We start from the raw sequence: 72,089 nt of genomic DNA, 5'->3' as shown, positions 1-72,089 counted from the left end.
AAAGTGAGTGTTAGGAGTCCCACCTTAGATGGTGAAGATGAGGGTGTGAGGGTGGCGAGCCAAGGTGAGACCTTGATGCAACAAAAGAGAGATCATGAGAGAAATACAGGTACAGGAGTGATAAGGATGGAAACCATTGCAAGTGAGTCAAAGAATGTCAGTGATGCAGAAAGGAAAAGGCTATTTCTGCAAGAATATCAAGCTGTTATAGATTCTATTTCCCTAGATGCTGAGACATTTACTCACCCTGTTACAGCTTACCAAACTCTAACTGTACAGGGCAATGAGGAGGCTGAAAGATTGCTGAACTTGGTGCATACTACACAATCTTTACAGAGAGCAAATGATGCAATCACTGCTATGCCTTCCAATATTGGCAGTGATTTTGAACTGGATGAAACTTCTTTTGGGGATGCTGGTGGGGATGATGAGGAAGATAGCATGAGCATAGGGGGAGATGCAAATGTTCCTGCCTGGATGCTAACAAAAGAATGTTCCTACTCACATCTTCAATCAACACTATTCAAGCTAATTCATGACATCCAAACAACCATTCAGACATCTTCTAATGCCAGCACAAAGAAGCTACTTACAGCACACCTTGACGCACTCCAGCTGCATAAAATTCAAGCTCTCCAACACAGTCAGAGTGTGGATGAAATCAAGCAAGAAATTTCTGAAGTAAAATAAGATGTCATATCAAGGTTGGATGCTAGACTTCCTGCAACCACCATGACTGAAATAGCTCAAAAGCTAAGGAAGGAGGCTGATCTTAATAGGAAAGTTGAGGCCATGGACTCAAGATTATCTGCCGTATAGAAGTCAATGGCCAAGATACTTATCAATCAAGAAACTCAGACAGCTCTTCTACAACAGTTGGTGGCTTCTCAACTCCCTCCCACACAACTTGATGATAACAAAAAGGGGGAGAAAGCCTCAAGTGAGGGGGAGAAACAACTCAACATTCAAGTTAGCAAAGTAATTGTGCCTACAATTGCTTTCACTAAGCCACCAACTAAAGACAACATTGATCTGATTAATGAAGCAACAACCACATTGAGAGCAACTGAAAAGAAGCAGTTGAGTCCAATCAACTGGGAGAAGATTGATGAGAATATTAAAAAGAGGTTTGGTCTAGCAAAGAAGCAAGAAAAGTCAGCCATTCATCACTCTCAAGTCAGGCAAATTTCTGTGAATGATATGAGCATGAACTATCTGGAAAGAGGCCAGACATCCTGCATCAAATCTCCAAAGGCTGAACTAATTTTGAAGCCAAAGGTGAACTATCCAAAATCTTCACTAAAGAACCCTTTGGACACAGCGTATGAGACACCAAAGCCTGATGAGAAGAAGCTGTTGGCCAGGTCTATAGCATTCTACAAGGATCCTGCAGATTCAGTTCTAAAAAGGAGAATTGCCAAGATTTTCAGAAATGGTAAGGAAATTTGTGTGGTGGCTAGACACCCTCATTTTGCTGAAGCAAAAAGGGAAGAAAAGGCAAGATTGAAGCAAGAAAAGAAGCAAGATGCTCTAGATGCTAAAAAGCTCAAACAAAAGAAGGAGCAAGCTGCTATCTTGGCCAAGTTATAAGCTGTGAAACCCACACAACAAATTTCTGCACAACCATATGCAATTGTTGAATCTCAAGATCAAGTAATGCAAAATGAACCTCTACAAACAAAGAAGCCAAGGTACAAGCAAAGAATCAAGAGAAAATTGGATTTTAGTGATGAGGAGATGGAAGGATACTTTCCCAAAGAGTCTACTTCTACAACAACTCAAACATACATGCCCTCTGTGGCACATGAAGAATTCAAGATAGATCCATCCAAGAATTTTCATGGTGAACCTATCATTCCAAAGGATGAGCCAATAGACTGGGATAGTCTACCAATTCCTGAACTCAATCTACCTCATTTCATGAAGCGAAAGAAGATAAATAAAAGAGCAGTCAAGATAGTGAAGCCCTCAACTCTCAGATCAAAGTCTCTAATCAAAGCTTAAACCTAAGTCAACAAGGGAGATATTATGTACATCTGTGACATCAAGGAATTCTCTGATCTAAACCTCTATCTAGATGAACTGGAAGAAGTTAGGGGAATTGATGCTTACAGGAATCTACCTGAAAGGTTGGTATTCAAGTACAAGGGAGGAAAAGAGATCCAATGGCCACTTCACAGGATCCTTTAAGAGAGCCAATCTGTGTTGATAAAGGTTTATTCATCCTTCAAGAAGAACTTTGGATTCAATGTGACAGCTAGAAGACTAGTTCTAAAGAAGATTGAAGAACTGAGGAGTATTAGAGCCAAGGATGCACTCCCAAAGACTCTAACTATTCCTTACACAGGAAGTAGAGTGCATCTAAGGCCCTATTGGCTGATGGAATTCATGGATAATAAGGGAGTTAGAAGATTCTTCAGATTAGAGGACAAGTTGAGCATCTCTAGCAATGAGACTCTTCTGGAAATGCAAGGAATGCTAAATCTCTTAGAATCTGATGAACTTGAGTTCCACAGACAGCTCCAAAATTAGATAGAAAAAAATAACAGGAAGCTTGGGAAGAGATCCAGATCATCAAGGAAATAGATTAATCTGCTCAGACTAGAGGAGTACCTTGAAAAAGACTGTGAGCAAATCTTTGTACACTTTTCCTTGTAAATTTTTCAAGTGATTATTGCAGTACTTTTTAGTTCTATCTACTATCTTTTAAATTTGTATTTTTAGGGTGTTTTGTTATCATCAAGTTTCTCTTAATTTATTACTACAATTCTAATAGGCATAAATTGGGGGAGATTGTTGGGAATATATTGTGAACTTGATGATTTCATTAATAAAACACTTTAGTAGATTTAACTTAGTGAAAAATGTAGCACTCGACGGATGATCAAATATAGTCCCAACGGATGACTCAATATAGTCCCGACGGATGATGATTTGACATCCATCGAGTGAGTAGCTTATGTAACAATAAGTCATGTAGCACATTTCTACAAACACCTTTGTATAGATTCTATAGTAGCATATAAGTCATGTTGACTTTAATTAGATATGCAGAATAGGTTGATTAATTGTAAATATAAGATATCTTATAATTCTGCATAAATAAAATGAAGTCAAGTGCCAAATAGCTACCCGACGGATGATCAACAAAGCTGCTCGACGGATGATCAACAAAGCTACTCGATGGATGATCAACAAAGCTACTCGACGGATGACAATCATGTACCCAACGGATGATCAATTCAAACATCCGTTGACAGTGACAACACAGTCATATGCGTCGAGTGTATGCAAAAGGAATGTGGCAGCCTATTTAACTAGGTTTTGAGAACAAAGAAGCATTGCCATTTCCATGCTATTATGAAGATATTCAAAGATGCTGGAATAGAGTAATGAAGCAGCATAGTATTAGACTTGATAGGTTTTGTTTTATTATCTTGTCTTATTACTGTGTAATCTTGGTGATATATATAAACCACAAGTAGCAAGTAGAACAACAACAAGACTAAGCAAGTATTTTCTCAGAGAAACAATTGTAAGCTGTATCCTGTAGCATTTCTCTGTAAGTTTAGTTGTTCATACTTGTAAGCAGCTGTGAGTTATTCAAGCTTCACAGGGTTCTCTCGATATATATATATATATATATATATATATATATATATATATATATATATATCTGGTGGATACATTCAAATCCACCAGAAAGTTTTAAAGACTTGTGTTTTTATTACTTTGTGTTTTGATTCATTTTAACTTGTTATTCCGCACTTTGCAAATTAAAACACTCACATATATATTTTGAGTTAGAACATTTTATTATTCAGAAAAAGTTTCAAGAATTCCATTCAACCCCCCCTTCTGTAATTCTTGTTGCATTGTTAGGGAATAACAACAAAGAACCCAAAAATTTGTAACAAGACATACTTAATTTTAATACAAAGTTAAGTGAGTTTTTGGAATTTCTGTGTTTATTGTGCATGCTTTATTAATTCTGTTAAACATAATATCTCTAAAAATTAGACTGCTTTGTTCACCATATCCAAATAGTTTGAAAAAGCCTAAAAACAGGAAAACACATTCACCCCCCCCCCCCCGTGTTGTACTTAATATCTAACAAGTGGTATCAGAGAAAAATTTGAAAGAAAACAGATAAAGATCTTGAAAGTATGAGTGCACAGAAGATAAGCAGTATTAAGATACCAGCCTTTGACAGAATCAACTATACACTCTAGAAAAAGAAAATGATGTTGTTCATGAGGATGGACAATCCATTATATATCCAGATTCTCAAGAATGGTCCCTTTACCCCATGGAAAGGGTAAATGAATCTACAGATGGACACATGGTTATCCCAACTCATTTTGCACCTAAGGACCCTTCAAAATACACTGAATCTGAAACGGAGAAAGTCTCTCTAGATAGTGGCCTGCAATGAATTCTGGTAGAGTCGCTTGACAATGTCATGTACAATAACATTGTCAACTGTGACATAGCTAAACAGATCTGGGAGAAAATAGAGATTTTGTGTGAAGGTACAGAGGAAGTTAGATCCAACCAAAGGAGAATACTGGTATCTCAGTATGAGGGATTCATGGCACCCAAGAAGGAATTACTGAAGTTTTTGAGAGGTTCAATATATTAATAAATAACTTGCAGCTACATGATAAATATCATGAAGCTGTGGAGCTTAACCTGAAGTTCTTGCTAGCTCTTCCTGACCATATTGAACAGAAGATATCAGCCATTAGAAAAGGAAGAGATCTAAGCAGAATGACACTGGAAGTTCTATATGGAACCTTGAAAACTTATAAACTTGAGATGCTGGAAAGAAAGTCATTAAAGGCAAACCATGGACATGTGGTTGATGGTTCCAGTGCCTTGGTTGTACATGACATTGAAGAAAGTGAAGATGAGCAAGATAATCAAGTTCCAGTTATTCAAGCTGTGCAATAAAAGAACAAAGGACCTAAGAAACAAGTTATTTTGGAACTGGAGGAAGATGAATACTACACCTTGGATAAGCTAGATGAAATGGACCAATCTATGGCTTACTTGGCTAGGAAATTTTCCAACATAAGAGTCAAGAAGCCAAGGCTTTTCAAGAACAAGGGACAGTCTTCCAACAGTAAAAATTGGAAACCAAAAGCTCAGTATAACTCAGCTAGCAAAGGTGGCTACAAAACTAAATATGTGGACATATCAAAGATAAGGTGTTTCAACTGTGATGAGTTGGGTCACTTTGCTACTGAGTGCAGGAAGCCTAAAAAGGTGAAGAAGGACAAAAAAAATATTTAGAGTTGGAGGCAAAGTATGAAGCTTTCTTGAAGAAACAGCCTGGAAAAGCTTATATTGTAGAAGTCAAAAGTTGGGATGATTCTGATAATGATGATGAGGATAAAAACTTGGAAACTATGCACTAATGGCTTTCGAGCATGGAGAATCATCCACTTCAAAATTAGAGGTACCAACTCTAACCACTATTGATTTAAATGCTAGTCAATATAAGGAGACCGTTGAAAAGATGAGTGTAGAGATGTTTAGTATACACACAAGCATGGTGGCAACTACTAAGGAAGTAAGTATGCTGTCAAAGATAAATGAGAAACTTGAGATTGAGAAACAAAATTTAAAACTGCAGCTTGTTGAGCTTGAAATTTTCAAGCACGAAAATGAATATCTAAAGAACAAGCTGAAGTGTGCTAGTGAAATAGAAGATGTATTGAGGGAAAAGATAGAGAAGAATGAAGTGAAGTTGAAATCTTTCAGGAATGCTTCTCAGTTAGTTGGTCAGTATCATGTAGAAGAACAAGCCATGTGCTAACATAGCTATTGGCCTTGACTATGATGCCTTAAACAGTAACAAGAAGAATGAAAATGACAAGGGCAAAGCAACTATAAATGAAAATGTCCCAGCTATGCTGAGAAAGGTTGATTCACCCCTGTTCAAGGCATTTGAAGTAAATTTCAGCGAAGAGGAGTTGGTCATCAAGAAAGAACTTGCAGATAAAGATAAAGAAATGAAAAATGAGGAAACCACTTATGCTACTGAAAGAAAGAAGAAGCCCATGGTTAATTAACTACCTAAGACCCTTGTCAAGGAAGTCAAGGTTGAGAATACAGGAAGAAAGAAAAACAACAGGAATGGAAAGATAGGAGTAAACAAAAGAAATAATTTTGCATTTGTTGCCGATGCCCCCAGAAAGCAATGCCTGAAATGTGGCTCAACAAATCATCTAACTTTAATCTCTATAACAACAAGTTTCAACTCTACTAGTAGACTCCCACAAACATCTTCAAATGCACAATTTTGTTCATTTGGGAGCTATCATGGGTGCCTTGAATATTCCTTTACCTGCTCTTCCTGAAGCTGTGAGGCCAGAAATTCCAAATCCACTACTCCTGCTTACCAACAAGACTAAAGGGGAGATAGAATCTAGGATATAACAGTCCAAGGAAGCTGGTAAATCTAAAGAGGCTGAAAAATTGACATCAACTCAAAATGGTCAAAGTTCTTCATAGATTCAAATATCTCAAGATGTTGGAAAAGATAGACTATATAAAGCTGTATAAGGACCTTGTCAAGATAAATAGTTCAATGAGCTGTTAACAGTCTTGAGGGTGTCTCTTCACAAGAATTACATTACCTACAAAAGAGCCCTGGCCAACAACATAAACTTTCTTAGAGTTATAATTGTCAAAGTTGAAAACTTTATAGAGAAAAAAATAATTGCAAATGTAAATGATTGTGGCTTGTAAAGTTGTCTACATGTGTCTCTCTCAAATCTTCAAGCCATGAGAGCATCTGAGCTGGATGTAATTATTGACAGAGTTAATCCAGTTATTCCAGAGGACACCCAACTGCTAAATAAACTCAAGAAAGCTCAGATAGCTACTTTTCCTGAAGCTTATCTGTATTCAAGCAAGGGGTGGCCTACATCTGCTCATAGAACAAAAAGTGCAAGTTCTTCACACTTCCAAAAAATTGTGTAAGAGGAAATTTGAGATTGATAATGACCCTTAAAACTGATCTAAAATCCAAAAAGAACAAGAAAATTGAAGATGAGGAGATGATTAAAATATTGGGGAGATACCTTCAAAATGCTAAGACCATATTGCCAAACTCAAGATTCAACTTAAAAGATGACAAGGATGATGATGAGCCAAAACATGATGAGCAAAAACCTTTTGGCTTAAATCCAAGTCACTCTTATAAAGAAACTAGCAGCAAAGTAGAAGATATGAAGCATGATGAGTAGAAGAGGGATGACAAGAAAAAGGGAGATGAAAGGAGGAAAAGAAGAGTGAAGATGGTGAAGGAAACAAGAAAGGTGTCCAACAAGTCAAAATTTCACATACTCAAACCACTAAGCCTGCAAACTCAAATACTCAACTACCTTTAACCTCTAAGCCTAAACTTTTGTACAAGCCAACTGCAAACACCTTACTAAAAATACCAATCACTTCTATCCAAACCACCCTATAGAAAATCTCAAACCTATCTTCATTTAAGCCACCAATAAAAAGTCGTTACAAAACTATTTCAAGAAAGCCAAAGAAGATGCAAGTTGAAGAGAGGGCTATCTAGAATTGCTTTGATCAAACTGATTTTCTACCATTAAATTGGTGCATCACAGGTGATGACTACTTTCTACAATTAGCTGAAGTAATAGTCAAAGTTTGGGTTGTATCATTGAGAGAAGTCAGAATCTACTATCAAGATGGATCCTTCACTCTACTTGGCAGGGATTTAATGGATACATTTTTAACCACAGAAATAAAGAGGGTGATCAGCTTAATGAAGGATAAGGACACAAGTACAAGGGAATGGAGGGTTGTGATGTGTGTATAGTTAGTAGTAAGAGAAGAAAGAAGAGCAAAAGAAAAGGTAGAAAGAGAGGAAAGGGAAAGGAAATAAACAAAAGAGATAAAAATGTTTGAGCAAAGATCAAATGAACTCAAGGTAAAGGGGCTGAGCAGAATATCTAAGGCTGGACACTTTCTAAACATACAAGCTGGCAGACTCTAAAGATTCAGAGTATATTACTTGAATAATATTCATTGGATGATTGGCTCAAGCTTCTGGAAGCTCTAAGAGGGACATAAATCATAGAGGAACTTCAAGTTCTTGTAAATCTAAAGGACCTCATTAGAAAAGAATCAGGCTATGAGAAGTTTGTGTGATGAATGTACTTATTGAACTCATGTAATCACTCTTTGTATAAAGGTTGTATCTATTAATCTATCAATTTATATGTATTTATTTTTTATTGTAACTTGGGGTTAGTATTGTTACCCGACATGAATTTGTGATAAGCAATCTTCTTGAAAATTGGGGGAGATTGTTGTGCAAGACATGCCTGTACTATAACAAGACTACGTCACATTGGCAACCCTAAGATTTAGTTGTATGATAGTCTAAATCTGTATTTTGTATTGTATTACTTGAGTCTGTAAAAATATTAAAGATTAGACTGAAGTATTTTTCCGTGAACAGTATCAAGCCTAAGAATAAACTCTGGAAGAAGATCAACAAGATCATGCCTCAGAGAAAAATTGAAGAAGCTTGGAGTTGAATAAATCTATTTTAGGAAAAATATTCTAGGTCAAGATATCTACAAGTCACAGATCAAGTCATATAGAGAAGTCATTCGAGAACTCCAGAATGACTTATTGAGAAGTCCAAAATGGCTTATAGAGAAGTCTCAGATATATCGACAAGTCAAATGAAGATGGAAAGATTGGAGATATCGACAAGTCATTTCTGCATATAGAGAACTCAGAGATATCGACAAGTCAAAATGAAGATTAGAGATATCGACAAGTCAATTTCTCATTAGAGATCTCAGAGATATCGACAAGTCAAAATGTATATAGAGATCTCAGAGATATAGACAAGTCATTTCTACATGCAGAGATTTAGAGACCTCGACAAGCCAAGTTCACTTATAGGGAACTCAGAGATCTCGACATGTAAAAGACACTTATAGAGAACTCAGAGACCTCGACAAACCAAATTCACTTATAGAGAACTCAGAGACCTCGACACGTCAAAACACTTATAGAGAACTCAGAGATCTCGATAAGCCATTATACTTATCGAGATGTCAGTTCTCTATACAACAAACTGGAGATCTTGATATGAACCTCAAGTACAGAATGCAAACAAGTTAAAGATTCAAGATTATCAATCAACAAATGATCGAATCACTTAGATTGAAAAGTGTACAAAAGCAGCTTGAAGAGTGCAAGATCAAGGGCCAAGATTAACTGACAAAGGAACGTCACAGACCTACAAGATTTGCAAGGATTCACTAAGCCGGAAATGGAAAGCTTTAGAGATAACTTAAGATAGGGTTTAGTACATCTTATTGCATGTTATGTAAACTCGTGTTTACTAATCTATAAAGTAAACACCGGTCCTTTATTTTAAAGTGTAACAAACAGATCTAGATTTTCTTGTACTCTCTCAAGTTAGAAGCTGAGTTATTTACTTACAAAGAACCCATAAATTTCTAGGAAGATATACTTAATTTTAATACAAAGTTAAGTGAGTTTTGAAAATACTATGTTTGTTGTGCATGCTTTATTAATTTTGTTAAAAACAATATCTCTACAAATTAGACTGCTTTGTTCACCATATCCAAATAGTTTGAAAAAGCCTAAAAATCAAGAAAACACATTTACCCCCTTGTATTATACTCAATATCTAACAGTCTACACTTCAAGCAGAAGAATAAAAAACATTATTATGTTTATCTTCTCCAACGAGAGCTGATAAAACAAGAAACAAAGAAATACATAGAAGCTCAAGTTTATTGGATATTCGTTAAACTCCTCACTAGAGAAATATTATAATGCCCGATTTAATTCTTGTATATTCTTATGGGCATTATAATCGTTCCCCGGTAATTAAATCCTTGGACAAATAAATATAGATTTTATATAGGATTTAATTTGTTGATTTTTGTAGAAGCAAGAACATTGTTATTCTTGGATTACAGCCGGTTAATATATTTACCGGACTGTAGCAACACCCTCGAGGATTTATATATGAATATATACTTCCACGAATATCTTGTGTTCTTTATTTTAATTTTGAAAACACTATTCACCTCAAGAACACGGAATCCACTAACAAACACTAAATTATATATCCGTAAAAGATTCGAAAGAATTTTTTAATTTAGTGAGTATCATATTGAACCCCCCTCTTATATGATACTTCGGGACCTAACATAATGATATACTACAGCGAAATCTTTTTGGATCTTCAAGTTTTCACATAACATCTTCAATTCTTTGCTATCGAACTGCTTTCCATTTTCAGAGATTAATTTATAGAGAATCTCGAATTGACAGATTATAAAATTATAGATGAAATCTACTATCTTCTTTATAGTGATCGTTATTAAGGGCATATCTTCGACCCATTTGGTGAAGTAATCCACATCTACTATCGCGTACTTGACGCTCCCTTTGGATTTGGGGAGTTCCCCAATCAAGTCAATTCCCCACATGGAGAATGGCCAAGGACTCACCATAGTGGTTAAACGAGTTGCTGGTATGTTGGAGAAGTTTGCAAATCTTTGACAGTTATCACATGCTTTCACCAACTGAAACGTGTCTTCCCACAAGGTTGGCCAGTAGTAACCCTGTCACAATATCTTTGCCGCAAGTAATCCACCCGCGAGTGGTTGTCACAGATTTCTTCATATACTTCTCTTAGAATATTACGACAGCCTTTTCCCATAATACACTTCAGTAAAGGATGATTGAAATCTCTTTTGTATAAGCCGCCATCATATTCCACATATCATGCCGCTTTATATCGGAGTCGTCTCGCCACCATCTTATCCTTTGGGAGTGTTCCATTATTTAAGTATTCCCATATAAGAGCCATCCAAGTCTCTTCTAATGAGCTATTTGTTGGGAATTGTTTATGTCAGGAACCAGGATCTGTCTGACAATCAGGATCTGATCAAGAGTCAGGATATGATTATCCATTGAAGCTTCATTAATCATCCGTTGACATTCTATTCAGTCATTCGTTGATGTTTACATATGAATATCCGTTAAAGTTCTAACATTTATCCGTTGATCAGCTTATCCGTTGAAGATGTCTTGAGTGATAAGTCAGAGCTGCGAGATAAACCAGAATCTGCTAATTTATAGGATCGTAGTTGTTGATTTAGATATGTATAGTAAGTAGATAAATTATACTATAACATATCTTGTAATTGATAGAGACTGATTATAGTTGTGTAATATATAAACACAGAATAGGTAACACTTTGTGGTGTGCTTAACTCGAGTATTCTATAACCTAGCAGCTCTTAAGAATATCGTTCTTGAGAGAGTTTTGTAATATTTTATTAAAGATCAATATAAACTGTTATTGGATTCATCCGTGCTTACTTTACTTCAGTGATAAATCGATTTGTTTAAGTAACTATATCCAACTCCCTTAAATACTTACTTTACTGGGAAACAAGTGGTATTAGAGCAGTCAAATTAACTGTTAATTTGAAAAGATCAAGATGTCTGGAAGTAAGTATGAAAGCATGAAAATTCCTATCCTAAAGAAAGTTGATTACTCTATATGGAACGTAAAGATGTTGATGTTTCTTGAGACTATTAATGATGCATATGTTGACATCTTCAAAGCTGGACCTCCATATCTTATGAAGTCTGTGCCCATGACACCAGATATTCATGAACACTATATTAGGAAATAAAAATCAGAAAGTCAGATGCTTAGAAAGCGTCAATGCTTAAGGATGCAAAAGTCAGAAATATTCTGCACAACAGTTTGGATAATGTGATGTTCAACATGGTGATTGTCTACAAGACTGCAAAAGAATATGGGATGCTTTGGAGGTACAGTGCCAAGGTACAATGTAAATAAAAAAGAACAAAAGAGTTGTTCTTGTTCAAGAGTATGAGCAATTTGATGCCAAGGTTGTTGAGTCAATTACTAACATCTATGATAGATTCCTGACATTGCTGAATGATTTATCATTGGTTGAAAAAGAGTATAACAGGGAAGACTCAAACACCAAGATTTTGAGAGCTCTTCCTAAAGAATGGGATACTCAAGCCTCTATAATCAGGCATCAGTATGACCTTGATTTATTGACACTGGATAAATTTTATGGGATGCTGAAAACTCATGACTTGGAGATTCAACAAAGGAAGAATAAGAAAGTTCAAAAGATGAAAGTTGTGGCTTTCAATGCTGAAACTCATAAAGTAAAAGATAGAGTGAGTGAAAGGTCTCGAAGAAGGAACATTGTGGAAGAGTTAGATATTTATGAATCATCATATCCTGACACAAATATTGATGAGGATTATGAGATTGAGTTAGATGATCCACAAGTGGTTCAAATGGCTGTTATGCTTGTGAAAGGCTTTATAAGGATGAGATTTGCAAAACCACAAAGGAAAGGTGGTTTCAACAAAAAGTACTCTGGAGATGGCAAAGGCAAATTCAGAAGGAATGAAGGACAAAACTTCAAGGGAAGGAAGTTTGAAAAAGCTAAGGTGACTTGTTACAACTGCAATGAAAGGGGAAATCTTGCTACTAAGTGCCCCAAGTCAACGGGAAAAGCTTTGGTCATAACAAATTCTAACAAGGACTGAATGGACTCATCAGGAACCGACAATGATGAAGAATGCTATGCACTCATGGCAACTCATGGTGAGGATGTGTCAGGAACTGATAAGGCACCTTCGGTTGTTTACCCTATTGATATTAATAACTTATCTAAACTGAAAACTTTCTTATATTCTTTGCATGTCACTTTTAAAAACAAGACTATTGAATGTGACAGTTTAATTGCTGAAAATAAGAAACTTAAGGAAATAAATGATTACTTAGAAGCTGAGTTAGTATGCATGAATGAAAATGAAAAGGCATGTAAAAGGGCCCAACATAATGAAACTCAGATAACATCAAATATGCCAGACTAGAGGAAGTTATTGAGAATGAATAAGAGGTATTTAAAACTTGGATGACTTCAGGAAGAAAAGTTCATAATTTCATTAGTAATAAGAATTGGAAATAATGTCTAGTTCATAATAAATTTACTGATAGGAATATAAATAAGGTTATTAATATACTACTCCTGTTAAGTTTGTCAGAACTGATGAAAATAGAGTAAAGTCTGTTTATGAAGTTGGTTCTACCTCAAAGAATCCTGATAATAAGAAAGCTGCACCTTGAGTTCCTGATAAAAAGCAAGAAGAGTCTAAAATAAAAAAAAAGGAAAGAAAGAATATAGGACTTCTTTCTAAGAATCAATCAGACAAGAAAATTTGTGAGATAACTGCTAGGACTCACAAATCTAGTGCTAAAAGAGGTAGAAATGGAAAACAAGGAATAAACAAGGCTAGTGATTATAAGTACATTCCTGATGCTCCTAGAAAAGCTTGTTTTAATTGTGGTAATACTAATCATGTTGATATTGATTGCAGGAAGCCTAAAAAGAAAGTCATTAAGATTTCTGAGTCTGATATTAGTGGTAGATCAGTATTTTACAAATCACAGAACTTTTGTTCTCATTGTGGTAGCATTTGGCATTCTATTTATACTTGTAAATATTATTATAGTCTGTATCACAACAATTATGATCCTTTATCTCAGTTCAAAAAAAATTCCATTTTAAATAGAACTGTTAAACTAAATGTGCATAGATCTTATAGAATTAAAACTATCAAGACAAATCCTGATGGAGTAATTCCCGATGGATCAATTCCTAACAAGAAATCTTTTGCTACAAAAATACATAAAATGTCCAAAAGGACCCAACAAACGTGGGTTCTTAAAAATGCTAACTAATTTCCATATTTATGATTACAGGGAAATCAAAAGAATGTGCTTGTACAGGACATCGGTTGTTCTACACATATGACTGGAAATAAATCCCTGTTGTCAGAATATGAGGAGAAGGCTGGCCCAATGACAATGTAGAAAAAATACTGGGATATGACAATATAATCATTGGAAATGTCATCATCTCAAATGTAACTCTGGTAGAAGGAGTAAAACACAATCTGTTGAGCATTAGTCAAATTACCGGTAGAGGATTCTATGTTGTGTTTTATGATTTCGAAGGCAACGCCCTCGAAGTACCCAAGGGGCGAATCCCCAGGAAGTGCAGGAAAGGATAAGGGCTCATGAGGCTGAGATCCAAAGGCTGAGGTGTGACTTGGAAGCTCACCAGGCCACCAGACCCCAGATGCCTCCTAGGGGGAGAAATCCTCCTCCTGTCATAGACCTGGATGGTCCGGTACGAAGAAGGGCTGTCTTCCCAAGAACCGATCCAAGCAATTTCCTTCCCCTTGGAGACCCTGATGATCCAACTCCACCCTTCACAGAAGAAATAATGAATGCCCATATCTCAAGGAAATTCAAGATGCCCACTATCAAAGCCTATAATGGCACCGGAGACCCCGCTAACCATGTCAGGACATTCTCTAATGCACTGCTGCTGCAACCCGTGAATGACGCTATTAAGTGCCGGGCCTTCCCTCAAACCCTGTCGGGTATGGCTCAAAGATGGTACAGTCGCTTACCCCCAAACTCCATTGGATCGTTCAGAGAGTTAAGTCAGGCTTTTATTAAGCAATTCATCAGCGGGAGAGTCCATGAGAAAAGTTCAGCATCTCTTATGAGTATTGTGTAGGGAGCTAAGGAATCCTTGAGAGATTACCTGAATTGTTTCACAAAAGAGGCTTTAAAAGTCCCGGACCTTGATGATAAGGTAGCCATGATAGCACTGCAACAAGGAACTAGGGACGAATTTTTAAGATGTCCTTGGCCAAACGTCCCCCTGAAAGCATGTTGCAGCTCCAAGAGAGGGCAGGGAAGTATATCAAGGTTGAAGAAAGTATGAGGAAGACCGTAATAAGTAATGAGCCCACTGGAGGCAAGAAGCGAAAAACTGATCTAGAATATATTGCAAAGGACAAATATCCTAGAACCGAACAAAACCCTGATTCAACCCCCAAGAAGGGAGGAACCGGGCAAAAGTTCACTGAATACGCTAATCTGAATGCTCCTAGAAGTCAAATTTTGATGGAGATTGAGAAAGATAGAGATATTCGCTGGCCTAAGCCCTTGAAGGCTGATCCCGCCAAGCTAGATAAGAGCAAGTATTGCAGGTTTCACAAGGATGTTGGCCATGACACCGATGAGTGTAGGCAATTGAAAGATGAAATTGAATTTCTGATTCGAAAAGGAAGATTGAACAAGTATACTGGAGATGGAGGGGACAGAAATAATAGTGGAATGAAGAATTTTGAAGATCGTAGGAGGGACCAAGACGATCAGGGGCGGAATCCCCAACCTAGAGGGCCGGTTATAAATGCAATTTTTGGAGGACCACGACGCCCTCGAGGACCTGTGATAAACACGATCTTTGGAGGTCGGACTGCTGCTGGATTGTCCAAAAATTCAAGAAAGGCATATACTAGAGAGGTTATGCATATTATTGGAGAAGCCCCGAAGAGGGCCAGGACAGAAGTAACATTGGCTTTTGATGATTCTGACCTAGAGGGCGTAAAGTTTCCTCATGACGACCCGTTGGTCATAACACCAATAATAGGAAATAGCCCGGTTAAGAGGGTTCTTGTGGATAATGGTGCTTCTGTGGATATATTGCTCCACGACGCCTTTCTAAGGATGGGGTATAACGATTCCCAGTTGACACCAACCGACATGCCGATATATGGATTTGCTGGAGTAGAATGTCCTGTGGAAGGAATAATCAAACTGCCAACCACCATAGGTACGAAACCAAGACAAGCAACACAGATGTTGGATTTCGTGGTAGTAAAGGCTAGTTCAACTTATAATGCTATCATGGGGAGAACAGGGATACATGCCTTTAAGGCAGTCCCCTCTTCCTACCATTCAGTTATGAAGTTTCCCACCCGAAACGGGATTGGAGAAGAGAAAGGAGATCAAAAAATGGCTAGAAGCTGTTACGTGGCCTCTTTGAGGGCAGATGGAGTCGGGGGGCAGGTTCTTCCTATTGAAGACATGGATGTCCAAGAAAATGATGAGAAGAGAGGAAAGCCAGCAGAAGACTTGGTTTCGGTTCCTTTAGACCCCAAGAATCCTGAGAGGATGACTTTCATTGGAGCCACACTAGAGGAGCCCCTTAGAGGGAAGTTGGTGAAATTTTTGCAAGAAAATAGTGATGTATTTGCATGGTCAGCAGCTGATATGCCAGGCATAGACCCGGAGTTGATTACTCACAAGCTAAACATGGATCCAAGCCGGAAGACAGTGAAACAAAAGAAAATAAATTTTTCCCCGGAAAGACAAGAGGCTATAAAACAGGAAGTAGAGAAGCTCCTAGAGGCTGGTTTCATTGAGGAGATTCAATTTCCGGAGTGGTTAGCAAACCCTGTAATGGTGAAGAAGGCTAATGGAAAGTGGAGGATGTGTATAGACTTCACTGATCTGAATGATGCATGCCCTAAAGACTGTTATTCATTGCCAAGGATTGATACTTTGATTGATGCCACTGCTGGGCATGAGATGCTAAGTTTCATGGATGGATTTAGCGGATATAATCAGATTAAGATGCACAAGGATGACATTCCAAAGGTATCATTTATCACTGATTTTGGTGTTTATTGTTATCTTGTTATGGCGTTTGGTCTTAAGAATGCGGGAGCCACCTATCAAAGGTTGGTAAATAAAATTTTGAAGGATCTTATTGGTAAGACTATGGAAGTCTATGTTGATGACATGTTAGTCAAGAGTCTAGTAAAGACTGATCATATAACCCATTTGAGGGAAGCTTTTGAGATCCTGAGGTACCACAAGATGATGTTGAATCCTACGAAGTGCGCTTTCGGAGTAGGATCTGGAAAATTCTTGGGATTAATGGTCTCAAAGAGAGGAATTGAGGCTAACCCCGATAAAATAAAGGCAATCCTGGACATGGAACCACCAAAAACTATCAAGGATGTTCAGAAGCTCACAGGAAGGGTCGCTGCGCTAGGACGATTCATCTCCAAGTCAGGAGACAAGTGCTTGTCATTCTTCAAGTCACTAAAGAATATCAAAGACTTTGTATGGAATGAGGAAAGCCAGAAGGCATTCGAAGAGTTAAAGAAGTATATGGCTCAGGCCCCGTTGTTGGCCAAACCATCTTGGAATGAAGTTTTATTCTTATACTTGGTCGTTTCAGAGAGCGCCTTGAGCGCGGTGTTGGTTAAGGAGGAGCTAAAAGTCCAGAAACCTGTATATTATGTCAGCAAAATTCTGCATGGTGCTGAATTGAATTATTCAACTATTGAGAAATTTGCTCTAGCCTTGGTAATGGCTTCGAGAAAACTGCGTCCTTACTTTCAGGCTCATCAGATTGAGGTGCTAACGAATCAGCCACTGAGAAATATCATTCACAGTCCCAAGGCAAGTGGGAGATTGATTAAGTGGGCAATAGAGTTGGGAGAGTTCAATCTCAAGTATAAGCCATGTACGGCCATAAAAGCCCAGGCACTAGCTGACTTCATGGTGGAATGTACCATACCCAACCAAGAAGTCGGGGGGCAGGAAGATACCATACCTCAAGACAAGGGAGTCGACAATGGGGACAGAGAAAAGGATGATAAGGAGAAAGAATATTGGGTTCTCTATTTTGATGGAGCATCAAAAACAAATTCCAGTGGAGCAGGGTTGGTTTTGCAAAGCCCTGATGGATTCTTAATTGAGTATGCTATGAAGCTAGACTTCCCAACCACAAACAATGAGGCAGAGTATGAAGCCCTGATTGCTGGCCTTGGTCTAGCTGGGACACTTAGAGTCAAAAACTTAAAGGTCCGGGGAGACTCGAAGCTGATCATATCCCAGGTAAAGGGAGAATTTAAGGCAAGGGATAATACGATGGCTAAGTATGTCCGCCTAGTAAGGGCTGTGATGACCCAATTTAATGAATGTCATGTTGAGCACATTCCAAGGGAAGAAAATGCTAAGGCAGATACGATATCAAAGTTTGCTTCATCCGAGATAGAAGAAAGTTCAGGAAGTGTGTACTTCCGTGTTTTGAAGACACGAAGCATAGATGTTAAGCTTGTGGCTCCTATAGGCCTGGGGACGTCATGGATTGATCCTATTAAGGCTCACATTCAAACCGGTTGGTTGCCAAGTGATGCAACTGAAGCACGGAAGTTAACTGTTCGAGCACTAAGGTACACTTTGATAGATGGGATTCTTTACAAAAGATCTTTCGTGGTTCCCTACTTGAGGTGTCTCAGGCCCGATGAGGCACGATTGGCTCTTGAAGAAGTGCATGAAGGTATTTGTGGACAACACTTGGGGGGCAGGGCCCTGGCTCAAAAGATAACTCGTCTAGGCTTTTATTGGCCGGAAATGATGGCTGATGCCAAAGAATATGTGAAGAAGTGCGACCGCTGTCAGAAGTATGCACCTGTTGTTAGACAACCTCCCGAGATGCTGACATCTATCAACTCGCCTATTTCCTTTGCTATGTGGGGAATGGATATTCTAGGGCCTTTCCCTATGGCCACGACACAAAGGAAGTTCCTAATTGTAGCCATTGATTATTTCACTAAGTGGATTGAAGCCAAACCCTTGGCCAAAATCACAACTAAACAAGTTGCACAATTCCTGTGGGAAAACATTATGTGCCGATATGAAATTCCCCGTGTCCTAGTCACCGACAATGGAACGCAGTTTAACAACGAGGAATTCAAGAAGTATTGTGAAGAAAATGAAATTGAGTTACGGTTCACCTCCGTGGCTCACCCACAAGCCAATGGGAAAACGGAAGTAGCAAATCGAATAATCCTGGATGGACTAAAGAAGAGGATCGAGAAGTCAAGAAATAATTGGGTGGATGAGATACTTCCCATATTGTGGGCCTATAGGACTACTTGTAGAGTCACGACATGAGCAACTCCCTTCATGTTGGCGTATGGGGCAGAAGCAGTAGTTCCAGTGGAGATATCACATTCCTCTCCAAGGATTCAGGCTTTCAATGCCGAGGAAAATGAGGAAGGACAAAGGTTGGCTCTAGACTTAATCGATGAAGTGCGAGATGAAGCATATGCAAAGATAGTAGAGTATCAGAAGAAAGCTTCATTCTACTACAACTTAAGGGTTAAAGAAAGGTTCTTTAAACAAGGTGACCTAGTCTTGAGGAAGATAGAAGCTTCTGGGGTAGGACAGAAAGGGAAACTTGCCCCAAATTGGGAAGGGCCGTACAAAGTCAAGAGCGTTCAGGGTAGAGGAACCTACAAGCTGGAGACTACGGATGGTTTTGAAGTCCTGAGAACCTGGAACGCACAAAACCTGAAGGTTTACTACGTGTAAGATAGTTGAAGTATGATTCTCACTTGTCATTGTGACAAGTAGGTTTAAAAGCACCTTGAAGCTTTGTTTGCATAGGATTTTTATTTTCTAGCTATTATAGATCAGGGTCGAACCCATATTATGCAAGGTTTTGGAAAACCAGACTTGAAATTGAAGAGTTCGAAATTATTTCAACCTATGGATGTTTGAGTTGTGATAATACTTGTGTGGCCCATTAAGCCAAGTTTGAATATTAAAGTATCGGAAAAATAAAGGAGAGAATGCAAGTAAGGAAAGTAACATATAAAATAGCCCCGGAGGGTAATAAGTTTTAATACAAACAAAAGTCCAGACATAAGTTAAGGATAAAATTACAGAATAGAAAAACTACTCCTCCATGCGGAAGCCTTCATTCTCTTGCTCCTTATCAGCGCCTTCAGCATCCTTCGCAGGAGAAGCGGGAGGAGAAGCAGTGTTAGGATCCAAGATGTGATCATCTGGCTAAGGGGAGTTGAAGAGGGCGTCTATGCTGTCCTCCGACTCAGCCTGCTCGGGACTTATAAAGTCCTTAGGGTCGACTAAGCCCGGGTGCTTCTCAGAAACCGCCTTTACGGCCGCATCCCATCCCTGAGTAAACTGTAGGGAATAAAGACCCTCATCATGAATCTCCATGAGATTCTTAAACTTGTCAGAATCCATGTAGTCATCAATGAGCTTATCCTTATCGATCCTAAGTTTCACCAGCTCGGAATGAGCCTTAGCCAGCTCCTCTTTCTTCGTGTCTAGCTTCTTCTCCAGGACCTTGGCTCTCTCTTCCCATTTCTTCATCTCCTTCTCAAACCCATCTGAGTTACCCTTCCAGGACCTAGCCTGGTGGAGGGCCGCCTGGAAGTAGGTATTACTCTGCAAAGAAATATGTATGAGTTAGCACAAGTTCGTTGAAATACGAGAAAGTTGGGATTCAAAGAAAAAGAGAAAAAAGAAAGTTACCGCAGCTTGGGCTTGAGAACCCAGAAGCTCAATAGTCTCGATATCACTCCCCGTAACAATGTCAGTAAAGTCATGGGGAGTGATGGAATGGTACGACCAATCCTTAGCATGTTTGGTGGATCCAACCATCGTATCACTCCTCCTGAAGCCCTAGTTAGGCCTGAAGGAATGTGCCTTAAGTGGAGGATCCACATCGTCCCCCAACTCGACCACCGGGACGTGGGGCTTAAGAAAAGAAGGACCGTCAGGTTTGCTCCTGGGGTCCTTGTTAGCTTGGCCCTCTTCTGGCGGCCTGACTCCCCTTCCTTGGGCCTGTTGACATTATTGATGGCCTCGCAAGCTGAAAAGGAAAGATAGAAAGAATATTAAATTGCAGGAGAGATAAAACGTTACAATTAAAGGGAAGGAAAAATGGTTATCCAGTTATAAATTTACCCTTATCACTGGCCTGAGAGAGACCAACTTTCTTCAGAGAAAACTCCTCTAAGAGGGTCCAGATGTCTGTTTTCCCATCATCTGAAATTAAGGCTTGGTAGGCCACCTCCTCCTCATCAGATAATCTGATGCTACCTGGACTCCCATCTGACACTTTGCAAAAGGGCCTACGAAAGAGTGTGGCCCAATCACCCCCAGCCCAGGTCAGCCTCACAAACTCGTCCCTCCATTTGGGGTTATTCTCAACTATGGAATTACTATCGAAGATATGAGGGATTTTGGGCCGTTGACGAATTAAAACCCAACCTGGTTGACTCATGGCGCTATTATAGAATTGGAAAACTTTCCTAAAGACAGCTACGGAAAGAGGAAAATTGTTTCTAAGACAAAGGACCATAAAACAGATAATGTTCCTCCAAGCGTTAGGAGGGAGTTGACAAGGGTTAATTTGTACATCTGCAAGTAAGCGAGGAATAAATTCATGGAATGGGAACCTGAGACCCGCGGTCAGGGCTCCTCGATAGATAAACAAAGTATCCCCCTCCCAAATATAAGTCCTATCCCCAGGGGCGGCTGGAGTGATCCTAAGGTGGGGTGGAAGTCTGTACAGGGTGTTCATAGACTCTATCCTACCATCTAACTCATGAAAGGTGTTACCATGATTATATGAATCTAACTCAGATAGAGAGGGATATTCATCACCTCTCGAGTTAATCATATCAAGTAGGGAAGTATATGGAGATTGAATTTGAATGTTTGTACCTCTCTTAGAGACATTCATCTTCTGCAAACGAGCCAAGTCACGATCCGCCATTGATATGCTTCGATTGAAGGCTTGAAACCCAGAAAAACCTGAGAAAGGTGGAGCTGCGGTGGCTGAGGACGCCTGAAATCGCCTTCTCAAAGGAAGAACTCTAGAGAGATTTATGAGAGAAAATGAGAAATGTGAAGTGAAGTGAGGATTCTCACTTCACACTACACTTATATAGGAGAAAAGCTCGGAATACGAGGCATTTCTAGGCCCATTTAGCCAGGCCCAACCTAAAAGACCATCTACCAGAAATATCAGGAATAAGCTAGAAGCTACTGTGGAAAATGAAGGGTCGAAAATCGACCAGAATTTTAAAATGGTTCGATCAGAGTCCTAATCGACAAAGAAAAAAAATCCTAATCGATACTTCAATCGATCAAGAGGAAAGAAATCCCCTAAGTTCGATCAGAGTCCTGATCGACGCCCAACAGAATCCTGATCGATACTTTATTCGAACAGAAGGAAAGAAATCCCCTAAGTTCGATCAGAGTCCTGATCGACCCCAAAAAGGATCCTGATCGATATCTCATTCGAGCAAGAAGGAAGAAAAACACTAAGATCGATCAGAGTCCTGATCGATACAGAAGAGAATCCAGATCGATATTTCATTCGATCAGAACGGTAGAAAGCAACCTAGTTCGATCAGAATCCTGATCGAAATCGATCAGGAATTCTGGTCGATCAAGCCCATGCTTCAGTCGACGAAAGTGTCACTTTGAAGGCCAGTTCGATCAGAATCCTGATCGAAATCGATCAGGAATCTTAGTCGATTCCGCATAGATCCTGATCGAAGATCACGTCGACCAGAATGTTAGTTCCTGAGCTAGTTCGATCAGGATCCTGATCGAAATCAGTCAGGAATCCTGATCGATTTTTTATACATCCTGATCGATTTTAAGGCAGAAAATTAGGGAAAAATCCAGAAAATTAGGGAAAAATCCAGAAATTAGGGATAAATCCCAGAAAATTAGGGAAAAATCCAGAAAATTAGGGAAAAATCCAGAAATTAAGGATAAATCCCAGAAATTAAGGATAAATCCCAGAAAATTAGGGAAAAATCCAGAAAATTAGGGACAAATCCAGAAATTAAGGATAAATCCCAGAAAATTAGGGGAAAATCCAGAAAATTAGGGAAAAATCCAGAAATTAAGGATAAATCCCAGAAAATTAGGGATAAATCCCAGAAAATTAGGGAAAAATCCAGAAAATTAGGGAAAAATCCAGAAATTAAGGATAAATCCCAGAAAACCAGGGAAAACCCAGAAATTAAGGGAAAAATCTAGAAAATTAGGGAAAAATTCCTGGAAATTAAGATAATTCCTGAATTAAAGGAAAAGTCTTTGTAAATGTGTAGGTCGCTCCACACTTTACGCAAAAACGAAACCCTGTAAGGGAATGAATAGACTTAACTTCTGCGAAACCTAATCAATGTTTCCCAAAAGTTGGGGGGCAAATGATAGGGATAAATAAATCCTGATTATATAATTAGATATTGCAAGGTGTAGGGCTGCTAGGCCCAATAAGAAGATGTATGACATTCAGACCAAGAAGGTCAACACATTGATCAGGCCTGATGGACCAGATCAGGCCTGATGGAACAAAGAAGGCCCAAAAGCCCTGATTATTTATTAATTTCGTAATTAATAAATAAAGGAGGAAAACAGCTATTAAGATAAGTCCTAGTGGAGATATAAATCCTTGTAGATTGGCCTCAAGGGGACCTAAAAGGATAAGGAATCAGTTTCCTACTATCTAGGACTCCAAAGTCCATTCTAATTATGAGACTTGCCCACCAAGTCTCCTATACCAAGTCCAATTCAAGGACTCTCAACATCTATATAAGGGGTCTCACCCCACAAATCAGAACTACGTTTTTTGGCTTGATTCTCTAATTCATAGAGATACGTAGGCATCTCGTAAAGGCAGAATTAAGCTACAAAACACGAGAGCAACCATTAAAGGCCTTGAGCTCCTGAATCTTAGTAATAAATACAGCAAATAATAACCTTAGTTTTTTATCCATAACATTTACTTATACAACCAAATCAATTTTTATCTTTAAGAAGAATGGTATTTTTATGAATCAGTCAGATTATTCATTTTAAAGACTTTATAGACTCAAAACACCAAAGTCTGGTTGATTTAATCAAACGGTTAACCAATTTATAGTTCCTTCTCTATTAGTTCTTTTTACAGATTATTTTATTTTAATAAACTATATGATTTACTGATTTTAAGCACAGCCAGTAAGCAGAAAGATTAACACAAAACATTTTACACAAAAGTCAATCAGTTAATCTGTAATGTACCCTGATTCAAGGTTCACAACAATAATCAAAATCATATTATTATATCAATACCAATATTTCCATCAATTAAACTTCGAATGCCATAAATTTTAGATTCAAATAATCGACAGTCACCAAGTAGATGCATCAATATAAACCAGATAACCATATCAAGGTTAAAAATAAAGAAATTGCCCCTGATTAAGACTCTTATAACAATAGCCATCAATTAATCATACTAATATGAATCAATTAATTCTATTAAGGTTAAAAGTACCCTTAATTAAAACTTTCATACGCAACAAATGCCAATTAATCATAGATGCATAAATTACACATCAAATTCAATCAAGAAATCCAATTAACAACTAATTCGAGAAAGGACTGAACTGATTATTTACTTACCTGTCCCTAAGACCTAGCCAAGTACTCAGATCTTACCTGGTTGACTCAGTCGCAGACTGAGTCAACTTCCAGGTTTGTGAATTGAAGCCGCATGCAACCATTTTTCTTCGATTATTCAATTGGATTAAACTTTCCCGGTCTTCTCCTGTTCTCAAACTTAAACAAACAGGTTAGGGTTTTTAAAATCAACTAAAGACAATAAAAGATAAGTGTGTGTTTCTGTTTATGTGAACAATATATGTTCGATTTGATGTTTTCTCAGCAATTTATGTAGAAATAGCTGATTGAATTCATCATAATCGTTTTGATTTAACCAATCTAACAACTATTTTCATCAAATCTTTCAGAGATATGATGAGTATATGTCTATATATATGCATAGTATTGTAATTTTTATAAAGAGTATCATCGTAAAAATGATGAGTTTGATCGGAATTGATCTAGGGTTTTCAGTCGAGAGAGAGAGACGACAAAGAGGTGAAAAATGAGGTGAATAGGTTTTGTGTTGAGCATTGTATAAACTGTATATATATTAATGAATTAACGGCTGAGATCAACACTTTTATAAACCAACGACTTAGATGATAGGGTTTTATTTGGCTACAATTATTTTTGGGTTGGGTTGATTGAATAGAATTTGGGCTGAAAAATTGATGGACTATTTATATAAATGTCTTTATATTTTTCTTGAAAATATTTTGGGCTTTTATCAAGGTTTATGGGTCTGAGATAGTTTTTGTGTTGGGCTGGTCCAAAATATATCATTTATCTATATATATATAAATATAAGAGTATTTATATATGAAATATATATATATATATATAACTAAATATACCATAAATATTTTATAGAAACAAATAACTCTTATTTCCAAATATTTATTAGATAGAAAATATATATCTGCATTATTGATTAAGATCAAGTAATATATATATATATATATATATATATATATTTAAGTATTTATCTAGTAAAGTATGAGAATAACTTCTAAATATTTATAAACCTCATGGAATAATAAATATTCACTCGATTAAGTTTATTTTCCCGGTTAATCTGGGCTATTTAAGTTATCTTAACCCGATCAATAAATTTCTTTATTGATGAATCTGAGTTAAAGATAAACTTAATAACTTGATCGAGAAAATATCCTTTTCGTGAGATATCTTTATAATTCTCAACTATTCTCACTTTATCTGTGAGTATTTATATGAACCATTATTTTATAAATTCCAATATTCCTATATTCTAGCGGAGTTTAGTGAATGTTTCAGAATTTAATGGTTTTGTGAATATGTCAGCGAGATTGATCTTAGTATCAATATGAGTCATTTTTATATCGCCTTTATTGACATGATCACGTAAAAAATGATGTCTCACATCTATATGTTTAAATCTTGAATGTAATACGGGATTCTTGCTAAGGTCAATAGTACTCGTATTATCACATAAGATTGAGATCACATCAAATTTTATATTATAGTCAGCTAGTGTTTGCTTCATCCACAATATTTGAGCACAACACTTTGCGGCTGCTATATATTCAGCCTCGGTTGTTGAGATGGATACGAAATTTTGTCTAGTAGGAACTTGCTCAACCTTTCATACCATGCTCTTGGGGCTTGTTTTAAGCCATATAGAGCTTTATATAATTTATAGACATAGTCAGAATGTGTTGCATTTTCAAACCCGAGAGGTTGTTTCACATATACTTCCTCTTCAAAAATCCCGTTTAAGAATGCAGATTTCACATCCATTTGATAGACTTTGAAATTTTTATGACAAACATAAGCCAATAGCATTCGAATTGATTCAATTCTTGCTACCGGTGTGTATATTTCATCAAAGTCTATACCTTCTATTTAGGTATATCCTTGTGTAACTAATCTTGCTTTATTTCAAACTACCGTTCCATTTTTGTCTAATTTATTTCAAAATACCCATTTTATGCCAATGATGGAAGTATCATGAGGCTTTGGGACAAGTTCCCATACTTTACTACAAGTAAATTGGAGTTATTCATCTTGTATAGCAGAGATCCAATCCTCGCTTAATAAAGCCTATTTCACGGTCTTATGTTCTATTCAAAATAGAAAACTAAGATGATTCACAACATTTTGAACTTGTGAACGCGTTTGAACTCCCTTCCTTAAGTCTCCAAGCACATTATCTAGTGGATAACTTTTTATAGTGGGAATTTGTAATAACCCCAATTTTTGGGAAATTTTTGAAACCCTTATGAATAGTGTTTTTGCTGAATGAGAAAACTTTTCATGCCACACTATGTAGGGGTTCTGATATGGATATTCTGAGATTTTATTAGTACTTTATATGGGATATAAGTGTATGTAAAGATCGTCAGAATCCAAATCCGAACACTTTGATTTTTCCCGGAAATCCACTAGATACGGAAAGAATTGAGAAAAAAGGTAACAGGATAAAAAGGATTTAAATTAAAGGATTATAATAGAGGATCATAAAAAGGAATTTAATGTATTGAGAAAGGTTAAGGGAACCTAAGTAATAAGATCCCGGGTATGATCCCTCAAACGAGAAACGAGAACGAAAGTTAAGCGAACCGTATAACAGATCAGCGGTCATTAGGCAAACAATTAAAAGCTAATCAAAGGGATTAGTGGGGATGATGTCATCCAACCAATAGAAAGAGGACAAAGGAGGGGTGATGACATCACAAAGTGATGCAAACATGACATGGGAAGGAAGGAGATGTGGTGGATTTTTAACCACACAAAATCAAGGGCAAATAGATAATTAACTAAAACAAACACAAAATCAAACCAAGCAAGCCAAGCAAATCATTTTTATCAAAATCAAAAAGAAACCAAGGCATTGTTCTTCATAGCTCTCGGCTTTTTACTATTGCAAAGGGAGAGAAATTCAAAACTCAAGATCCAAGCTTCCTAAATTGGTGAGTTAATTCCCTAATCATCATTATGCTTAGTTAGGGCTATATCATGAGTTTAAGCCATCAATTCCTTCTCAATCTTCTTCATTTAATCAATGAAGAAGACAATGAATAGTTTTTTCAAGATTTTTGACTTGAATTTTTCTTGTTTTCCTTTAAGATCCAAGCATCCCTAAGACTTCTCAAAGCTTCTTAAGGCTTCCTAGCTCCTCCCACCACTTCAAGGAAGGTATATCATCTCCAAACCCTAGATTCCTATGTTTAATAAGATGATTTTGATTATTATGGTGATATTGTAGCTTAATGTTTGTGGTTTAGAGTTTGGGTTGAAGTGGTATTGAAATGGAATGGTAAATCTTGTTGTTTTGATTAAAAGAACTTAAGTATAGTTAAAGTTAAGCTTAGGCATAAGTATAAATGTTGGAATTGAATTGATTGGGGCTGTTATGATGTGATAAGGATGGATGTTGGTTGTGTGTTTGATTTGAGGTTGAATTGTGGTTGGTTTTGAATGGTTTAAAATTGGGAAATCGCGTAAACATAGTCGTCGTAACGTCTGATTTTCTTTAGACTGTTTTTGTGCATAACATTAGGACCCGAGAACCCCCTGCTAGATTATGACCATTGCCATGTCTAGATAGCTCGTGTTACGAGCTTCGTTTTGATATGTAGTTCGTTCGATTCCGATGCACGGTTTAGGAGAAACGACCGTTTCAAGTAACGGCCTTTCACGAACGAAACTTTTCCCCTCGCCTTACTTTGAAACATAGGTTAAAGACCAAAAAGGGTTAATTAATGTATGAAACATTTATGGTAAGTGTGTTACGCAGTTGGTAAGACAGTCGCGAAGGAATCGCCTTAAAACTCGTAAAGGTTAATTTATTAAAAATGGTGGAGCCGAGGGTACCCGAGTGACTTAAGAGAATCAATAAGCGCAAAACAAGCGTTAGAGTCTAAGTTAGTTAAAGTATAGATTTACAAGTGACTTTGGTGTAATTCCAACTTACTTGTTGTTTATAGGTTACCAGACTCGTCCCGAGCCTTTTATCACCCCAAGTCGCTCAGGCAAGTTTTCTACCCGTTATACTGTTGTTGTGATGTATATATGTATATGCATTATCTTGCAGTAGATGCATGTTGGTTAATTAGCAATTGTTGCAATATATTGAAGCATGCTGATATGGTATATATATGCATGCCTGTTTCGTATTCTTGCCATATATATCTGTTGGTTCAGTTGATAATACCTATGCTAGAGAATAGCGGTAATTTGCATATACCCTTAGTATAGGGACCCAAAGGTGAAAACATTTTCTAAAACCGGGAGTCGAGGATCCCGAGTAGATTTTATATATATATATTTATATATATATATGGTTATAGTTTTCAAAACTATTAATCGAATAAGGTTTATTCGATAACTTTATTTTATTAGTGAATATTATCGTGAATATTCACTCGAGGACTTATGACTCCTTTATATTATTTATTGAATATTACTTGGATATTCATTTGAGGATGTATGACTCCTTTATTTCATGAATATTATTTATAGTATTCATTCGAGGTATTATGACTCCGCTTATTACTTAATAATATTCTTTATTGTATTAAAGAATAAGGTGTCGATAATCAAACTTATTTTTGATTATTCAATTAAAGATATTACTTTCGTATAAGTATATCTTTGATTATTTGCTATTCATTCAAGTATAAGTTTTCCAACTTCTACCTCAATTATTCTCATGGGAATATTATTTAAATAATAATATTCATATATTTCTTTCATATCGGGACTGATTTATTTTAATAAATCAGTATTACTCCAAACATTCTTAAAAATGTTTTCGAGTCTTCAAAATGATTTTTAAAAGTTAGAGCGGATCCCAAAACTCAATTTTTATATTTAAGATCTTCCATTTTAAGGGGACTTGAATACTCGCTCAAAAATCTAGGGGATCCGGCTCTATGGTGTATTTTATATTCGCAACAAGGTTGCAGTTTTGGTAAATGAATTGATTACTTACCCAACGTTCGGGAAGTAAGTCCATCTATCGAGTCGGCATAAGCAACATGGGCTCAGTGGGCGTCCATGATAGTGTAAGTGGCTCAGTGGGAGTCCATCAAATGCATAAGTGGCTGAGTGGCAGTCCAGCATAAGGTCCTATTGCGACCAGGGTGATGACCAGTGGGGAATTCGTCCATCTACTAGTAGAAAAGATTACTTATTGGTATCTTTGCCTGATCAGCAAGATATCAGGTTTATGCCAAAATTCTTTCCTTTCCAAATTTATTGGATATTGCAATTCTGTTCATACTTTACATGACAAAGGTTTTCAGGAAACGTATGTATATATATAGGTGTATATATATATCGGGACTTAATGAAGTATATCATAACTTCATTTCCTTTAATAATATTTCAAAGATTTAATCTATTCAAATCTTATCTTGTAGTCTCATCAGTGTGATGAACTTTTGAAATTAATTATAACTTGAACGGTGGTAGTTCAAGTAGTATTTGGAAAAAGATATAAGTATATTGGAGTATCTTGTAACTTCATCATTTAAACTTATATCTAGTAAATGATTATCTTATGTATGACAAAGATTTTCAGAAAAACGTTGAGACAAGGTTAGATATATTAGATCACCTTGCAACGATATTTTTATACAGTTATAAACTGGAACTTTGTGTATATTATGCATGGAAGAGGACTTCCAAGATTTTGAAAAGTATATATGTATATATACTAAATATTTTGCGACTTCATCGCATTAAAATATCAAACTTGGTTCATTTCTTTTGACCAAGACTTTCATGAGTACTATGAGAAGGCTCATATATTGTTAATCATTATACATATTATTTTGGTGGGCTTGCTGCTCACCCTTGCTTTCTTCTTTCATCACACAACATCAGATAGACAAGATGAACAGGACCAAGCTCCCAATTCGCGAGCGGATAGGAAGCGTTCCGCAGCTTCCTATAGGCATTGAAGTCACTGTAGCTGAGGCAGGGAACTACCAATAGACTAGGCTTCAACTTTTGATGTACCAGATTTATGTATATTTATGAATTGTAATAATGGCAAAGAAAATGTAAATTTATTCAGAAAACCTTTTAAGGTGTATTGGCAGATAATTGTGGAATAAAATGACTTGTGATTATTTTTTTGATGTTCATCTCTGAGACTATAACGTGTGGTGTGTGTGTTTATTGTGGGGTCACAGTACAGAGTAGTTGAGTAATTATTAAGATTGGGTGTTATTAAGGGAAGTGGAACTCGTGACAACCCGGATCCCCGACCCCGGATCTGGGGGTGTTACAGAATTGCTTTAGGAAGTTCATCTTCCTTTTCGCCCAATTCTAATGGATTTTTATGTACGGGAGTCCCGAGATCCATATTTTTGAATTGTCGAATAACCTTTTCAATATCATCTTGTTCAATATTTTCTTGGTCAACAAGATCTTTATATTTCACCGGTGGTTTACTTTCATCAAAAATAACATTCATTGATTCTTCCACCACAAGCGATTTGAGGTTAAACACTCGGTAAGCTTTACTATTGTTCGAGTATCCAAGAAATATACCTTCATCTAATTCAAGATCAAACTTTTTAAGGTAGTCTTTTGAATTTAATATGAAGCACTTGCTTCCGAATACTCGAAAGTAGCTTAGTTTTGGAGTTTTGCCAAAATATAGCTCGTAAGGAGTCTTTTATTTTATAGGTCGTAGCAAAACCCGATTAGGAATATGGCAAGCAGTTGATATAGCCTCGGCCCAAAAATATTTAGGTCGACGATATTCATTTAGCATTGTGCTAGCCATTTCTTGGAGTGTTCTATTTTTCCGTTCAACTACTTCGTTGGATTGAGGAGTGTATGGAGCGGAAAAATTATGTGTGATGCCAAGTTCATCACAAAAGTTGGTGAAACTAGAATTCTCAAATTCTTTACCATGATCAGTCCTTATATAGACTATGGTTTTATTCTGTTGATTCTGAATCCTTTTACATAAAGATGTGAAGGATTCAAAAGTATCACTTTTGGCTTTGAGAAATTCAGTCCAGGTAAATCGTGAATAATCATCCACAACTACCAACATATATGAACAACCTCTGAGACTTTGTATAGGCACCAGACCGATAAGATCTATATGTAGTAACTCGAGAAGTCTCGAGGTAGATACCATAAATTTTGCTTTGTGAGATGCTTGAATTTGTTTACCAATTTCACAAGCTTCACAAGTATGATCTTTATGATAGTTTAGTTTTGGTATACCTCGGACATGGTCTTTAGTTAATATATTCTTTATCAACTTCATGTTGGCATGTCCTAATCTTCGATACTAGAGCCATGGATCATCATTTATAGTGATTAGGCACACGTTCACTTGCTTGCTCATGTCACATGTATAGACATTTTTATTTCTGGGGCAAGTGAGAACCAAATTTCCAAATTTATCTAATATAGAACAATGAGTAGTGTAGAAAATTACCTTGTAATCAATGTCACATAATTGACTAATGGAGAGAAGATTGTACTTTAATCCGGTGACCAATTGAACGTCGAAAATTTTAACTTTCTCATTTCCGATATCTCCGATGCCGACGATGTTTCCTTTGCTAATATCACCAAATGTTACGCTCCCCGCGGTAACCTTTTTAATGTTGTTCAAGAGTGAATTGTTACCGGTCATATGTCTTGAACATCCACTATCAAGGTACCATATGTCTTATTTCACGGCAAGACAAACCTACAAATATGATTAGTTAAATTTATAGATACCCCTTTGTCTTGAGGGTCCTGGGGTTAGTACATCATATATAATATTTGATTTTTCATGAAATAATCTAGGCATGGTATAATCATTATTAGGCATATAAATATTTCTAGATGCATAAGGCCTAGCTTGAGGTTGATAATACCTAGAGCTATCATGAAATCTTGATGGATCATGATAAACAGTATATCTATTATTAGCATGGTAAGTGGCATAATCATTTCTATTAGGGGTTGTCACCTTCTAAATGCATTACCAGTTATGTGATATTGTGTGTTTCTATTTTAAAACATTGTAGGTTGATGAGACCTTTGTTGCCTTGGATTTTTATATTCCATACTTTTGTAAGGCACATGTTTATCATCTTTCTTGTATGATTCCTTGAGAATCCATACATGCTTCCCCTTAATTTCACCATTCTTGAATTTGCAATATTGAATGGCATGTCCCATTTTATTGCAATAAGTGCATTTATAAGATGGTGATTCGGGTGAAGTCTTTATTGGTGATATAAATCTCCGAGTATTTCCTTTAGGAGGAGAATTCTTATTATATCCCAAACCTTCATGATTATATGAGGTTTTTGTATGCACCATTTGATCCAACATCTTATTGCCTTTTGTAAATCTTTGAATTACTTTTTCAAGATTTCATTTTCTTTCTCTAAGGCATCAATCTTGTTGTTAAGGATTCTTTCTTGATCCTTAACTTGAGCTATGAGTTTATGATTTTCTTCTTTTAACCTTAGAGCTTCACTTTTAAACTCATTGGTTTCTAATAGCTTCTTTTCTTTATCAAGATTGTCTTTATAAGTTGTTTCTTTATCTTGAACATTTGATTCATTTAGAATCTTTAAGTTCAATAGATCAACGTGAAGTTTATAAATATTATCATTCAATTGTATCTTTTCACGTTCCATCTCTTTGTCTTTGAGAATTAATGATATATTCTTAGTCTCAAGATTGAGTATATTTTCTTGAAGTTTATTTACCTCAATCTTGATGAGATGGTTTTGATCTTTTAGAGATGTAATCTCATTCTCATCTTGGACTTTTGAGTCCATCATCCGAGTATATTCTTTATTTTGAGTATGATGAATTTCCTCAATTTTCATCTTCTCGGACTATAGCAAGTGAAACCTTTGTTCAAAATCTTTATATTTATTTTTATAACTTACTACAAGTTCAATTAAATCATGTTTATTCATATCTATGAGGGATAAGTTAGATTCATCTAATAAAGATTTAATTGAGATATAGTTTAATGTTACCTCTTGATTTGACGAGGAGATTTCCGTTGAGGTAGTTTCATCTCCGAGAGTCATTAAGCATAGTTTGAACACTTCTTCACTAGCTTCCGGAGCTTCTTCATCTTCACTTAGATCCCAACCATTTTCTGCCACGAGACTTCGTCCCTTTGAGAGTTTAGGACATTCACTTTTATAATGACCGGGGTTTTACACTCGAAACACACATCTTGTGTTTCCTCCGAAGATGGATCCTTAGGTTTTGGAGGAGTGTAAACAGGATGATTTATAGAGGCATTGGCATTACTATAGGTATTTATATTTTGATTAACTTTGCCTTTATTGTAGCTCATAGATGGATAATTACTCTTATAGTTGGAAGAATAATTTTGAGAGTAATTTGGCCTTCCTTTAGAGTTAAAAACTCTATGTTGATTATTTGATTTTAGGAAGCCTTTTCCGTATCTTTGAGCTTTGCTTTGAAGCACACGACGAAGTTGTTTCGTGAGTAGAGCAATTTCACTCTCATCGAGATTTTGGAGTTCTTCGTTTAACTCCTCATCGTTTTCATCTTAATCAATTAATATGGCCTTTAGAGACATATTTTTCATTTTATCCTCCACTTTTGGAGCAACCTTTTCCGGAATATTATCTTCTTCGTAAGCACGAAGATTTCCGAATAGGTTATCAATCTTATACTCATTTAAGTTATGCAACTCTTTTATAGTAGTGACTTTAACCTTCCAACTAGGAGGTAGAGATTTGAGCACTCTTCTATTCTTTTCATTTTTAGTATAATTCTTTCCAAGTTGAGATAACTCATCAATAATACGAGTAAATCTTGTTTCCATATCGATGATATTTTCTCCTTCTTGGAGTTTAAAGTTCTTGTACTCTTGGATCAATGTATCTATACGAGAATCTTTTATATCAGTGGTTCCTTCTTAGGTTACCACTAATTTGTTCCACATTTCTTGTGCCGACTTGCAATTATTTACTCTTTTATATTCTTTTTCCGCAAGTGCACTTGTGAGAACTATTTCTGACTTGGCGGCTATATTCATTGTGGCTTTTTCCTCTAAGTTGTATTCCCAACCTTCTTTTTGAAAATGATGTCATCGATAGTTTTGGTAGGAATGCGAACACCGTCTCCGATAGCCATCCAAACATTGACTCCTTGAGATATAGCATAAATGTGAAACTTTGTTTTCCATGTTGCAAAGTTGTTGCCATCAAATAGAGGAGGTCGTGAGCTTGACAGACCTTCACCACAACCAACAGGATTAATATACGCCATTCCGGATCACTTTTTATTGTGCCTGTAAATCTGCAAATCACTTAACAAACACGTTAAAAAATACTGCTCTGATACCAATTGTAAGGTCCCGTAAGAGGGCTATTTTAAGCTAGGAGGTGGGTTGAATAGCTTAATTACCAATTTAAAAATTATTATGGTGTTTTAAAATAATTTATCCCTTTTTAAAACTTTACCAAGTGGTTATGCAGTTTATATATGCGGAAAATAGAGTGCAAGAAAAGAAAATACCACACGTTGATTTAATCCTGGTTCGCGATGGCGCAACCTCTAATAGTTTCGCTCACCCCTACGTCCAGTCCCTGAGCTCCTCTCCCGGACTCGGGTCTTTCCTTTATAATAAGTCACTCCTTAAGTAGGCGGAGAAGTGGTAGTGGATGATCTCACTTGGTGGGATAAAGCTAGGTTGGGTGAAGCTAAGCTTGGGTTTCAAAAACCTTGTATGTATGTAAGTATATAGAAGAGAGAGAAGGTTTTTGAGAAGAAGTGTGTGTATAAAATTTGAAAGAGATTAAGAGAGGAACTTCTTGAAAAAATCCCAGCAACTTTGTGGCTCTTTAGCTTGAAAAAAATCGGTTGGAGTGGGGGTTTATTTATAGGAGAAGTTGGGTGGATTGAATGGTGGGGGTTTGAGATAAATGGATGGTGGATGTTGTATGTCACATGGATTGATGACATGGTAAGTATGTTGTGTTTCTTTGACATAGCCATATAAGAGAAACAACTTTATGGGTTCAAAAACTCAGCTGATATATTTGAATAAATATATATTTTCCTTTTCTTTTAATCATTATTTAATTATTTTAATTAAACATTAAGCACAATTAAATATGACCACCCTAAAACCTCTTAAATAAATATCATAAAAAATATGATAATTACCAAAATATTATAAAATAATGTACTGCAACTTTCGGTCAACTTTGTTTAAAGGTAGCTAGGTCAAACGTGGTCAACTGTGGCACCAATTGCCTCGATTTTTGTGCCCGAACAAAAATTCTCCGAATTTACGAAATTTTTACCATACTTATAAAATACCATTTAAATGATTCATACCAAATTTTAAGTCATTCTAATGAGTGGAAGTATTTTATCTAGATTTAAAATGATTCTGACAGTATTTTCTTCCGAGTAAAAATGTAATAACCCCAATTTTTGGGAAATTTTTGAAACCCTTATGAATAGTGTTTTTGCTGAATGAGAAAACTTTTCATGCCACACTATGTAGGGGTTCTGATATGGATATTCTGAGATTTTATTAGTACTTTATATGGGATATAAGTGTATGTAAAGATCGTCAGAATTCAAATCCGAACACTTTGATTTTTCCCGGAAATACACTAGATACGGAAAGATTTGAGAAAAAGGTAACAGGATAAAAAGGATTTAAATTAAAGGATTATAGGAGAGGATCATAAAAGGAATATAATATATTGAGAAAGGTTAAGGGAACCTAAGTAATAAGATCCCGGGTATGATCCTTCAAACGATAAACGAAAACGAAAGTTAAGCGAACCGTATAACAGATCAGCGGTCATTAGGCAAACAATTAGGAAGTTAATCAAAGGGATTAGAGAGGATGATGTCACCCAACCAATGAGAAGAGGACAAGGAGGGGAGGATGACATCATGAGGATGACACAAGCATGACATGGGAAGGAAGGAGATGTGGTGGCTTTTTAACCACACAAAATCAAGGGCAACTAGGTAATTTACTAAAACAAACACAAAAATCAAACCAACCAAGCCAAGCAAATCATTTTTCATCAAAATCAAAAAGAAACCAAGGCATTGTTCTTCATGCTCTCGGCCAAAACAGAACCAGAACACTAAAACTGCTGTATCTCCTTCATTTCTCACTCAAATATTGTGTTCTATAGCTCGTTGGAAAGGTATTGAGATGGCCTACAACTCTTGTTCACAAGTCTCTTCCAAATAATCATGGTAAGACCCTCATTTTTACAGTTCTTTAAATCGGACTTTTAGAAACTTCAAAGCCTAACTTTGTGTTCTTGATTTCTTTGGAAAGATCAAGCTTGTAGGAGGCTCCCTAAGGCTTCCTAGCAACTTAACACCTCCCAAGGAAGGTATAAACTTCAAACCCTAGCCTTTACTTTATTTGTTAGTAAGTTTAATGGTTGGTGTTGTAAAATGAGAAGCATGGATTGTGATTATTAGTAGTTTGGTTTGATTTGGAAGTGTTTTTGGTAATTGAAGCTTGATTATAGTTCATAGGTCGTGATTGTGGTTGTTTGAGTTGAAAACCTTGGAGATTATGGACTGATGTGGTATGGTTTAGGTGAAGTTTTGTTGTATTGATGGTTATGAGTTGGTTGGTGGTTAATTGGAGTAGTTTAAACATTGGTAATCGCGTAAACATAGCCGTCGTAACGTCCGATTTTCTTTGGACTGTTTTTGTGCATAACATTAGGACCCGAGAACCCCCTGCTAGATTATGACCACTGCCATGTTTAGATAGCTCATGTTACGAGCTTCGTTTTGATATGTAGTTCGTTCGATTCCGATGCACGGTTTAGGAGAAACGACCGTTTCAAGTAACGGCGTTTCGCGAACGAAACTTTTCCCCTCGCCTTACTTTGAAACATAGGTTAAAGACCAAAAAGGGTTAATTAATGCATGAAACATTTATGGTAAGTGTGTTAGGAAGTTGGTAAGACACTCGCGAAGGAATCGCCTTAAAACTCGTAAAGGTTAAATTATTAAAAATGGTGGAGCCGAGGGTACTCGAGTGACTTAAGAGAATCAGTAAGCGCAAAACGAGCGTTAGAGTCTGAGTTGGTTAGAGTATAGATTTACAAGTGACTTTGGTTTAATTCCAACTTACTTGTTGTTTATAGGTTACCAGACTCGTCCCGAGCCATTCGTAACCCCCAGTCGCTCAGGCAAGTTTTCTATCCGTTATACTGTTGTTGTGATGTATATATGTATATGCATTATCTTGCGATAGATGCATGTTGGTTAATTAGCAAATGTTGCGATATATTGAAGCATGCTGATATGGTATATATATGCATGCCTGTTTCGTATTCTTGCCAAATATATCTGTTGGTTCAGTTGATAATACCTATGCTAGAGAATAGCAGTAATTTGCATATACCCTTAGTATAGGGACCCAAAGGTGAAAACATTTTCTAAAACCGGGAGTCGAGGATCCCGAGTAGATTTTATATATATATATATATATATATATATGTTTATAGTTTTCAAAACTATTAATCGAATAAGGTTTATTCGATAACTTGATTTTATTAATGAATATTATCTTGAATATTCATTCGAGGACTTATGACTCCTTTATATTATTTATTGAATATTACTTGGATATTCATTTGAGGATGTATGACTCCTTTATTTTATTTAATGAATATTATTTATAATATTCATTCGAGGGCTTATGACTCAGCTTATTTATTTATTGAATATTATTTTGAATATTCATTCGAGGACTTATGACTCCTTTTATTTTATATTAAATGAATATTATTTTGAATATTCATTCGAGGACTTATGACTCCTTTTATTTTATTATCTGAATATTATTTGAATATTCATTCGAGGGCTTATGACTCAGTTTATATTGTTTAATGAATATTTTTGAATATTCATTTGAGGATCTATGACTCCGATTATTTGCTGAGATTTGTTCTTTATTTTATTAAAGAATAAGGTGTAAATAATCAAACTTATTTTCGATTATTCAAATAAAGATAGTACTTTCATATAAGTATATCTTTGGTTATTTAATATTCATTTCAAGTATAAGTTTTAAAACTTCTACTTCAATTATTTTATAAAGATTATTCTTTATGGGAATATTATTTAAATAATAATATTCAGATATTTTCTAAATATTCTGGGGACTGATTTACTTCATTAAATCAGCTTCACTCCAAACATTCTTAAAAATGTTTTGCGAGTCTTCAAAATGATTTTTTTAAAAGTTAGAGCGGATCCCAAAACTCATTTTTTTTAAGATCCTCCTTTCGAAGGGGATTTAAATACTCGCTCAAAACCTGAGGGATCCGGCTCTGTGGTGTGTTTTATATTCGCAACAAGGTTGCTGTTTTGATAAATGAATTGATTACTTACCCAACACTCGGGAAGTAAAATTCTTGGAACAAGTTAATCCATTAACAGGCATCGCCTGGGAAATATCGGTGAGTTCTCCTTTCCAAATAGATACGACTTCTTGGTGGAGCCGTATCAACAAGTTTCTACTTGGGGAAAGTGGGGACAAGCTTTACGTTTCAGAGTCATGGATTTCATCTGAACTAGGAGTGGCGTAAGTGGCCGAGTAGCGCCGGCCCAGCCTTATTATATTGGCCCAAATGGCCTGGAAGTTCCGCTAAGGCGGTCCATTCCTTAGGAGTTCAGTGTTCGGTTGACAAGTAAATCCGACAGGTTCTCCTCTACATGTAGAAAATGGTGGGGTTGTACTACTACGACTGATCATCGTAAGTGGTCTTCCTGGCGCGGAAAACTCCCGTAATGAGTTCATCATCCAATTGGATAATTTCTGCAACACTACCCAGAGCACTTCGATAGAAAGGCTACGGTTGGGCGATTGTTGAGTGTTGGCAGGGTCAAGTTTTCAAAATGATGTTTACATCAAATGAAGTATCTCGTAACTTCATTTTATTTTGATAATATTTTAAAGATTTAATCTATTCAAATCTTGCCTTATAGTCTCATCTATGTGATGAACTTTTGAAGCTAATTATAACTTGAACGGTGGTAGTTCAAGTAGTATTTGGGAAAGATATAAGTATATTGGGGTATCTTGTAACTTCATCTTTTAAACTTATATCTAATTAATAATTGTCTTATGAATGACAAAGATTTTCAGAAAAATGTTGAGACAAGGTTAGATATATGAGATCACCTTGCAACGATATTTTTTTTTATACAGTTATACACTGGGACTTTGTGTATATTGTGCATGGAAGAGGACTTCCAATATTTTGAAAAGTATATATGTATATATATATACTGAATATTTTGCGACTTCATCGCATTAAGATATCAACTTGGTTCATTTCTTTTGACCAAGACTTTCATGAGTACTATGAGAAGGCTCATATATTGTTAATCATTATACATATTATTTTGGTGGGCTTCCTGCTCACCCTTGCTTTCTTCTTTCATCACACAACATCAGATAGACAAGATGAACCGGACCAAGCTCCCGATTCGCAAGAGGTTAGGAGACGTTCCGCAGTTTTCTAGAAGCACTGATGCCGCCATAGCTGAGGTAGGAACTACCAATAGGCTAGGCTTTCAACTTTTGATGTATCAGATTATGTATATTTATGAATTGTAATAATGGCAAAGAAATGTAAATTTATTCAGAAACCTGTTTAAGGTGTATTGGCATATAATTGTGGAATAAAACGACTTGTGATTATTTTTGGATATTCATCTCTGAGACTATAACTTGTGGTGTGTGTGTTTATTGTGGGGTCACAGTACAGAGTAGTTGATTATTTATTAAGATTGGGTGTTGTTAAGGGAAATGGAACTCGTGACAACCCGGATCCCCGACCCCGGATTTGGGGGTGTTACAAAAAATATCATTGTTCTTGAAAATGAAGGAGAGGATCTTTTGACCAAAGTTTTGACTTTAATAAATACTTCAAATATATTTCCTAACATATAAAATATATTTGGATGTTAGGAAATATTTATGAGTATTTTTGAATAATTTTCTCTGAGCAATGCTGATTTTACGAAACAGGAGAAAATTGCTGTAAGTGTACATGAAATGAGTTATACACCTGGATATTAATATTCCAACCATGAATATTAATACTCTTTGAATAAAAACTCTTTTGATATATGTAGAGATATATTTTGGAGCGAAGAGTAAAATATTTTTGATACCGCACGAGACCTCTAAAGAATATTTCTGATATATTCCTTATTCGAGCTTGTTGCCATATTCCTGTTGCAACACAGATCTAAGAAATATCAGATCTTGATGTTTCTTATTTGATCATATTTCCTTATATATATTCCATAAAGATATAATTTTAATATTTTGCAAAAATGGAATATCTCTTAAAAAGAAATGATTTTGCTAGTTTGACGTTTTGACTTTGATTTGGATCAATTAAATTTATGTCCTAATGGAGAGGATCTACGTGTTCTTAATTTTATGTTTAATCGTACAAATACCAAAATAAATAATATATCGAAGATATCCTTTCAGTTTGCGTGCTGCAAGTCAACAAGTTAAACAAAGAAGGGCCTCATTCAAAAGTAAATCGGAATCATCCATCAAGAAGCCATATCAAATGCTGCATTTGGATTTCTTTGGCCATGTGAATGTCATGTCAATTAATAAGAAAAATTATACTCTATATGTTGTTGATGAATACAATAGATTTACTTGGGTGTTTTTCTTGCATAGTAAAAATGAGACAGGAGAAATACTTTTGGATCTTTTGAGACTAATTAAAAATGGCACAAAGTACAAAGTGTAAATCTTGAGAAGTGACAATGGGAATGGGTTAAAAAATAGCAAGATGGATGAGCTATGTAAATACAAGGGAATCTCTCAACAATTTTTGGCACCCGGCACACCTCAACAAAATAGAGTTATGGAAAGGATAAACAGGACACTGATTGAAGCTGGAAGGACTATGCTTGTGATCTACCAATATACTTTTGGGCTGATGCTGTCAACACTTCCTGTTACACTCAGAACCTGACTCTAATCAACAGACATGGACTAACCCCTTATCAAATGATCAAGGAAAAGAAGCCAAGCTTGAAGCATCTTCCTATCTTTGGATGCAAGTGTTTTGTTCTTTGGACACATCCTGAAATACTTGGAAAATTCGACAGAAAAGCTAATGAGGGTATTTTTGTTGGATATCCTGCTTCAAAAGCCTATAAAGTTTTTAATCTGAGAACAAGGATAATTGTTGAATCAATTCATGTTTCTTTTGATGGCATGAAAATTCCAGGAATTGAAGAGGACACTCATGAAGAACTTGTGTTTGTAAATAAAAGGCTCAAGTCAAGGGTTGATGCAAATTCTGATGACTTGTCAAATCCTGATGATAAGTCCAAACCTGACACTAAGTTAGATCCTGATGATGATACTAATCCTGATCTAGAGTTAATTCATGAAGATCCACATATTGAGGGGAGCAACATTTACAAATAGACAGTAATAACTCTAGTGATTTAGATCCTGATAATTCTGACGAATCATGAAATACTGGATCAACTAGAAATTCTTCTAGTACATCAATTGATCACTTATCAGGAAATAATCAAGATCAATTTGATGAACAGTCTTCAAACAGAAACTCTTTTCAATCAGGAACTGACAACACTGATATAGGGGGAGCTTCACATGTAAATGATAGCACCTATGTATGGGGAGCATCAGGAAATGAGACTGAATTGCCAAAAGCTGTAAAATGGATAAAAGATCATACACCTAATCTTATTATTAGAAATCCTGATGTTGGAGTTCAAACGAGGAGTGCAACTGAACATGAATGCCTCTTTAACAACTTTCTTGCAGAGGAGGAACCAAAGAAAGTAGAGGATGCACTCAAAGATGCTGATTGGATTCAAGCTATGAAGGAAGAGTTAAACGAGTTTGAAAGAAATGAAGTGTGGAAACTGGTTCCACGGCCAAAGAACAAATTAGTAGTTGGCACAAAATGGGTTTTTAGAAATAAGACAGATTCATATGTCACAATAATCAGGAACAAAGCTAGACTTGTTGCAAAGGGCTATTCACAACAAGAAGGCATTGACTATGATGCGACATTTGCTCATGTGGCAAAACTGGAAGCTATCAGAATTTTCTCGGCATATGCTGCATACAAGAAATTCAAGGTCTTTCAGATGGATATTAAGAGTGCTTTTATGAATGGAGAGTTAGAAGAAGAAGTGTATGTTGAGCAACCACCTGGCTTCATTGATCCAAAGTTTCCAGGTCATGTGTACAGACTTGACAAAAAATTATATAGACTCAAATAAGCACCAAGAGCCTGGTATGAAACACTTTCCAAATTCCTGATTGAAAGTGGTTTCAAAAGAGGTACTATTGATAAAACCTTGTTTTACATAAATAAGGGTAATGATCTACTTTTGGTGCAAATCTATATTGATGACATTATCTTTGGGTCTACTAACAACAAGCTGTGCAAAAAAATTTCTGATCTTATGAAGTTAAGTTATCAAATGAGTATGATGGGAGAGTTGATTTACTTTCTTGGACTGCAAGATACACAAACTGATGAAGGAATTTTCATTAATCAGTCTAAATACACAAAGAATCTATTGACTAGATTTAATATGCAAGAAAGTACTACTGCTTCAACTCCAATGACCACTGCTACAAAGTTAGATCCTGACCAAGGTAACGAAATTAATGTTACTGCCTACAGATTTATGATTGGTTCATTGCTCTATCTAATTGCGAGTAGTGTAATATCCGGGATATGACGTGTAATTATTTTTATCAATAAATAATTATTATGTGATTATAATATGAATTTTGGTGAATTATGTGTTGATTGGTAATTGTGTTTGGATGTTTAAATATAATAAAATTTGAGTATTTTAATTTTTATATGTCCAAAATAAAGTATAGATAATTGTGATAATTTTCTATTAATTTTTATGTTGTTTTATGATTTTATAAATAATTTATGGATTTAATAAATTATTTTTCTGAGTATTTATAAACTATTTTGCATAATCGGGAACCAACCGACTTCAACCATTTTTGTATAATCCGAAAGTCTCGGGAACTCCTTCCTAACCGAATTGAAATATTCCAAGCATTTTTCATTTTTTGACCTTTTCGATGGGAGTACGGTTTTCCCTGTGTGGGTCTAGGTGCAAAACTTTCGATACAATATTCGTTTCGGTAAATCGATAAAACCCGTACTTTCGAGAAACGGGATATTTTGATTAAACTATTATATTATCTTCTCGTAATTCGTGTAACCAAAGCGCTGAGAGCAAGTCTGTATTTACAAAATGTATAATTTTGGATAATTATCCTAAAACTGGTATCGATTTGGATCTGTTTTATCAAATAAACATTATATTTTATATCCAATATGATCCAATGGGGTACCAATATTCCGTATATATAAATAGCCAATACAGTAATGTATTTTGTACATATAATCATTTGCAAACAGTAAAATTATATAATTTTCAGAGAAAAATCCTAAAATTCATTCATAATCAAATGAAGATTCGAAGGCGTTATCGAACTCCGATTTGGGCGTGCAAGTAGTTGAATCGAAGCTCTTGATGAGTACAATCAAGTTCTACAATCCATACCTTTGCAGAAACATCAAGTAATTTTCAATTTAATTTATTAAATTTGAATTTAATTATGAATAAAATATGAATTTTTTATTTTGATGTTGTTTGTGTGATTTGATGATTGTATAGTGTAGATAATTTTGTCCTGATCATTTTGGTATATTATATGTTGAATTTGGAGTTCAATAACATGTAGAGAATTGTGTTTGATTTTCGGATTAATAAAATTAGGGTTTTTAGGATTTTGATTGTTCTTAATTAAATTTAGGAACTTTTGATTTAGTTAATCTGGGTTTGGTTGAGCGATACTAGTGAATAGATTATTTTAAAACGATTCGATTCATGTATAAAGAATCTGTGTTGGAAGCCCGAATTGGATGGCCGGAATTTCGAGATTCTCGTCGGCGTTAATGGGGACAGTCGCCGGAAAACGCTGCCCTGGGTTTATAAACGAAAGTGAAGCATCGTCTGGAGTTGCTGTGTTGATTAGGAATCAATTGACTTAAGAAATTTTTATCAAATGATTCGTGTTTTGCTGCGAATCTAGCTAGCCGAAAAACAATCCATTTGTCGGATTCTGGAAAAGGGACGGCGGGTTGAACGGGTTCTTCGTGACCCGTTCAGCTGACCCGTTTGACCCGATTTTGATCTTCGAAATTCCTATTTTCAATCCTGAAATATGTGTATGCATATTTTTATTTATAAATTAATTTAAAATTCTATATTATTTCTAAAAATTCATTTTAAATTCCAAAAATCAATATTTATTATTCTGAAAATTATTTTTAATTCGGAAATAAATCTAAATTATTTAATTAATTAATTAAAGTTGATAATTAATTATTTAATTAGTCAATTAATTTAAATTTTAATTGATTAATTAATTTAATTAGATATTAGTTAATTTTAATTGATTATTTAACTAGATTTAATTATTTCTTTTGATTTAAAAATTTCGAAAAATAGTTTCGAGTTTTAAAATATTATTTTAAATTATTTTTAAAGCTCGATAATTATTATTAAATGATTTTAAAGTCAGATTCGGGTATTTGAACCCTGTTAATTATTTATAAAATGATTCTGGTTCCCGTTTTAAATTCGAAAATTGTTTAAAAATTCATATTAAATACCCGGAAAATCAATTTAACCCCGAACCTTCTTTGAAAAATTATTTTTATCGAATACCTTGGGTGCTATGTGTTGTCTAATTAATGTGATATATGCATAAGTGTGTATTGTATGACTGTTTTAGTCATAACTTTCAATCCATAAATCGAATTTGGGCGAAACGAAGGGTAGAGAAAAGCTTATGACGTCTATATGACGATTAAAATAATATGGGATTGAATGTTAATAGATACTTATGATGTCTAGCAGAGTAAGCGATGTGTAAAAAAAGAAAGCAGGTGATCAGAAAATAGAACTGATGCGTAGAAAAGAAAGCAAGTGATTAGTGAATAGAAGCGAGAAATAGAAAAAGTAGACAAGTGGTTGTTGAATACAATCATTAGACAAGTACAAGTGAAGTTGAAATCATTTGTGATGAGGCAAGTACTCCTGAACATTTCTCGAGATATATTGCAAATATTTTTTAAACTTTATCATGACATGTTGTTAGTATTCAAAATAGTTCTATTTTATATTGTAAGTGTTTCAAATCATCTGACTTTGAACCTTGATCATGTCATTTGATCCTTGAGCCATAAACCTTATTCCTCGGAAACCTTTGATTATTTAATACCCGGATATTAGCCATACAAATACGATACTACTCCACAAATACATATACATCATACACCAAATACTGGAGCAGAATTTCTTGAACATACAAAGACTTTTATATTCTACAAACACCTTGTCACATCAAAAGAACTAAACTCTGTATAACCATTAAACCATTGTTCCTCTATTATCTGATTCTTTTACAGACTTGAATCCATTCTTCATATATACCTTGATACACCCTGGTGATACTAATGAATTACATTTTGCTCTGAAGCAAAAGTTTTTATCAATGTTAATTATGATTCTATTTTATTGAATTATAATGTTTATCATATTGAATTGTTTTAGAATTGGATAGTTTTCTTTATGTGGACCAGATTTGTGGTCAGACCAGATTCGTGGTCGAATTAGGCCAATGTGTGCCTTGGATCCAGTTTATAGAGCAGAGCCGTATGCCTTGCTCAGGGTTAGTGCGTGACTGATCAGCATCCTAACCTTGGTTTTAAAATTTAAAATGAATATCCAATTATAATATTTGTTTAACAAGAAACTTGATTCCTCCAAATCATTTCAATTGATCGTTATTTAACCTCAGTTATAGCTATTATGACTTGCTGAGCTAGTTAACTCACTCTTTTAAATCTTTTATATGATTTTAAAGTTAAAAAGGAAGTTGTTGGTAGTAAGGATTCCTAGTCTAGTGTGCGAGCTAGCAGGAGCTTTATATTATAGTTGAGTTACGCAAGATTGTAAGAATAATTTCACTATCAGTTGTAAGTTAAACTAATTGGGATTTGGTACAATGTAATAAAAGTTAAGGTTGTGGCTTATTTTCATACTTTAATCTATTGCGGTCCGTGGATTATGGTAAGTAGGGTCATTGCATATTATTACTTTCATAAGCAGGTTTATATAATAAATATGTGTGAACCCCAAACTTCTGACCTGGGTTTGGAGGGTGTCACAGGTTGGTATCAGAGATACAGGTTATAAGTCACTGTAACAAGCCTAGATTTTCGGGATTGGGTAGAGGGTTAGGATTAGGAATAGGAAATAGAAAGATAGGGCGTCGTGAGGTTGAGTGCGATTGTATAGTAGGTTTTCGGTACAATTTGTGTTGTGATTCAAGATTCTTATCTTGTAATGTGATTTCCAGATAACTGTAATGGCAGATCCCATATTTGATCCACGCCTTATTCTTCCATCAGTATTAACTGTATTACCTCCGTTGTAACAGTTGCACCTCTTCAAGTTATTTTATCACCCTCTAATGTGAGACCACCTATTCGAGGACCCCCATCTGTTGATTCTGGTTCTCCCGGACATTCATCTGTGAGTGCATCATTTCAGTTTACCCTGTACCCTGTTCAATACCATCAGTTTAAGACTTGTCTTAAAAAACAACATCACCTATGAGGAGGAATTCGTGAGCTACAGTATATGGTGAGTACATGAGACATTAATAAAGATGAGAAGAAACCTAGAAAGAGGATTCATGTGTTCCGGAGGATAGCTACTACCAGGTTACATGGAACCATTAGTGAATATCCCACCCATGACTATCTTGTGGATTGGGCTAGATGGGTTTTAAAGGAGTTTGAAAAAATTGGAGAGCCAGAGTTTTTTTGGAGTTAGATGATGGTGTTATGACGGACGTGATATGTATAGTAGTGATACGATGTAATATCAGCAGACCTTGATTTATAGAATAGACTTGTTGATTATTCGATAGACCTGTTGTACTTAACGATAACCAAAATGATGATGGGAGTATTACCAGTACGGAAGCTTTGAATTGAAGTTACGAACAACATAATATGCAACGGTAACTGAAGTTCTCGTCAAATGCAGGCAAGATGGACTTAATAAGGGGCAGAAAATAGAGTGAAGTGGATGGGCCTTTGTGTGATTGTTCCTTTAGCTTGATACCTTGTTGTGGTTAAAGAGGACAACAACCAACTCATATAGTAATGACGACCAGATGTGCGATTTTCAAAATTATTAAACAAATTTTCGACAGAGATTCTCTTAACAAAATTTCTAAAAGCCCTTTTTAATAAAATAAGTTTTAAAAATTGGTTTTCAAGTTACTACTTGAGTTTCTTGTTTGTTATAAGACCAGATTACTTAGAAAATTGTGTTTCAGAAATTAGTATGGTTAATTCAGAGGGTCAAGTTGTGGCGCCCTCCAAACCCGGGTCAGAAGTTTGGGGTCCGCACATACACCTTAATTATAACTTGCTTATAACAATAATAAAGATAATAATAATAATATGCAGTGACCCTACTTAACAACTACCACGGACCGCAACAGGTTAAAGTATGCACACAAGCCAAACACATCTACTTATATTACAAACTATTCGAATCCCAACCATTCAAACTCAAACTGAATATTAAACATTATTATAAACTTTTACAAACTTAAATTATTCCAAAAGAAGCCTGTTAACTTAACTCGATCAACCTGAACCCCTAGCTCTCGCGCTGGACTGGGGATCCTCGTTACCAACTGGTTCCTTTTTAACTGGAAAGAATATAAACAACATTGCACAAATGAGCTAACTAGCTCAGCAAGTCACAATGACAAAACTGAGAATAATGATCATCAGGTGAAAATGGTTACGATATCAAGTGAACAATGGATTATGATTTAGAATTGGATATTATACTTTTATTTTAAAAACCAAGGTTAGGCTGCTGATCAGTCACGCACTAACCCCGAGCAAAGCACACAGCATTGCTCTAACTACTGGATCCAAGGCACATATTGGCCTAACTTGACCATTATATGGTCTGACCACGAATCTGGTCCACAATTTTATAAAAAAAACAATCCAATTCTAGCATAATAACAGAATAAACAATAATAAACAATAAACAGAATCATTAACAACCTTGGATGTTTCATAATGAAATGGTTTCAAAGTTCATGATGATCAATATGGCATTTTCAAAGCTTAGCTGTTGGGTAATGAAAGAATTGGATAGCAAAGGAATCAGTGTTTCAAGGTTTCAAGGATTTTTCCTTTCAAAGCATAGTGATACAATGGTTTGAGTGCGTGGGTAATTCCATTCAGTGTTCAATATTTAGTTTGTAGGTATTTGTGGAGTAGTATCGTATACTTGAGGTTCGTATTTGGGTATGCAATAATCAATGGCTTAGAAAGAATAGGGTTTACGGCTCAAGAGCAATAAATGGAATCAGTGTTTGGGTTTCAGTGCTTCAAAGCACTTGCAATATCAACAGGACTACTAAGTATTACAATATCTCGAGAAAGTTCAGAACACTTGTCTGGTGTTAGCTTACTACACTGTACTCGCTTCCAATCTCAACCGCCTTACTCCTCAACTACCTGTTTCCCTTTCCTACGTCTTGTCTCTTCTACTCACATATCATAAGCATCTATCAATAATCAACTCATACGATTCTATTCAACACATACTTCTATCTACCCTTCGTTTCACCCAAATCCGATTAACGGATTGAAAGTTATGAAATAAACAAGTACACATCGAATATAGAGAATGACAGTCAACTAACAAATCACATATAACACATAATACATCACATAATCAATGACATATCATTTATAAAGAAGTTTCGGGTCATAAATAGGCTTTCTGGTATTTAAAATAATTTTTAAAATATTTTTCGGAATTAAAACGGGTCGTTGGATCAATTTCGGGTTAATAAACAGGGTTCGGTTAGCCAATTCTGGCCTCAAAACAATTTTATAATAATTATCGAGCTTTGAAAATAATTTAGAATAATATTTTAAAGCTCGAAACTATTTTTCGGAATTTTTAAATCATTTTTAAATAATTAAATCTAATTAAATAATTAATTAAATCAATTAATAATTAATTAAATCAATTAATCAATTAATTTCCGAATTAATTGACCAATTAATCAATTAAAAATTAACTGAAATTAATTAACTAATTAATTCAGATTTATTTTTGAATTAAAAATAATTTTCGGAATTAAAATAATGATTTTTAGAATTTTCAGAAATTAAAAATGAATTTTTATAATAAAAATAAATAGGAAATATGATTTTTAAACATTTTTAAAACAGGAATCCTAAATTTGCAAAGTCTGGAAACTTCAGGGACCAAACTGCATCGTTCTCAAAACTATAGGTACTAAACTGTAATTTTTCAGCCCCGTCGCCGGAAAATACAGGGGTGGCCGGAGAACACGATTCTGGCCTCCTCACCTTACTACAAGCTCCAGATCACATCTACAGATTATCAGGAACACAACCATGCAATCAAATCAATCTAACAATTCCTGAGTTGGCCGGAATTTGGCCGTGAAGTTTGCCAGTTTCCGGCGAACTTCGGAAATATTCAAAACACAACTCCCTTCTCTACAGACCTCGTTGATTCATGAAACTTATACGACTGGATTGCAAATTTCACAGAGAACACAACCCACTATACCGCAACATCAATCTATTTCAGAATAAGAAACCCCCAAATTTCAATTAAGAACATTCATACGGGTTATAAACCCTAATTTTGAAATTCGAAAATCAAACTCAAATTTGAACATGTTATTGAACTCCAAATCAGACGTATAATATATCAAAATCATCAGGAAAACAAGCTCTATAACATGCAATCATCAAATCATACAAACAATCATCCGAAAAAAATTCATATTTTTCGTAAAAATAATTCGAAAATAAATAAATTTCTAGAAATTAAACCTTTGATTCTGCAGTTGTGAAACTTGTATAATCTGATAGTACTCTTCAAAACCTCCGTTTTGGTTACTAGAGCTTTCTGAGCAGATTTCAATAACACCTCCAAATAGTAGTTTGATTCTTGGAACAGTTTATGAATATATGATTTTTCTCTGTAAAATTATATAATTATCTGTCTGCAAATGATTTTGATACGAAATATAATACGGGTAAAGGCTATTTATATTTACGGAAAATTAGTATCCCGTTGGATCATTCCGGATATAAAACGATACGTTTATTCATAAAAACTGATCCAAACGATATCGGTTTTCGGGATAATTATCCAAATCAGTACAATTTGTACTGCGGTCTTGGTCTCAGCGCCTAGTTACACGTACTACGAAGTGATAATTGTGATAATTTAATAAAAAGCTCCCGTTTATCAAAAATACGAGTTTTATTGATTTACCGAAACTAATATGTATCGAAAATGTTGCGCCGGGACCCGCGCAGGACAAACCGTACGCCGGATCGAAAAAGTCGAAACATGGAAAATGCTCGAAATATTACAATTAGGTTAGGAAGGAGTTCTCGGAAGAGTTTCGGGTTCCAAAAACGTAACAACGGGTGACGTCGATTGGTTCCCGTTTTTATAAATTAGATTTTAAATACTCGGAAAAAGATTTTATAAATTTCATATGATTCTTATAAATTCATAAATCAATATAAAAATAATTAGGAAGATATGACAATTATCTATATTTTATTTTGGACATATAAAAATTAAAATACTCAATTAATATTATTTTTGAATATCCAAATACAGATAACACTTAACAATTAATTCACAGAATAGATACTGAACACATATAATAATTATTTAATAGCAAAAATAATTACACGATATATGCCGGATATTACACAAGTGAACCTACTATTATGGAGAAGTTTCTTGTCTAAATCTTATCTTGCAGGTGCTTTAACTGCTAACCCAATACTGTACTTGGATATCCTGCATGAATTCTGGACAACAATTGTAGTGAGAACAGTGATGAATGACAACTTTGTGTCCATGGTGGTAACTTGCTCAATTGGAGGCCAACAAATAGAGTTCAATGAGCAATATGTGAATGTAGCTTTGGGTCTTCCAATTGCAAATCTAGTGGAGGTGACAACACAGGATGAGCTAGCAGAATTCATAGATTTCATCAACTATGGTGGAAGGATAAACCTGGAAAGTCTGAACAGAACAAACCTTAGGAAATAATGGTCCTTTGTTTTTATTTTATAGTGAGGGCCTTCACAGAAAGACAGGATATGACAACATCTCAAGTGTGGTGCAGAAGTTGCTGTTCTCAACAGCCCATAACAGACACTTGAATGTTGGTCTATTGATCCTGGAAGAACTTGCTACCAGGCTAACAATGTCCCTAGCTGCAAGAGGTAAGGAAATATTCTTTCCTAGATTTATTATGTCTACTTTAAATCATAAAGTATTAGACATACATTTGCTTAATGGTATAGACAACACAAAAATAGGCAATTATAAGCAAGTGTCCAAAATTATATTTGGCTCACTTACTACAAAGAACAAGGTAACTGTAAGTCTAAAAATTACTCCATTTATGATGGAGAGGTTTAAGACTTACCCTTACCCCATGCCTGACATGAGATCAAATGCACAATCTAATACAACTATGGTCCCTGAACTTGTAGAAGCACAAATACAGGACAACCAACAGGGGCCTTCCCAGGCTGAGACCACTTCTTCTATACCATTAGAGGCTAGGAAACCAACCACTTCATCATCCCAAAAGGGTGAACTGAGTAAAAATAAGAGGAAGCAGGAAAACCTGACAATCATAAATGAGAGTGGTGAGGAAAACACAGAATCTGAGTCACCCTTGGTCAAGAAAACAAAGAAGGCTAAAAACTTGGAGCTGACCACTCAAGCCACATCTGCATCCTCTCAAAAGGATGTAGTTGTAAACAAGGGACTTAAACAGACTCTAGAGGTACCCTCTCAAAAGGATGTCTCTATTAAAAAGAGCATTAGCCCAAATAAACTTCATTATGAGTCTGTACAACCATCACATGAACAAATCCAAGTGTATGGTAGGAGAAATAAGGATGGCACATACAAGGAGAGAACATCCCTTGAAGCTCCCTCATCTATTAAGGAGGAGCTGTCAACACTCAATTCTGAAATTCAAATTCTTCTATCTAAAATTTCTTCTTCATACACAGCACTTGAACCTGATTCTCAAGTGCAACCCCACTCAAGTGACTTGGTTCAAGAAACCTTACTCACCACCCAGACACCAAATTTAGATGGTGAGATGGTACTAGATGGGGTAGACCTTGATGACACCATCACAAACATGGGGAATTCATTAGTTTTTACTAAGACCCCATGGTGGTTATAGATGCACCTTCATGTGCAAATCAGCCTTCACAGGCTGTAAGATTTGAGGGTACTACTCCTGAGGGGGAGCTATGTTATTCCCTAACAATACAACAAGAATTACAGAAGGGGGTTTGAATGTAATTCTGGCTTCTTTTTCAAGATTTTAAAACAGCTCTTACTTGATAATATATATGTGTTTGATTTGTAGAGTGCGGAATAAATGATTTATATGAATCAAAACACAAAGTAATAAGAACACAAGTTTTTAAAACTTTTTAGTAGATTTGAAAGTATCCACCAGAGATATATATATACATCGAATGAGAACCCTGTGAAGCTTGAATAGCTCACAGCTGCTTACAAGTAAAACAACTAAACTTACAGAAAAATGCTACAGAATACAGCTTGAAAATGTTTCTCTGAAAATGTGTGTGCTTAGTTAGTTGCATTTTGCTCTACTAGCTACACTTGGTTTATATATCACCAAGTTTATATGAAAATAAGACAAGATAATAAAACAAGACATATCTAGTCTAACTCCATGCTACTTCACTACTCTATTCCAGCATCTTTGAATATCTTCATAATAGCATGGAAATGGTAATGCTTTTTTGTTCTCAAATTCCTGCTAAACAGGCTGCCACTTTCCTTTTGCAAACACTCGACGCATGTGACTGTGTTGTCACTGTCAATAGATATTTGAATTTGATCATCCGTCAGGTACATGCTTGTCATCCATCGGATATCTTTGTTGATCATCCGTTGGGTAGCTTTGTTGATCATCCGTCGGGTAGCTATTTGTCACTTGACTTCATTTCACTTATGCAGAATTACAAGACATCTCATATTTACAAGTAATCAACCTATTATGTATATCTACTAGTAGTCAACATGACTCATATGCTCCTACAGAATCTACACAAAGTTATTTGCAGAAATATGCTACAATACTTATTATTACATAAGTTACTCACCCGGTGGATGTCAAATCTTAATTGGTCGGGACTATATTGAATCATCCATCAGGACTATATTTGATCATCCATCGAGTGCTACAAAATTCACTAAGTTAAATCTACTAAGATGTTGTGTTTAATTTATCATCAAGTTCACAACATATTCCTAACAATCTCCCCCCAATTTATGTCTACTGGAATTGTAGCCATAAATTAAGAGAAACTTGATGATAACAAAACATCCAAAACATAAAGAATGAAAATAGTAGATAAAACTGATTAAGTGCTACAATATTTACTGAAAATTAAACAATGCAAAATATACAAAGAAGTTGCTCACAATCATTATCAAGGTGCTCCTCTAGTCTGAGCAGATAAGTCTATTTCCTTGATTGTCTGGATTTCTTCCCAAGCCTCCTGTTGTTCTCTTCTATCTGATTTTAGAGTTGTCTGTGGAACTCAAGTTCATCAACTTCTGAGAGATCTAGCATTTCTTGCATTTCAATAGAGTCTCATTGATAGAGATACTAAACCGGTCCTCCAATCTGAAGAATCTTCTTACTCCCTTTTCATCTCTGAATTCCACCAGTCAATAGGGCCTCAAATGCACTCTCTTTCCTGTGAAGGGAATTGATAGAGTTTTTGGTAGCGCATCTTTGGCTCTATTACTCCTCAGCTCCTCAATCTTCTTTAGAACTAATCTCCTTGCAGTCACACTGTATCCAAAGTTCTTTTCGAAGGATGAGTAGATCTTTATTAGAACTGATTGGCTTTCTAGAAGAATCCTATAAAGTGGCCATATTATCTCTTTTCCTCCCTTATATTTGAACACCATCCTTTCAGGAAGATGTTTGTGAGCATCAATTCCTCTTACTTCTTCCAATTCATCTAAGTAGAGGTTTATGTCAGAGAACTCCTTGATGTCACAGATGTATAACAAATCTCCCTTGTTGACTGTAGATTGAGTTTTGGTTAGGGTCTTGGATCTGAGAGTCACAGGCTTTATTTTCCTTCTTGCTCTGGTCTTTGTCTTCTTTGGCTTGTTGAGGATAGGAAAATTTAGCTCAGGGAATTGGCAAATTATCCCAGTCTACTGGCTCATCCTTAGGAATAATGGGCTCACCATGAATGTTCCTAGTTGGATCCACCACCTTGAATTCTTCAAATACCACTGAGGGTTTTGATGTCTGAGTTGAAGTTGTAGGATTTTTGGGAATATAGTCTTCCATTTCCTCATCACTGAAGTCCAATTTTTTATAGTGGAGCTTGTATCTGAATCTTTTTTTCTGTTATGGTTCATCTTGCACTTTTTGATCTAGAGGTTCAGCAATTACAAATGGTTGTGCAGAAATCTCAGTTGTGGTCTTTACAGCTTTAAGTTTGGCCAAGATAGCAGCTTGCTTCTTTTTTTGTTTGAGTTTCTTAGCATCCAGAGCAACTTGCTTCTTTTCTTACCTAATTCTTTCCTTCTCTTCTCTTTTAGCTTCCACAAACACAGGGTGTCCAGCCACCACACAAATTTCCTTACCATTTCTTTAAATCTTGGCTAATCTTCTTTTGAGTACTGAATCTGCTGGATCTTTGTAAAATGCAATTGACCTAGCCAACAGCTTTGTCTCATCTGGCAAGGTGTTTCATACTCAATATCCATAGGATTTTTTTCTGAGAACTTTGAGTAGTTCCTTTTAGGCTTCATGATAAGATTTTCCTTTGGAGATTTGATACAAGATGTGTGGCCTTTTTCCAGATAATTCATACTCATTTCATTCACAAAAATATTCTTGACTTGAGAGTGATGAATGAATATTTCGTCTGGCTTCTGAATTGGCCCAAAATTTTGTTAAATTTCTGCATCTATCTTTCTCCATTTATCATCCAGTTCCTTCTCCACAGCTGTAACATCAAGCATCTTAGGAATTGACTTTGACTCAAGCTTGGCAGCTGCTATATGGATCAGATCAATGTTGTCTAATACTGGTAGCTTTGGTAGAGTAATTTCTGGAACAATTACTTGGCTGATTTGTACATTTACCACTTTCTCCCCCTCACTAGATGGCTCTACTTGATTGACTAGAGATAATGATTTCTCCCCCTTTTTGTTATCATCAAGTAGAGTGGAGGAAGAAGATTGTGTAGCCACCAGTTGTAGTAGCAGTTGAGTATGATGTGCTTGATGTAGATGTATAGCTATGAGAGAAGCTTCCATAGCAGTCATCCTTTTATCCAAGGACTCCACCTTTGTGGCAAGATCAATGTTATTCCTTAGCTTTCTCTTAATATCAATCATTGTTGCTTCTGGAAGTTTAGCATCCAATCTTTCAGAAATGTCCTTCTTCATTTGATCAACCTCATTTTTGATACAAGTGACATTCTGACTGTGTTGAAAGCCTTGGATTTGTTGTAACTGAAGAGAAGCAATGTATGCTTGTAGGAGCTTCTTGGTGCTGGCATTTGTTATTGATTGAAGAGCAGATTGTGTCTGACTGATGAGTTGAATGAGGGTGGTCTTGATATAATGTTCATCATATTGCTTTAAAAATGCCCAAGTTGATATACCAGATCTGGAGCTAGGGCCTACTTCTCCCCTATGTCCAGTGATCCCTCTTCACTATCATCACCAAAGAATTCTTCTGACCCACCAGCCTCATAATCTATGTCATCACCAGCTTTAGAAGGCATAGTTGTGATGGCATCCTTTGCTCTTTGCTTGGATTGAGTGGTGTGCACCAAATTTAACATTCTTTCTGTATTTTCATTGCCCTGTCCAGCCAAAAGTTGATATGCTGGAATAGGATGAGTAAATGTCTCAGCATCCAAAGAGGTGGAATCTATAACAGCTTCACTATGCTGAGATAGTTCCTCTCCATCTGCCTCATTGACATTCATTGACTCACTAATAATGATGTCCACCCTTAATTTCTCATGTACTTGCATTTCTCTCATGATCTCTCTATTCTTGCATCAAGGGCTCCCCTTGGCTTCCCACCCTCACCTTCACCATCCAAGGTGGGACTGCCTCTCACATCACTTTTGCCAGACCTGAAGAAATGGTCTATATTTGATCACTCATTTTCTCTTCCTTTTCCTGGGAGCAACCCAGACTCTCACTCAATTCACTCTCTTCTCTCAGTCCTAAGAGTGATTGCACTACCACTAAGTCTTATGCACTTGTAAGAATTGAAGAAATTTGAAGTTATGCAGAGACACCCGACGGATGATGAATATCCATCAGGGACAGTAGTATGGCTATCCGACGGATGACTGCTGTTAGGCTTATCCGTCAGGATACAATCACTACTCGACGGATGATGAATATCCATCGGGATAGAAGAAATGAATGAGTTTGGAGTGGATACTATTGTAGACTCTTTGTAGATTGATGAAAACTTAGGCACATATGTCTCAACAGACTCAGAAAGAAATGGCAAGTGAGCCAACAAATCATCTAAAAGATGATGCTCACTTGCTTGAATTTTTGGATTCTCCACAAGAGTTAAAGATGGAGAATTTGGAAGTGATGTATTGATCATGTCAACATCTAGAGAGTGTGTGGGTGAATTTGGTGTTTTAGGTGCTTCAATTGTTAAAGATTTTGGCTGTGACTCCACATTTATTGGAGTCACATCAATCTGACTTTGAGAAGGTGTAGTGACTGGGTCTTATGCACTAGTTTGCACTGTGTGTGTTCCCTGTTCATCCCCAAGGGTTTTTGATCTTTTCTTTCTAGCATAAGTTTGTGGCTGAACTAATGTCCCTACCCCTCTTGGTCTGTGCTCCTGGTTGGGAGCTTATTTCAATAGTAGCATCCTTTTGGGAGGATGAAACTAGAATTGAGCTAATTTCCTTATTAACAACCATAGTTTGTTGGGAAACTGTGGTGTGGCTAGGCTTGGGTACACTCATCTCACCAGCCTTATCCTTAGGGTTTCTTTAATTTTCACCATGTCCCTCACCTTGCTCACTCACCTTCACACTCCCTTCTTTGTGTTTAGTAGATTTTGCAACTGATTTCTTTAGAAAGAAACCAGAGGAGGCTTTCTTAGACTTGGATTTTGAAATTATTGGTTTAGTAGCTTGGGTAGGCATATGTTGGGTCATTGACACAAATGCCATAGCTATACTAGAAGGCAAAGAAATGTGTGAGGTTGGAAGAGTGGAGACAGTGGTGCTTACCTCAGTTAACTGAGGTCCCTCCATGATTGGAAAATAAAGGAGAGGCACCTCTTTGTGGTGATTTGTCCTGTTGAGATCTGCAATAATCCTCCTTTCTTAAACCCAACAATTCAGCTTGTTGGTTGGGTTCTCTATTTCAAAGTTCTCAATGAGATGGTTAGCAAGAATCATAAAGAATCTAGCATATTAGACACTTTTACCTCTCTTATTCAGTTCTCCTAACTTATAACCTAACTCAAACAAGACCAAGTCACTGAAATTAAAGTATTTATCAGTAACTAGCATATAAAGCATGTTAAGCATGGAAATGTTAACAAAATCAAAGTTACTAATCTTACCAAAAAATAACTTATTTACCAGCATCACACAAAAAGCTCCATTCCTTTCTAAGACCTAACCTCCTAATTTCACTTAACTTAGAAGTTGAAAGTGCATAGCCCATGGAATTTAGAATATTAACTATATATATGTCTGTGTGTGGAACAGTAGCAGTATTATCAGGAATTCTAAAGCATGCTTTGACAATGTCACTATTAATGCAAAACTGTTTACCTTTGAGAGTGAAAGTGATGGTCTTGTCAGTAGAGTTTTACACTGTAGTTGTCCATATCTCCTCTATGACCTCACAGTAGATTGTGGGATATTCCGGCATAGCATAACTGAGTTTACAGCTTTTCACAAAATCCATCATCTTTTGAAACTCTCCAGACTGTTGAATCTCCTTGTTTACAAGAGCTGTGAAGTTGTTCTTTTCGTAGATATATCCAGGTTGAGACATGATTTCGACAACTAGTGCCATTGTTAGAGACTGAATAATTTGCCGAGAAAATATTTGCTTTGGAGAAGAAAGGAAGTTAAAGCAATTAAATTGAGAATGATAAAAGAGTAGAATAAAAATGAATTATGCTTTTATACTATCTCAAAAATAAACTGACAAAAATAATAAAGAGAAACAAAGTAACCAATCAAAATAGCCCAAAATAGCCGTTTAAAAATAAATAAACTATAAAAATCATGTCACTTATCCGTCGTGTCATGCTTACAAACTGTAAGTATACTCGATGGATAATGTTCAGAGTTTTAACGGCTAAGATTAAGACTATTCGACGGATGAGGATAAATCAGTTATCCGTCGGGTTATAAAATAATCCAGAAAAGTAATTGATTTTTATTAACAAATAATATTCCGACGGATGATCAAACTCGATGGATAATGAAAATCCGTCGGGATGTAAATTTTGACTTAGCCAAAATTTCATCCAAAACAGAAAATCAATTAAGTTTCCGGCTGCATTATAACTTGCAAAAATATCTGAAATAATTCAAGAATAATTAAGCATACCTAACTCACTTACCAACCTTGAAAAGGTGGATTCATCAAATGGCTTGGTAAAGATATCTGCAAGCTGCTTTTCACTTGGAACAAAATGAAGTTCTACAGTACCATTCATCACATGTTCCCTTATGAAGTGGTACTTGATGTCTATGTGCTTTGTTCTTGAATGCTGCACTGGATTTTCACTGATGGCAATTGCACTTGTGTATATCACAGAAAATGAGAATTATATACACTTGTAGACCATAGTCCAGCAATTGGTTTTTCATCCATAAAATATTTGCACAGCAACTATCAGCAGCAATATATTCAGCTTCAGCTGTAGAAGTAGAGACTTAATTTTGCTTTTACTGAACCAGGACACAAGCTTGTTCCCTAGAAATTGACAGGATCCTGTTGTGCTTTTTCTGTCTATTTTAAAACCTGCATAATCTGCATCTGAATAACCAGTTAGATCAAAACCAGAATCTCTAGGGTACCAAATGCCAAGTTTTGGTGTTCCCTTGAGATATCTGAAAATTCTCTTAATAGCTACTAAGTGAGATTCTCTAGGATAAGCCTGAAATCTAGAACAAAGATAAGTAGCAAACATTATATATGGCCTACTAGTTGTTAAGTACAGAAGTGAGCCAACCATGCCCCTATAGCTTGAAATATCCACAGACTTTTCAGTAGTGTTTAATTCAAGCTTGGTTGCAGTGGCCATGGGAGTTTTTGCAGATGTGCAATCCATTAGATCAAACTTCTTTAAAAGATCATGAATATTTTGGTTTGACTAATGAATATTCCATCACTAACTTGCTTAACTTGTAAACCAAGAAAGTAAGTTAGTTCTCCCATCATGTTCATTTCATACTTACTTTGCATCAATTTGGCAAACTTTTTGCAAAGTTTTTCATCTGTAAAACCAAATATAATATCATCTACATAGATTTGAACAAGTATACTAGAGCCATTAACATTTCTAAAGAATAATTTTTTATCAACAATACCTCTTATGAAGTGATTTTCCAAAAGAAACTTTGATAAAGTGTCATACCAGGCTCTAGGTGCTTGCTTCAGTCCATAAAGTGCTTTCAAAAGATAGTAGACATATTTTGGAAAATTTGGATCTTCAAAACCAAGAGGTTGACTGACATAGACTTCCTCCTCCAAATCTCTATTTAGAAAAGCACTTTTGACATCCATTTGATAGACCTTAACATTGGCATGGGCTGCATAGGCTAAGAAAATTCTAATGGCTTCAAGTCTTGCAAAAGGAGCAAAATTTTCATCAAAATCTATTCCTTCTTGTTGACAGTAGCCCTTAGCAACCAATCTAGCTTTGTTCCTGACCACTATGCCATTTTCATCCATCTTGTTTCTGAATACCCACTTGGTGTCAATTGAATTTTTTTCTTTAGGTTTGGGTACCAGCTTCCATACCTTGTTCCTTTCAAATTGGTTTAGCTCCTCCTGCATAGCTAAAATCCAATCAAGATCCAACAAAGCTTCTTCTACCTTCTTTGGTTCTTCCTTAGATAGGAAGCTGCTATATAGACATTCTTCTTGAGTTGCTCTCCTTGTTTGAACTCTAGAAGATGCATCACCAATGATGAGCTCAAAAGGGTGATCTTTAGTCCATTTTCTTTGTTGAGGTAGATTAGCTCTAGATGAAGAGGCCTCATTGTTGTCTTGATGTGTGACTGAGTTTTGATTATTAGAAACTCCCTCTGAGTTTGTGAATCTTTGATTTGAGAAAGGGGAACTTTTTGTAGGTGATATGTTCTGACTTTCAGCTTCTTTTAATGTTCCGATGGATGATGCACTTTGTGTCCCGACGGATGAAGCTGATTGTCTCCCGACGGATAAGGCAGATTGTCTCCCGATGGATGAAGTATTTTGCAACTCGACATATGTTGAATTGTGTGCTTCAATAGTTGTAGATTTTTCTGCATTATCCTTATTCACTATTTCTTGATCACTTTCATCATCACTGTCATCACTAACCATCTCCAAATTATCAAACTTCAGGCTTTCATGGAAATCTCCATCTTGCAGTCCTTCAATCTTTTTGTCATCAAACACAACATGTATTGATTCCATAACAATGTTGGTTCTTAGATTGTAGACCCTATATGCCTTTACCACAGCATATCCAACAAAAATTCCTTCATCTGCTTTAGCATCAAACTTCCCATGTTGATCAATTTGATTCCTCGAGATCTAACATTTAAAGCCAAAGACATGAAGAAAATTTAGAGTTGGCTTCTTATTTTTGAACAATTGGTAGGGTGTCATACACTTTTCTTGATTAACCAAAGAAATATTCTGAGTGTAGCAGGCAGTATACACAGCTTTAGCCCAAAAATATATTGGTAACTTTGATTCTTCAAGTATTGTCCTTGTAGCTTCAATAAGAGATCTGTTCTTTCTTTCCACTACTCCATTTTTTTGGAGTTCTTGCTGCAGAAAACTCATGCATAATCCCATTCTCTTCACAAAATGATCTCATCACAGAATTCTTGAACTCAGTTCCATTGTCACTCCTGATTCTCCTTACTTCAAAATCAGGATGATTGTTGACTTTCCTTATGTGATTGATGATGATTTCACTAGCTTCATCTTTAGATTTTAGGAAATATGTCCAAGAGAACTTTGAGAAATAATCCACAAATAACTATGCAAAATCTTTTCCTTGAGATGGACAATACATTGACTGGTCCAAATAAATCCATGTGTACCAATTGCAAAGGTTCTTCAATTATTGAATCAAGCTTCTTTTTGAATGATGCTTTGATCTGCTTTCCTTTTTGGCAGGCATCACACAATCCATCCTTAGAAAACTCCACTTAAGGAATGCCTCTAACCAGTTCTTTCTTGACAAGTTCATTCATGGTCTTGAAGTTTAGATGGGACAGCTTCTTGTGCCATAGCCAACTTTCATCTTGACTTGCTTTACTGAGAAGACAAGTGACAGATTCTGCATTAGATGAGTTGAAGTCAGCTAGATACACATTTTCTTTTCTCACTCCAGTGAGAACCACTTTGTTGCTTCTCTTATTTGTCACAACACAGGCTTCTGAATTGAAGGTTACTGAATTGCCCTTATCACAAAGCTGGCTGATACTCAACAAATTATGCTTGAGATCATCCACTAGGGCAACCTCTTTAATAATGACATTGTCATTTGAAATCAAGCCATATCCCACAGTATAACCTTTGTTGTCATCTCCAAAAGTAATACTTGGGCCAGCTCTTTCCTTGAACTCTGTGAGCAGGGTAGAATCTCCAGTCATGTGCCTTGAACAACCAGTATCCAGATACCAAAGATTTTTTCTGTTTCCCTGCACACATCAAAACCAAATCAAGTTGATTTTGGTACCCAAGTTTCCTTGGGTCCTACCTTGTTATCTGTCTTCTTTGGTTTAATTTTATTTGACTTGGGAATTTCTGATTCATCCTTAGTCATTTGAGTTGGACCTTTGAAACCAGTCATTAGAATAGAAGTATCATGCACATTTTGATTAACAGGAAAAGGCATGCTATTTGCAAACATGTTATTCCGGTATGGCATGCTAAATGGCATTTGAGGCATACTAAATGCAGCATAATAAGGATTAGGTGCAAATGGCATATTAGCAAATTGTGCATTCATATTCTGAGTAGTGTGCATTCATATTCTGAGTAGACATAGCATTCATAGGCATGGTAGCATAACAGTCATGTTGGGAAAAGAGGGAGGTACAGACATAGGAGTAGGCATGGCAAGTTTGCAATTAACAGACAAGTGATTAACACTACCACACTTAACACAGATTTTTCTTGGAGCATATTTATCAGGTGTGTAGTTATTATGTTTGTTAATTCCTACTTTCCCATTTCTATTATTTTTTTTAGTTTCTGTTTTAACCTTAATCTTTTCTAATCTGTCATTCAATTGCTTGATAGACAAATGATCAACATTAAATTTCTTCTCCTTCTTCACTTGACTTGATTCTCCTGGAATAAAGTTCTTAGAAACTGATCCATATTTCTCATTCAGCTTGGCAAGTTTAGCTTTGCTCACAGGTTTACTCACAGCCGACGGATGTGGCTCTTTGTCACTCGATGAATAATCCTTTTGATTATCCGACGGATGATTTTCATCATCCTTCGAGTCCACATCTGTCAACACTCCTTCAACCAAATTGGATTACAGCTTTTCCTTGCTCTTCTTCCAGGCTGCATCACAAAAGGACTCAATACCTTGAACTTTAGTGATTTGAGCATGGACATCTCTGGATGATTTCCATACTTTAATCACTTCATGTTCTCGTTCAAGCTACTTCTTTAAAATTTCTTCTTTCTTCAAGGACTCAATTAATTCATCCTTAGCAATCTTACATTCAATTCTCAATTTTTCAAATTCAATAAACTGAGACTCTAGCACATTGTTCCTCTCACTTAAAAACAAATTGTTTTCCTTAATTTTAGCATTTTCCTTAGTGAGGTACTTAAGTGTAACACGCAAGTGATATAATTATGTGGACATGTCATTGATTGCATCATTACACTCAGTTTTAGATAAATATGTTAGGTTAGTGGTGATTACCTGATTACTTGAAGAACTTGTTTCTGTTTCATTAGACTTAGCCATCAGGGCTAGATTGACATAGTTTGTTTCTTCATCTTCATCCAAACCATCTGCAGCCCAGTCATTCTCCTGTGTGATGAAAGCCATTTCCTTTTGCTTGAGAAACTCAAAGTACTTCTGTTTATAATCAACAGGCTCAAACTTCTTCTTGCTAGAATCATACTTTCTACAATCACTTGCAATATGCCCTGCCAAGCCATATTTGAAACACTTGAATTTGGATTTATCCACCATGTTTCTATTTGGCTTGGCTGCTCCAAAATTCTTTTTGAATTTGAGCTTGGCAAATCTTCTGGATAGGAATGCTAGATGTTCATCAATATTATCTATATCATCTTGGCCCATGTCATCTTCATTTTCAGCTAACAGCCCTTTACCCTTGCTTTCACAGACCTTTGATGTAGACTCAATAGCTTCTACCTTCATCTCTTTCTCCTTCTCTAACTCAGCAACCAGTGCTATGGACCCTCCTTTCTTCCTTCCTTTCTCCATCCTTTCATCTTGATGTATTTCAAGCTCATAAGTTTTTAGGATGCCATACAATCTTTCCAAGGTAAACTCCTTATAATTCTGAGAATTTCTCAATGAGACTGTCATTGGCTTCCATTCTTTTGGAAGAGATCTAAGGAACTTGAGGTTAGAGTCTTTTGTTTGATAGACTCATCCATGAAACTTTAGAGCATTTAGCAGTGTTTGAAATCTACTAAAAATATCAGTGAGAGACTCGCTGTCTTCACAATGGAAGTACTCATATTGCTGAATTAGCATCTGCATCTTATTCTCCCTTACTTGCTCAGTACCATCACAAATAATCTGGATAGTGTCCCAAACTTCTTTGGTTGTTTTGCAGTTAATGATGTTATCAAACATATCACCATCAACTCCATTGAACAGTATATTTATGGCCTTCTTGTCTTTCCTGACTTGCTCAATATCATGATCTGACCATTCATGCCTAGGTTTGGGAACAGTTGGCTCATTGCCTGTTGCAGCTCTCATTGGTACATGAGGACCTCTCTTTATGCAATCCACATAGGCCTTATCTTGTTAAATAAGATGTAGGTGCATCTTCACCTTCCAGTGGTGATAATTGTCTTTTTCCAAAAAAGGAATTTTAACTCCAACATCCTTCTTGTTCATCTTGTTGTTTGTTGTGATATTTACACTCTTTGTACTTCAAGAGCTTGCTCTGATACCAATTGTTATTCCCTAACAATACAACAAGAATTACAGAAGGGGGGTTGAATGTAATTTTGGCTTCTTTTTCAAGATTTTAAAACAATTCTTACTTGATATTATATATGTGTTTGATTTGTAGAGTGCGGAATAAATGATTTATATGAATCAAACACAAAGTAATAAAAACACAAGCTTTTAAAACTTTCTGGTGGATTTGAAAGTATCCACCAGAAATATATATATATATATATATATATATATATATATCGAATGAGAACCCCGTGAAGCCTGAATAGCTCACAGTTGTTTACAAGTAGAACAACTAAACTTACAGAGAAATGCTACATAATACAGCTTGAAAATGTTTCTCTGAAAATGTGTGTGTGTAGTTAGTTGCATTTTGCTCTACTAGCTACACTTGGTTTATATATCACCAAGTTTACATGACAATAAGACAAGATAATAAAATAAGACATATCTAGTTTAACTCTATGCTACTTCACTACTCTATTCCAGCATCTTTGAATATCTTCATAATAGCATGGAAATGGTAATGCTTCTTTGTTCTCAAATTCCTGGTAAACAGGCTGCCACATTCCTTTTGCAACCACTCGACGCATGTGACTGTGTTGTCACTGTCAACAGATATTTGAATTTATCATCCGTGGGGTACATGCTTGTCATCCGTCAGATAGTTTTGTTGATCATCTGTCGGGTAGATTTGTTGATCATCCGTCGGGTAGCTTTGTTGATCATCCGTCAGGTAGCTATTTGTCACTTGACTCCATTTCACTTATGCAGAATTACAAGACATCTCATATTTACAATTAATCAACCTATTCTGCATATCTACTGGTAGTCAACATGACTCATATGCTCCTACAGAATCTACACAAAGTTGTTTGCAGAAATGTGCTACAATACTTATTATTACATAAGCTACACACCCGGTGAATGTCAAATCATCATCCGTCGGGATTATATTGAATCATCTGTCAGGACTATATTTGATCATCCGTCGAGTGCTACAAAATTCACTAAGTTAAATCTACTAAGAAGTTTTATTTAATTTATCATCAAGTTCACAACATATTCCTAACAATCTATCTAAATCATCTCTGATTCAATTGGAGGTTCCTGTTACAGGAACAACTCCCCTTAAAACCCTAGCTGAATTGCACTAATAATTGAAGTTTGGGGTACAATTGCCAATGACCCTACTATGGGAGAGGCAAGTATATCACATTCATATGACAGTGCTTTGCAAGAAGCACAAGGGTTTGAGGCTGGTGCACATGACAGTAACCTAGTCAAATCTCCTCCAATTCAACTAAAGGTTCCCACCACAAGTGGAGGACAACACCCTGTCATAAACACAGTGCAAACTGTGAGTCAAACCATGACTCCTGTCACAGGTGGTTCTGTTACCTTATCACCCTCAAACCCAATAAATCAACCTTCAACTTCTCAACCTCAACAACCATACCTCATTTCACAATGGCTGCAGACACCTGACTCTCAACTACAACTATAGATGATCTTCATGTTGAGCAGATTTCTGGACTAGCCAACATTTCACAATATCTACTTACTTCAGATATGAGCAACCAGGACTATCAAGCCATTCTGCTAACATACAATGAAGAAGTTGAAAAGCAGAAGGAGAAAATTGTTAATGAAGCTGAGCAAGATGGAAATTTAGATGCTTGATTGTCTAAGGATTTTAATTTGGAGATGGATCAGGACTTGGCTAGGTTTAGAGATGAATAAGTCACCATTCTGAGAAGTAATGCCAATGCCTTGACTCCACAAGATGTCTATGATGCAGTCACTGAAGTTTACAAAGCTCAACTCAAGGCTTTTCACCTATTTGATAAAGCTCTAGAATCAAAGCTGGCTGATTATGAAGAAAAAGTAAGGAAGATGGTGAGAGAGAAGATGGATGAGATCATACCTTCTCAAGTCAAGATCACTTCAAAATTTCAACATTTTGTTGACCAAATGGCAAGATTTGATCTGACTTCTATGGAAAAAGATGTCAAAAATCTCAGACAATCTTTCATTGCTCTGCATGAGGTGGTTCAACAACAAATAACAAGTTTAAATGACACAAAGCTCAAGTTGAACCATCTTCACCAAAGCAGATATGAGCCTTTAACACTTCTCTTAGAGGGTATCAAACAGGTTGTGCCAGACACCTTTGGTCCCTCTATTCCTTTAAGCTCTCAACAACCTGCCTCTACATATACAAATCTCCAGATTCAAGCTCTTCAAGATCAGGTCTCCACTCTGCAATCCTCCAATAACAACCTAACAGCTCAAGTGCAAGCTCTTACTACACTAGTGCATAGTCAACATGCAGTCATTCAAGCCTTGGTGGACACCCATAAGCACTTACAAATGCAAAATTTTGTTGGTTTGGGAGCCATCATGTGCAAGCTCAACATTCCATTGCCTGCACTTCCTGAGTATGTGAGGCTAAAATTACCAACTCCCCTACTCATATATGTTCCCAAGACTAAGGGGGAGATTGAAGCTAGGATTCAACAATCCAGGGATGCTGGTAAGTCAAAGGAATTGATATCAACAACTCAGCATGGTCAAAGTTCTTCAAAAGCTCTATTCTCTTATAATGTTGGAAAAGAAAGACTTCTAAATCCTGCAAAAGGACCAAATCAAGATCAAGAATTTAGTGAAAACTTGCAATACTAAGGATGTCTCTTTAAAACAACTACATCACCTATAAAAGAGCTTTGGCCAAGAACTCCATTAAGGCAGTGGTTGTAAAGATTGATAAATTTTTGGAGAAAAGGATTGTTGTGAATATCAATGATGCTGGTGCGGATAGATGTCTCCAGGTGTCTCTTCCAAATCTTAGAACTTTAAGAGCATCTGATCTAGATGTAGTGATTGACAAAGTACATGTAGTCATCATAGAGGACACCCAATTACTTCATGAGCTTAAAAATGCACAGATAGGAGCTTTTCCTGAAGCCTATCTATATCCAAATAATGGGGTGGCCTACATCTATCCAAAAACCAAATAATACAAATAGCTTACTATTCCCAAAAATTGTGTCAGATCAAACATGAGGCTGACTATGACTATTCAGTCTGATCTAAAGTACAAAAAGAATAAGAAGGCTGAATATAATAAGGATCCTGGATAGGTATCTACTGAATACTGATACCATATTGCCAAACTCACAATTTAACTTAAAAGATGACAAGGATGATGATGAGTAGAAGCAAGATGAGCAAAAACCTTCTGGCTCAAATCCAAGTCAATCTTCAAGGGCAACTGGTAGCAATGAGAAGAAGGTAGATGACAAAAAGAGAGGAAAAGAAAGAAAAGGCAAGACGGCTCAGAACCACAACAACAAACCCTAAAAATCCGAATTAACTAAGCTCAACGTTCTAAGCCAACAAACTCAAACACTAAAGCACCTCAAATCTCAAAGCCTAAATACTTGTACAAACAAACTGCTAACACCTTTCTGAAAATACCAATCACCTCAAACCAAACATTTATCAAGAAAATCTCAAACCTACCTTCTGCTAAGCCATCAACCAAAATTCACTACAAGTCTGTTGGGAGAAAACCTAAGATAATGCAAGTTACTGAAAGGGCCATCTGGAATTGTTATAATCAAAGTGATTTTCTACCTCTAAACTGGTGCAACTCAGATGAAGACTACTTTCAATAATTAGCTGAGGAAATGATCAGAGTTTGGATTGTAACACTAAGGGAAGTAAGAATCTACTATCAGGATGGGTCCTTCACATTTCTTGGCATCAACTTAATGGACAACTTTTCACCCACAGAAATCAAGAGAGTGATAATTTTACTGAATGATAAGGATACTGCAACTAAGGCATGGAGATCTGTTTTGGCTGAATGGTTGGTAGAAAGGGAAGAAAGAAGAGAAAGAAACAAGGCTGAAAGTGAGGAGAGGAAGAGAAAGTATCACGAGGAGGTAGAAATATACATTCAAAAATCTGAAGATCTTAAGGCAAAAGGGATGAGCAGAGTTACCAAGGATGAAAAATTTCTAAATGTCAAAGCTGGCACATTCTCATGATTTAGGATTGATTTACTGAGTAGCTATTCATTACATGATAAACTCAAACTTGTGGAAGTTTTAAGAGGGACACCAATCATTGAGGAACTGGAAATACTTGTAAATTTAAAGGACCTCATTAGAGAAGAAACATGATATGAGATATTTGTCTGATGTGTGTATCTGTTAAACTCAAGAAATCACCTAATGTATGAATGTTATATTTGTGTCAATTTGTATGTAAAGTTTATTTGTCCATTGTAGCTTGGGGTTAGTCTTGTTAACAGGCATGAATTTGTGATAAGCAATTTTCTTACAAATTGGGGAAGATTGTTGTGCAAGACATGCCTGTACTATAACAAGACTAAGTCAAATTGACAGCCCTAAGTAAGTTGTATGATAATCTAAGTTTGCATTTTGTATTGTAACACTTAAGTCTGTATAAATGAAATAGATTAGACTGGAGTATTTTTCTGTAAACAGTCTCAAGCCTAAGAATAAACCCTGGAAGAAGATCATGAAGATCATGCCTCAGAGAAAGTGTGAAGAAACTTGGAATTGAAGAAATCTGTTTTGGGAAAAACATTTTAAGTCAAGAAATCTACAAGTCACGAATTAAGTGTTATAGAGAAGTCATTCGACAAATCCAGAATGACTTATCGAGAAGTCAAGAAAAGCTTATAGAGAAGTCTCAGAGATATCAACAAGCCAAGTTGAAGACAGGAAGATTGAAGATATCGACAAGCCATTTCTTTACTAGAGAACTCTGAGATATCGACAAGTCAAAATATCGCTAGAGAACTCAGAGAAATCGATAAGTTAATTCTACATGCAAAGAAATGGAGACCTCGATAAGTCAAGTTCATTCGAGGACTCAGAGATCTCGATAATTCAAGATCATACTCGAGAACTCAGAGACCCCAACAAGCCAAATTCTCTTATAGAGAACTCAGAGACTTCGATAATTCAAATCAACTATAGAGTACTAAGAGATCTCGATAAGCCATTATACTTATCGAGATGTTGAGTTCTCTATATAATAAACTGGAGATCTCGAGGTAAAACTCAAAGTACAAAGTGGAGACCAGTTAAATATCCAAGATTATCAATCAATAAAGAAATCAATCACTGATTTGAAGAGTCTACAAAAAGCAGCTTGAAGAGTAGAAGAACAAAGGCCAAGATTAACTGGCAAAGTAGAAGTCACAGACATGCACGATTTGCAAAGTACATTAAGCCAGAAATAGAAAGTTTTAGTTAACTTAAAGTAGAGTTTAGTACATGCTATTGCATGCTGTGTAAAACCAGTGTTTACTGTTCTATAAAGTAAACAATGGATGCCTTATTTCGGATGTAAGAAATAGATCTAAAATTCTTATAACTCTCAAGAGAGAAGCTGAACTCTTAACAAATCAAGCATCCAGAAATTTGTAGCAAAACACTAGCTTGATTTTTATATAAATTAAGTGAGTTTTAAAAGATAGTATGTTCATGTGCATATTTTATTCTTCCTGTTAAAGCATATTATGTCTACAAGACGGATTACTTTGTTTACGATTCATAACAGTTCAAAAACCCATTAAAATTGTTTAAAATATATTCAACCCTCTGTGTTGTATACGTTACCTAACACAAAATGATAAGGTTATTGCATATGCATCGAGACAACTGAAACCTCATGAGCAGAAGTATCCTACTCATGATTTAGAGCTAGCAGCCATAGTATTCGCTTTGAAGATTTGGAGACATTATTTATATGGAGAAAAATGTGAGATTTATATGGATCATAAAAGTTTAAAATACATATTCACGCAAAAGGAACTCAACATGAGACAGAGAAGATGGTTGGAGTGGATCAAGGACTACGACTGTATGATTAACTATAACCCGGGTAAAGCAAATGTTGTGGCAGACGTGTTAAGCCGAAAAGCGAAATTAAACCTGTTGACAGTACCAGAAGAGTTATACAAGGAATTTCAGAAATTAGAATTGAAGATCAGAGTTTGCAAGCCTAATGAAGTAAAATGTATAGTATGACTTTTCAGCCAGAATTGCTAGAGAAGATAAAGAAGTGCCAAGAGGAAGTAATGGATCAGGATATCAATCATTTGGTAGGAGAAGAGTTATGTACTCAAAAAGATGATCAAGGTATTCTCAGATGCTCTTGCAAAATTTGGATTCCACCAGTGACACAGTTAAAGAATGAAATTTTACAGGAAACTCACAATTCAAGTTATTCAATCCACCCAAGGAGTACCAAAATGTACAGAGATTTAAAGGAAAATTATTGGTGTCCAAATAGGAAAAGAGAAATTGCGGAATGGGTTAACAAATGTTATACGTGTCATAGGGTCAAGGCAGAGCACCAGAGACCAAGTGGACTATTGCAACCATTAGAGATTCTAAAATGGAAATGGGAGCATATTGTTATGGACTTTATAGTCAGATTACCATGGACAAAAGTGAACCACGATGCCATTTAGGTTATATTGGAATGACTTACTAAATCATCTCATTTTCTGCCTATTAATGAAAGGTTTTCATTGGACAAGTTGGTTCACATGTATCTGAAAGAGATAGTAGTTCGTCATGGAGTTCATGTGTCTATCGTATCCGATCGAGATCCAAGATTTAATTCAAGATTTTGGAGAAGTTTTCAAGAATGTTTGGGAACCAGATTAAATATGAGTACAGCTTACCATCCACAGACTGATGTCCAAAGCGAAAGAACAATTCAGACAATTGAGGACATGTTGCGTGTTTGTGCTATTGATTTCAAAGCAAGTTGGGACGAGCATTTACCCTTAGTAGAATTTGCTTACAACAACAGTTATCATGCCAGCATTGGGATGCCACCCTACGAAGCTCTTTATGGGCGTAAATGTCGATCACTAGTATATTGGGATGAAGTAGGAGAACGCAAGATACTTGGACCTGAATTGGTGCAACAAACAAAAGAAATTATTGAAGTTATTCAGAAAAGTTTAATTGCAGCCCAAGACCGCCAGAGAAAATATATAGATCAATTAAGAAAGAATATGAAATTTGAAGACGGAGATTTAGTATTGTTGAAAGTGTCACC

The sequence above is a fragment of the Apium graveolens genome, unplaced genomic scaffold, assembly GCF_009905375.1.
Source record: "Apium graveolens cultivar Ventura unplaced genomic scaffold, ASM990537v1 ctg5743, whole genome shotgun sequence".
NCBI classification, from domain to species: Eukaryota; Viridiplantae; Streptophyta; class Magnoliopsida; order Apiales; family Apiaceae; genus Apium; species Apium graveolens.
This window is presented reverse-complemented; position numbering follows the sequence as displayed.